The sequence below is a fragment of the Pelobates fuscus genome, chromosome 3 (assembly GCF_036172605.1).
Source record: "Pelobates fuscus isolate aPelFus1 chromosome 3, aPelFus1.pri, whole genome shotgun sequence".
NCBI lineage: Eukaryota > Metazoa > Chordata > Amphibia > Anura > Pelobatidae > Pelobates > Pelobates fuscus.
In genome coordinates, this window is record NC_086319.1 from 361105438 (window position 1) to 361177526 (window position 72089).

The following is a 72089-nucleotide window of genomic DNA, read 5'->3' on the forward strand; positions in this document are numbered from 1 at the left end:
GGCAGATATGGATTGACACCTGTCCTCAGGGACCCTGATGCACACTGACACAGAGCAGAATAGGGACTGTTCCCCCTACATAGGGTCACTTGGCAGATATGGATTGACACCTGTCCTCAGAGACCCTGATACACACTGACACAGTGCAGAATAGGGACTGTTCCCCCTACACAGGGTCACTTGGCAGATATGGATTGACACCTGTCCTCAGGGACCCTGATACACACTGACACAGAGCAGAATAGGGACTGTTCCCCTACATAGGGTCACTTGGCAGATATGGATTGACACCTAACCTAAGGATCCCTGATACACACTGACACAGAGCAGAATAGGGACTGTTCCCCCTACATAGGGTCAATTGGCAGATATGGATTGACACCTGTCCTCAGGGACCCTGATACACAGTGACACAGAGCAGAATAGGGACTTTTCCCCCTTCATAGGGTCACTTGGAAGATATGGATTGATACATATCCTAGGGATCCCTGATGCACACTGACACAGAGCAGAATAGGGACTGTTCCCCCTACATAGGGTCACTTGGCAGATATGGATTGACACCTGTCCTCAGGGACCCTGATACACACTGACACAGAGCAGAATAGGGACTTTTCCTCCTACATAGGGTCACTTGGCAGATATGGATTGACACCTGTCCTCAGAGACCCTGATACACACTGACACAGAGCAGAATAGGGACTGTTCCCCCTACACAGGGTCACTTGGCAGATATGGATTGACACCTGTCCTCAGGGACCCTGATACACACTGACACAGAGCAGAATAGGGACTGTTCCCCCTACATAGGGTCAATTGGCAGATATGGATTGACACCTAACCTAAGGATCCCTGATACACACTGACACAGTGCAGAATAGGGACTGTTCCCCCTACATAAGGTCACTTGGCAGATATGGATTGACACCTATCCTAAGGATCCCTGATACACACTGACACAGAGCAGAATAGGGACTGTTCCCCCTACAGAGGGTCACTTGGCAGATAGGGATTGACACCTGTCCTCAGGGACCCTGATACACACTGACACAGAGCAGAATAGGGACTGTTCCCCCTACATAGGGTCACTTGGCAGATATGGATTGACACCTGTCCTCAGGGACCCTGATACACACTGACACAGAGCAGAATAGGGACTGTTCCTCCTACATAGGGTCACTTGGCAGATATGGATTGACACCTGTCCTCAGAGACCCTGATACACACTGACACAGAGCAGAATAGGGACTGTTCCCCCTACATAGGGTCACTTGGCAGATATGGATTGACACCTGTCCTCAGGGACCCTGATACACACTGACACAGAGCAGAATAGGGACTGTTCCTCCTACATAGGGTTACCATTTTTAGCCCAAGGCAGCTCATCTCATCAGGCCTATTTTAGTCGAATGTATTGCCCACTGTCAGTCCCTTCGGGATCCATGCCTCATTCATCTTAATAAAGGTGAGGTAATCTAGACTTTTTTGACCTAGGCAACTTCTCTTCTCAGTGACAATACCTCCTGCTGCACTGAAGGTCCTTTCTGACAGGACACTTGAAGCGGGGCAGGCCAGAAGTTCTATCGCAAATTGGGATAGCTCAGGCCACAGGTCAAGCCTGCACACCCAGAAGTCAAGGGGTTCATCGCTCCTCAGAGTGTCGATATCTGCCGTTAAGGCGAGGTAGTCTGCTACCTGTCGGTCGAGTCGTTCTCTGAGGGTGGTCCAGAAGGGCTGTGGCAATGCGTAGGACTTAAAAAGCTCTGCATGTCCTCCATCAACAACACGTCTTTAAAGTGTCCTGTCCTTGCCGGCGTGGTCGTGGGAGGAGGAGGATTACTTTCACCTCTTCCCCTGTTAGATTCCCGTTGTGCTGTGACATCACCCTTATACGCTGTGTAAAGCATACTTTTTTATTTATTTTGCAAATGCTGCATCCTTTCCGACTTGTTGTAATTTGGTAACATTTCAGCCACTTTCTGCTTTTACCGAGGTCTAGTAGCGTGGACACCCAGTACAGTTCGTTCTCCTTCAGCCTTTTTATACGTTTGCACAAGGTTGGATGCCGAGCTACTCATTTCCCGTTCCTCCTCCTCAGTGATCTCAATGAAGGTATGTTCTTCCCCCCAGCCATGTACAACACCACGGGTACCAGATAGGTGACAACGAGCACCCTGGGATGCCTGTTGTGGTTGGTCTTCCTCCTCCTCCTCAAAGCCACATTCCTCCTCTGACTCCTCTTCCTCACAATCCTCTTCCAGTGTTGCCGCAGGTCCAGCAAGCGATGCTGATAAGGCTGTTTCTGGTGGTGATGGTGACCACAACTCTTCCTCTTCACGCTCATCTACGGCCTGATCCAGCACTCTTCGCAGGGCACGCTCTAGGAAGAAAACAAATGGTATGATGTCGCTGATGGTGCCTTCGGTGCAACTGACTAGGTTTGTCACCTCCTCAAAAGGACGCATGAGCCTACAGGCATTGCGCATGAGCGTCCAGTAACGTGGCAAAAAAATTCCCAGCTCCCCAGAGGCTGTCCTAGCACCCCGGTCATACAAATATTCATTAACGGCTTTTTCTTGTTGGAGCAGGCGGTCGAACAATAGGAGTGTTGAAATCCAACTTGTCAGGCTGTCGCAAATCAAGCGCCTCACTGGCATGTTGTTTCGCCGCTGGATATCTGCAAAGTGTGCCATGGCCGTGTAGGAACGCCTGAAATGGCCACACACCTTCCTGGCCTGCTTCAGGACGTCCTGTAAGCCTGTGTACTTATGCACAAAGTGTTGTACGATCAGATTACACACATGTGCCATGCACGGCACATGTGTCAACTTGCCCAACTGCAATGCCGCCAACAAATTTCTTCCATTGTCACAAACCACTTTGCCGATATCCAGTTGCTGCGGAGTCAGCCACTTTTCCACCTGTGCGTTCAGGGCGGACAGGAGTGCTTGTCCGGTGTGACTCTCTGCTTTCAAGCAAGTCAAACCCAAGACGGCATGACACTGCCGTATCCGGGATGTGAAATAGTACCTGGGGAGCTGGGGGGGTGCCGTTGATGTGGAGCAAGATGCAGCAGCAGAAGATGACTCAGCCGAGGAGGTTATGGAAGAGGATGGAGTAGGAGGAGTAGAGGAGGTGGCATCAGGCCTGCCTGCAAGTCGTGGCGGTGTCACCAACTCCTCTGCAGAGCCACGCATTCCATGCTTGGCAGCCGTCAGCAGGTTTACCCAATGCGCAGTGTAGGTGATATACCTGCCCTGTATATCTACATTTTAATCATCATTAAAAGGACCTAGTCCCCAATATTCCATTGGTGTGGACATTCCTTCTTGAGAGCTGTGAAGCACTACCTGCACCTTGGAAGGGAGTGGGATCCCTTCTAACTATCCCACAGGCGTCTGGATTGAGCCATTTCCAATTGGCTCCCTCCTTGTGAGTACTGAACTATACACTTTATGCTGACTTATTGCTATACAGTTTGATATTGCACTAGGTGCCTGTATATGATTTTATCTCCACAGTTACCTCTTCTGCCTCTGTACTACCATCTTTTACCCTGAACCGAACCATTCCACCCATTGTATGTATATGATTTTATGTGTTTTTCTGTGTGGATAGAGAGGTAACCACACGGGTGTTTGAGTGATTTGGCATCCATTGGGGTAACACGCTGTGACTCTGTATTCTTATTTTCATGATATACCTGCCCTGACCATGCTTTGCAGACCAGGTATCAGTGGTCAGATGGACCCTTGCCCCAACACCGTGTGCCAGACATGCCATTACTTCCTTTTGCACAATCGAGTACAGGTTGGGGATTGCCTTTTGTGAAAATAAATTCCGGCCGGGTACCTTCCACTGCGGTGTCCCAATAGCTAAAAAAATTTTGAACGCCTCAGACTCCACCAGCTTGTATGGTAAAAGCTGGCGGGCTAATAGTACAGACAAGCCAGCTGTCAGACGCCGGGCAAGGGGGTGACTTTCTGACATTTGCTTCTTACACTCAAACATGTCCTTGACAGACACCTGACTGTGGGCAGATGAGCAGGCCTGACACACAGACGCTTGGAGACAACTAACTGCTATTCAATCTATAACAGTGAAAAAAGTTTTTTGTTTTTTAAATGCAAGCTATTGGGACACCAGATATGAGTGGCACTGCGAACTGGAAAAGGTTGGCAGAGTGCACGTTGTAGGCCTGACACACAGACGCTTGGAGACAACTAACTGCTATTCAATCTATAACAGTGAAAAAGTTTTTTGGTTTTAAATGCACGCTATTGTGACACCAGATATTAATGGCAAAGTACACTGGCAGAGGTCTGCAGAGCACACGCTGAAGACCTGACACACCCGCTTTACGGACACTGACTGCTATTAACTTACACTGAAAAACTTTTTTTCCTTGTAAAAGCACGCCATAGAGACACCAGATATGAGTGGCAACTGGCAAAGTGCACTGGCAGAGGTCTGCAGAGTACACGCTGTAGGCCTGACACACCCGCTTGAAGACAACTAACTGCTATTCAATCTATAACAGTGAAAAACTTTTTTGGTTTTAAATGCATGCTATTGTGGCACCAGATATGAGTGGCAATGTGCAATGGCAGAGGTCTGCAGAGTACACGCTGTAGGCCTGACACACCCGCTTGAAGACAACTAACTGCTATTCAATCTATAACAGTGAAAAAAGTTTTTTGGTTTGAAATGCACGCTATTGTGACACCAGATATGAGTGGCAATGTGCAATGGCAGAGGTCTGCAGAGTACACGCTGTAGACCTGACACACCCGCTTGAAGACAACTAACTGCTATTCAATCTATAACAGTGAAAAAAAAATTTTGGTTTTAAATGCACGCTATTGTAACACCAGATATGAGTGGCAATGTGCAATGGCAGAGGTTGGCAGATTACACGCTGTAGGCCTGACACCCGCTTGCAGACAAGTAACTGCTATTCAATCTATAACAGTGAAAAAAGTTTTGGGGTTTTAATTGCACGCTATAGAGACACCAGATATGAGTGGCAAAGTACACTTGCTGAGGTTGGCAGAGCACACGCTGAAGGCCTGACACCCGCTTTAAGGACACTGACTGCTATTAGCTTACACTGAAAAACGTTTTTTCCTTGTAAAAGCACGCTATAGAGACACCAGATATGAGTGGCAACTGGCAAAGTGCACTGGCAGAGGTCTGCAGAGTACACGCTGTAGGCCTGACACACCCGCTTGAAGACAACAAACTGCTATTCAATCTATAACAGTGAAAAAAGTTTTTTTCTTTGTAAAAGCACGCAATACAGACACAAGATATGAGTGGCAAATTACACTTGCTGAAGGCCTGACACCCAGACGCTTGCAGACAACTAACTGCTATTAGCTTACAGTGAAACCCTTTTTTTGTTTTTAAAGGCACGCTATAGTCACACCAGATATGAGTGGTGGCACTGGGCAAATGGGCACAGTATCCACTGAGCCTGACACAGAAGCTGGCAGACAACTAACTGCTCTTCAATCTATTACAGTGAAATTGTTTTTTCTTTTTAAATGTTAAGCTTAAGCTATTGTGACACCAGATATGAGTGGTGGCACTGGGCAAATGGGCACAGTATCCACTGAGCCTGACACAGAAGCTGGCAGACAACTAACTGCTCTTCAATCTATTACAGTGAAAAAAAAAATATTTTTAAATGTCAATCTTAAGCTATTGTGACACCAGATATGATTGGTGGCACTGGGCAAATGGGCACAGTATCCACTGAGCCTGACACAGAAGCTGGCAGACAACTAACTGCTCTTCAATCTATTACAGTGAAAAAAAATTTTTTTCTTTTTAAATGTCAAGCTTAAGCTATTGTGACACCAGATATGAGTGGTGGCATTGGGGAAATGGGCACAGTATGCACTGTGAGCCTGACACAGAAGCTGGCAGGCAGGCAACTGCAATTACATTACACAGAAAAAAAAAGCAGACTGATGTTCTAGCCCTAAAAAGGGCTTTTTGGGGTGCTGTTCTTACAGCAGAGATCAGATGAGTCCTTCAGGACTGTAGTGGACACTGAATACCCTAGCCTAGCTATCAATTTCCCTATCTAATGAACAGCAGCTACACTTTCCCTCCTCTCACTGAGCATGCAGCTTCAGAATGAATCTAAAATGGATGCTGGGAGGGAGGTGGGAGGGTGTGGAAGGGAGGGTCTACTGCTAATTTGCTGGAATGTGTCTGCTGACCGTGAGGCACAGGGTCAAAGTTTGCTCAATGATGACAAATAGGGGGCGGATCGAACCGCCCATGTGTTCGCCCGCGGTGGCGAACGTGAACACGCTATGTTCGCCGGGAACTATTCGCCAGCGAACAGTTCGGTACATCACTATTTAAGAGTCCAAGGCTTTTTGATTGAACATCTTTTGATACTAGTGGAAGAAAAAATAAATATTACAAAAAATATTCAATGGCGGAAGGGTCAAGGCCATGGGATCTATAGCTGGAGATTTAAAAAGACAAACTTATACCCAAACAGAAACACCAGCAAAAAGAAAATGGGAGAAGGATTTGAACAGAGTAATATCAGAAAAGGAGTGGTGTTATTTGTTTACAAAATAAAAACATATATTCAATGTCTTAGTAGCTTAGAAACTGAAGAAGTAAGTAGAAGTATAGATCAGGGTGTTGCAGTGTATGTGATCTATTTGGATTTTGCCAAGGCATTTGATACAGTTCCACACAATAGATTAGTGTTCAAACTCAAGGAAATCGGTCTAGATGAAAATGCTTGTTCTTGGGTAGAACATTGGCTTAAAAACAGAGTACAAAGAGTTGTCATTAATGGTAAATTTTCAAGCTGGACAGAGGTGGCAAGTGGTGTCCCTCAGGGGTCTGTTCTGGGACCCCTTCTATTTAACATGTTTATAAATGATCTTGAAGACAGCATTGAAAGTCATGTTTCAGTGTTTGCAGATGACACAAAACTTTGTAAAATAATACAATGTGAGCAAGATATTACTTTGCTGCAGAGGGATTTAGATAGACTGGGGGATTGGGCACTCAAATGGCAGATGACATTTAATGTTGAAAAATGCAAAGTTATGCACTCCAGCGTAAAGAATACACAAGCAACGTATACCCTTAATGGAAGCGAATTAGGGATAACAACACTCGAAAAGGACTTGGGAATTGTTATAGACAACAAACTATGCAACAATGTGCAATGTCGATCAGCAGTGGCCAAGGCCAGTAAGGTATAATCATGCATGAAAAAGGGCATTCATTCTCGGGACGAGAATATCATTTTGCCTCTTTATAAATCACTGGTAAGACCACATTGTGACGAGACCAATCTCGCCACTGTGCATTGGAGGAGCCTGGTTGCCTGCCTGCTGCCTTTTGACTATGGACCGGCATTTAAATTTATTTTCCTATGCAGAAAGGTCTATTCATGTATTTCTGCCCTGGCGTTCGGTAGACTCTCGGATTTACTGAATGAACTCATTTAACCCAGATAACTATGCCATGGAGCCTATTTGTGTAATAAAAGACTTTGGCTCCATGGCAATTGAACTGTATGTGTGTGGTCTGAGCGCCATTCAGTAATAATGTGTACTCAGACCTAAGCTATCTGGGGATATGTTGCATGTCTGTATTTTATGTAATAAATGTAACGTTGTTTATTTTATAGTATTTTATTGTCTTTTGCTGCCATGTGTTCAATTGAGTTTTGCCTCTGTCCTTGGAGATCATTGGATTACTTCCCAATTATTTCCAGGATAGAAGACTCTGTGGAACTGGTTTTGGGCAGAAAATCCATGCTTCAATTGGTCACAAAGGACTACGATCTATCTTTTGGACAACTGCTTGACCCTCAACACGGAGCTCTGTTTCGTCTTTGGGGGGATTTACTGTATGCTGATAGAGACTGATTGCTAGGAGTGTAAGCCGCTTGGATGCTTTTCCTATTCGTCTGCTAGCAGCTATTCGTGAGGTTCCAGTTCGGGAGTTTGGAGTGCTATTTTGTATGCAGTTCGGGAGTTTGGAGCATTCCCTTGTATTCAGTTCGGGAGTTTGGTATTCTGCAGTAGCTGTGCCTGTATCTCTGGGGAAGATCTCCTAAATGGCGGATTAACCCCTTTATGCCCGGGGTGCCGTTACACACATATTGAATATGCTGTGCAATTTTGGGCACCTGCTCTAAAGAAGGATATTATGGCACTAGAAAAAGTGCAGAGGCGGGCTACAAAATTAATAAAAGGAATGGAACATATCAGCTATGAAGAAAGGTTAACAAATTTAAACCTATTTAGTTTAGAAAAACGTCTCCTGAGAGGGGATATGATAACATTATACAAATATATTCGCGGCCAATACAAACCATTGTGTGGAAATCTATTCACAAACCGGACTTTACATAGGACATGAGGCCATGCGTTTAGACTGGAAGAAAGAAGATTTCGTCCAAGGCAAAGGAAAGGTTTTTTTTACTGTAAGAACAATCAGGATGTGGAATCCATCCATCCATACAGATGTTCAAAAAGCTACTAGATGCATACTTGCAAAAACAGAATATTCAAGGATATAATGTTTTAATGTAGGGTAATAACTGCTTGATCCAAGGATAAATCTGACTGCCATTCTGGGGTCAAGAAGGATTTTTTTTCCAAGCTTGTTGCAAAATTGTGCTTCAAACTGTTTTTTTTGCCTTCTTTTGGATCAACAGCAAAAAAAAATTGTGAGGAAGGCTGAACTTGATGGACGCAAGTCTTTTTTCAGCTATATAACTATGTAACTATGTAACTATGTAGAGAATAAAGAAAAAAAGAAAAAAATGCCATTCTACCTGTGTATGATTTACTGAGAAGATTATAGGCTTAAAAAGTAACTTTTAATAAATAAATCTAAAATATATTAAAGAAAAATAATAATATGAACAGCAGGAGTGAGTGGAGACTATACAGCGAGTAAAACTCTGTGACTACTTATACAAGCTGTAAAAGTGTATACATAATAACACTAATGCTGAAGCAATACTGTTTTACTACAATATAACATCAGAGTATTCCCAAGTAATAGAAGTGATACTGTATTAAATATCACTAATAGCTGTAACAAGAGGGGGGAGATACGACGACTGCTAAACCAGTGCTGTCAATAGTTAAAAGATTTATGGATAAATAAATCCCTACATGATAGTACAACTAACGACATGGGTTAACTCCACATACAAAAATTGATAATGTTCTATGGTACTTAACCTCAGAAAGATCAAAGATAATGGTTCAGCTAAGACAGATTTCTGACAGACGGCAATTAGCCAGTTAAATATCACAAAAGCTGCCTAGATCATAGCAGCGTATTGGTAATAAATAAAGGTTTCTGTCAAGCAGTAAAGTGAAAAATAAGGGGTTGCTGACCTGGCTCCGTTTTTTCTGCAAGATTCCTAGCAATATATTCTAGTTGTAACAACGACTGCCTGTACTGAATGATGTTATCTATGCTTGACCACGGTGGAGCACAAAGTAGTAGCTCACCTGTGAAGGACTGCTGACAGGCAGCAGTTAACCAGTTAAAAGTCACACAAGTTGCCTAAGTGCTAGCTGCATCTAAATAATAGGTCAAAGTATAAAGAGAGGGTTTACAAACTGTTTTGAACAGGTTGCCTAGGTAGTAGAAAATATACAGACAGTGACAGAGGAAGGCATATAAAATAAAGATTCCTGAGTCTTGTGCCTTCGAGGGCACCCCCTTAATAAAATGCCTGGTCTTATCAATCTCCCCCCATAAACATAATAAAGGAAAAAGAAAGAGAAATAAAGTATGTACAGAGTACATAAAATTAGTGTTAAGAGTCTCCAGTATGCACTCCTGAGATGCTGGACATGAAAGAACTTGATGTCGGTAATTTAGCAATTGATAAGCAGACAGTTAGGTGCCAACACCAATAATGTGTCAGTATGTGTCCAAAGAGGGTCTTTTGACACATACTGACACATTATTGGTGTCGGCACCTAACTCTCTGCTTATCAATTGCTAAATTACCGACATCAAGTTCTTTCATGTCCAGCATCTCAGGAGTGCATATTGGGGACTCTTAACACTAATGTAAAATGGAAAGAGAAAAATCAGCGCTAGGTTGCCACACAAGAAAATAATAGTAAGGCTGCAATCCTTAACCCCTTAAGGACCAAACTTCTGGAATAAAAGGGAATCATGACATGTCACACATGTCATGTGTCCTTAAGGGGTTAAAGGGGAGTCCCCTATAATCCCCTAATGGTAAGAAATGATACAAAACAGAACAAAATAAGGTTGCCCTTAAAATATACAGTAAAACATATAAGAGTGTATATAAAAAGTAATATAAAATAATACAATTTAATATCAAATATTAAATGAAATATAAATGGATAATTGGCAATAGTCCAAAACACTTATCATAAGTCTGTAATGGTATATGTAATGTATAAAAACAGGGATCCTGAGGCGTAAAATGAGGTGTGTCTTCACTATTGTGTACTTGCAATCCAGTGAAGTAATATGTGGAGAAAAAGACAAGAGGAACTCCAATGGCACAGTATATAGATTAATAAAATGGTATATAAAATAGAATAAAAGTAGTCTTACTCACATTTTTCAGAGCTAAAACCTAGCTCTGATATAGCGCACGTGAAGTGGAATAATCCCCACTCAAGGATATGCGGAGTAATGTTAGTTGGCGAGTATCTGGCTCAAATGCGACGTCCAAGTTGGTATTATTCGACCCAGGGAAGAAAAATAAAGTATATAGTGCTCTCTGTATAATAGTTGAAAAGTATAAAAAGAGAATAAATATACTACTCACAATATACAGAGCAGACTTGTACTGCTCAATGTAGGCGCTCGGGTGGTATCATCCCCACCTAAGGATTCTTTACGCTCCTCGTCAGGTGGACCATATATGTATAGTCAGGGTTAAAAAGGAAAGAAAATGGCTATAAAGTGTTTTATGCCAAAATAATTTCTTTATTGTAAAGTAATAAAATATCTAAACGCGTTTCGCCACAAGGGCTTCTTCAAGTAGATAGTAATATTACTATCTACTTGATAAAATATCTAAACGCGTTTCGCCGCAAGGTCTTCTTCAAGTAGATAGTAATTACTATCTACTATCTACTATCTACTTGAAGAAGCCCTTGCGGCGAAACACGTTTAGATATTTTATTACTTTACAATGAAGAAATTATTTTGGCATAAAACACTTTATAACCCTGACTATACATATATTGTCCACCTGACGAGAAGCCTAAAGAATCCTTAGGTGGGGATGATACCACCCGAGCGCCTACATTGAGCAGTACAAGTCTGCTCTGTATATTGTGAGTAGTATATTTATTCTCTTTTTATACCTTTCAACTATTATACAGAGAGCACTATATACTTTATTTTTCTTCCCTGGGTCAAATAATACCAACTTGGACGTCGCATTTGAGCCAGATACTCGCCAACTAACATTACTCCGCATATCCTTGAGTGGGGATTATTCCACTTCAGGTGCGCTATATCAGAGCTAGGTTTTAGCTCTGAAAAATGTGAGTAAGACTACTTTTATTCTATTTTATATACCATTTTATTCATCTATATACTGTGCCATTGGAGTTCCTCTTGTCTTTTTCTCCACATATTACTTCACTGGATTGCAAGTACACAATTGTGAAGACACACCTCATTTTACGCCTCAGGATCCCTGTTTTTATACATGGCATCTACCATTACGGACTTATGATAAGTGTTTTGGACTATTGCCAATTATCCATTTATATTTCATTTAATATTTGATATTAAATTGTATTATTTTATATTACTTTTATATACACTCATATATGTTTTACTGTATATTTTAGGCGCAATCTAATTTTGTTCTGTTTTGTATCATTTCTTACCATTAGGTCAAAGTATAAGGAGAGGGTTTACAAACAGTTTTGAACAGGTTTCCTAGGTAGTAGAAAATATACAGACAGTGACAGAGGAAGGCGTATAAAATAAAGATTCCTGAGTCTTGTGCCTTCGAAGGCACCCCTTAATAAAATGCCTGGTCTTATCAATCTCCCCCCATAAACATAATAAAGGAAAAAGAAAGAGAAATAAAGTATGTACAGAGTACATAAAATTAGTGATAAGAGTCTCCAATATGCACTCCTGAGATGCTGGACATGAAAGAACTTGATGTCGGTAATTTAGCAATTGATAAGCAGAGAGTTAGGTGCCAACACCAATAATGTGTCAGTATGTGTCCAGAGCCCCTCTTTGGACACATACTGACACATTATTGGTGTCCACCCCATTGAAGCCCGTAAACCAAAAAGAGCACAAGTCTTAAAGGACCACTCTAGGCACCCAGACCACTTCGACCACTTCAGCTTAATGAAGTGGTCTGGGTGCCAGGTCCAGCTAGGGTTAACCCATTTTTTTTATAAACATAGCAGTTTCAGAGAAACTGCTATGTTTATAAATGGGTTAAGCCTTCCCCCAAATCCTCTAGTGGCTGTCTCATTGAAAATCACAGTGAGAGCACGCAAGCGTCCATAGGAAAGCATTGTAAATGCTTTCCTATGAGACCGGCTGAATGCGCGCGCAGCTCTTGCCGCGCGTGCGCATTCAACCGACGGGGCGGAACGGAGGAGGATCAGAGGCAGAGAGCTCCCCGCCCAGCGCTGGAAAAAGGTAAGTTTTACCCCTTTTCCCCTTTCCAGAGCCGGGAGGGAGGGGGACCCTGAGGGTGGGGGCACCCTCAGGGCACTATAGTGCCAGGAAAACGAGTATGTTTTCCTGGCACTATAGTGGTCCTTTAATCTTTCATTGCCTTATGGCAGCCAAAGTTGTGATAGCAAGGCAATGGAGACAAATCACAACTCCAACAGAAATCCAATTTAAAAACCAACTGCGCCATTAATTGCCGCGATCCGCTAAAACTTTCAACAGATCGCTCTCAGTCCCAGGACCATCTTTAAGAGTGCTATTTGGAGGGTTAATAGAGGAGGGAGAGACATCAAAAGACACCTAGGACTTGGGGTAGCTCCTTGTATTCGCAGAAAGTGCTGCGTTTTAAGGTGACCGGGAAACTCTACCCGGCACTCTTGAACTCTGTGCCGGATCGGAGGCTAGCAGCATACTGCTGAACTGTGGACTTCCACCTAGTTCAGACTATCCAGGTCTGATCCGGGCATTTTTTGTACAGATCGGACACTCCAGAGAGACATTTTCGGGGATGTATGGCATGTGGGGTTGCGTTACTGCATTAAATGTATTTTCAAAGGTTTTTTTATGTTCGACTTGCTGTGTCCGTGAGATAATTAGTTTATCCGAGAGTTGACACAATTATCTCCCAGACAGCGATGCCTGGGTGGGATTATGTTACTTTGAAAGGAGACCCCATGCTGGGGGTCTGTGTATAAATTCAGTGTGTCTTGCCCTAATAAACCAGTTCTTCTTCACCCCTCACTCAGTCTCGACTAGTTCTTGGGTGAGACTGTGGTTACCTGTGCAGGAGTTTATAATCACTCTGGAACTATTCACAACTTGTAAGGGGCATCCTAGGCAGTAGTAACCTAACTTTTAAAGCAATAAAGATGTCCTTGCCAGCCCTCTCCTGTTTATGAATCCATTTCTGCCAGTTCTCCTCAATTTAGAGGTGACTAACTCATTTAAGTTAAATGCAATGTGTTTCAACTAAGCATGTGCTATCAAATTGTTCTAATATTCTAACTCTTTTTAATACGTTTTTATTGATTTCATGAAATATTGATACAATTTTGAAGACATACAGAAGATTATATATACAATGTTTTAGGAAATAAAAAGGAAATATAAATTAAACATACATTACAAAACTGATGCAATGACATGGATAGTATCAATACATAAATGAGATATTATAAAGAATGAAACTGCAGTGATTTTCACAAATCTTAATCTAGTAATTACAAACGTAAATTACGTATACCTCTTTCTATGCTTTTTTGTTGTATTAGATTTTGTCTTATCAATCTGTTTATTGCACATCTAGAATTACTTCAGAGGTAAATATATTTAGTTATCGTTTTCTACCCATTTGTTAAGATAATACATATTGTGAAGCCATTTTAAAACATAATCATCTTGTTATCACATGGGTTTATTAATTCTGTGGTTTTGCTCTCTCTCAGTTTTTAATAGACACTTATCCTATCAACAAAATAGATTCAAGATATTTCAGATATTCTCTTTTTTGGTATTTCCATTTAAATGAGTCATAAATCTTATCAGTTTTGTTGATAGGTTAAACTGTTATCTCTTATCCGATTGTTAGCACGCATTAGCTTAGGTAAGAATTCTATTGGTCGGAAGAACTGTATATAATGACCAATGTTTGTAAGTTGTCCATTCAACAGAAGTAGAAGTTACTCCTGGTCCAAAGATCACATCAAATAGGTGAGTTATATAATTTCCTACAACTTATCTGAAATATTGATGTTCATATAGCAAATTGACGTAATAAATAACCGCAATGTTTTGTATAGATTGCTGCTCTAAGATATGTAAATGTATATGTCTAATTACTGAAAATTCAAACAATTTTATTTCTTCAGGTATTTGCTTGTCTTATGCAGGACAAAATAGGGCAGGACACAAAAGTTAGATTACAAAGAATTTCTAACTTTCCACTTATATAAAGTTATATTGTTATATATCCGATGTTCTCACATAACGGTAAATGCAACCAAATTAGAAGTGAAAGTTGTCAATTGCACTTGCTGATGAGAATTTGTAAGGAACCTTATGTTGAGGGCGATATGTTGAGGGTTGCATATTTTAAAAAATAATTCTACCTGAAAGTGAAATTATTGTCTTTAAGAGATATACAGTAAGTACAGTTACCTGACTAAAACCAATTACCTGTATTACCCATACAGAGCATTACAAACTGCATATACTCCCCAAAGTGGACCAACATTCCCCACTTTCTTTATCTTCCCTCTGGTGGCTATAATACAGCATCGATAGGGAAACATTATTCATACTCACTCTGTCCATCGTGTTCTGGTCTTTGTCTATTGATTCACAATGGATGAAGATGAGAAGGCAAGTAGAAAGAAAAGTAATTTGATTTAATTTTACAATGCTTTTGAAATGGAAGTATACATTTAGTAAGAGTTTACATGTCTGTTTGAGGGAAGTGGCTAACTAGGCTTGTAAATATTATCCTGCCACTTTTAGGAGTAAAAAAAAAACTATCCAGTACTTAGAGGTTTGTCTGTAGTTTAATATTTATATGTTATAAAAACGACGAGTTTTCAGTGGATGATTCAATGCAGCACTTTTAACACATATGATTGTTTTCTTTAGGATGTATTTCAAGAAATGCCTATTTGTTTTCTCAACACTTATAATCTGTGCTTCGGCTGCACACTTCCTTGAACAAGAATGGAACTTGTGGAAATCCAAATATGGTCAGTTTTTTTTTTTTTTTTTTTTTTATTTTTACTGAAATCTATGATTTGTGCTAGTCAGGGACAAATTTACCTATTCAGTCAATGAACTAAAACATTCTATGTCCAATTAGTACATTTTCCTATAATTACCATCCTTGTTTTTGCCTTAAAGGGACACTCCAGGCACCCAGACCACTTCTGCTCATTGGAGTGGTCTGGGTGCCAACTCCCACTACCCTTAACCCTGCAACAGTAATTATTGCAGTTTTTCATAAACTGCAATATTTACATTGCAGGGTTAACTCCACCTCTAGTGGCTGTCTATTAGACAGCCACTAGAGGTCACTTCCTGGGTTCTAGCACAGGTTTCCTGTGCTAGAGCGTCGCTGGACGTCCTCACGCTGTGTGAGGACCTCCAGCGTCGCTCAAAACCCCATAGGAAAGCATTGAAATGATTTTTCAATGCTTTCCTATGGGGAGACGTAATGCGCATGCGCGGAATTTCCGCGCATGCGCATTAGGTCTCCTCGGCCGGTGAGCGAGATTAGTCTCGCCCACCGGACGACGTAATCACTAGGAGGAGCGTCGCGGAGGCGGAGACAGCGGCGAGGGACATCGCCGCTGTCCCAGGTAAGTGACTGAAGGGGTTTTCACCCCTTCAGTAACCGGGGATTGGGGGGTGGGAGGGAGAGGGACCCTCCAGTGCCAGAAAAACTGATCGTTTTTCTGGCACTGGAGTTTCCCTTTAATGTATAATTCCCTTCATGAATGTACTATATTGATCAAATATATTACATTTAAAAAATAATACCCCTAACGAATTTCTAATAACTTGTATGACAAATACTGCTCAAAATCATAAAGCCTAAATATAGCAAACTACCTGTTGAGGGATCATAATGTGCAATAACTGCGGATAAATAAAGATATACCCATGCACACAGCCCATCTGGGCAGACTAGATGGGCCGAATGGTTCTTATCTGCCGTCACATTCTATGTTTCTATGTTTCTATGTACCAGGGTATATATCTATATGAATAGTCCAAGCAATGGAATAGCAATAATGGGAGAAAAAAAGGGGGGGAAGTTAACTAAATCCTTAGTTAGAGCAATGGTTATGTTAAACCATATGTAAGACATAGCATAGCTATCTGACTGTATAGAAGGAAGAAACACCATGCATCAATGGGCGCATTCTAATTGCAAAAAATAGTGTTCGTTGGCAGTGCCGGTGTTAGATGACAGTCTGATAGTACTATGAAACCAGGAAGGTCTGGGGTGAATCAAAATTGATCCACACTACTGGAGAAGTCACTCAGCACCTTCCTTCACAAGCCTCCCCAGGCACCTATTGCAAGTCACACACTCGATGCTAGGTAACTTCCATCCCTTACCTTCAAGGGCACATATTCATAATCCCACATTCAGTCACAGGAAAGCAAGTGTGGTAGTAAATAAATTCCATGCTGCTACATAACTTTGTGGATAACGCTTCAACTTTCCTCCCGTGCCTTCCAGGGCACCTATTGCTCTCAACTAGTAACACATGATCCCTATAGAAAAGAGCATGATCGCTCCGTGAGTGAGTGAATGAATTAAAAAAAAAATAAGCGTGGTGACAAGTCCGTGTCCTGTCATAAGATCAATCAAGACAGCACTAACAGGACCCTTAATGCGCGTGTTTCACCCAACCTGGCTCGTCTGAGGGGAAATGGCCGGTACAGAGCACTGAGTTTAAATAGGAGGAGGTTCAATCCCATTTGCTCTGGGAAATGTGTCTTTTAGGTAGATTTGAAATGTGTTAAAGGGTGTCATGGTGCTCCTCCTACTGGGAGGGCAATCTCACTTGTGTGAAATTAAGGTAGGACTATATGTTGTATTGTAAAGCCCATTCCTTATCATATAACCGTTCTGATATTAACTGCTTTGATGGCTCAAGTGTTTATTACGCCTGCCTGTATAACATGAAGTCGTAGGGCATTTTTTATCCCAGTATACAACTATGTGGTCACTCGTTAAATGTGATAATGGCCAGGGTGTCCTGATGGATAACACTGGGTTGAAGCGTAGTGAATTTCACAAAAGCGTGTAAGCTATTGTCAAGTGAAGCAGTACTAAAACCAAAAGCGGAGGTATCTCCGCTAATGGCAGAGAAGGATATATTTGGTTCTAACAATAAAGTAAAATATAGGGAACACAATTAGATTAGTTCCAAGACTGTAAAAATGTTAAAGAATACCTTCAAGTTTTACTGAAGTATCAAGTTTATAAGATAAATCATGGTCAAAAGAGTAATAATTATTATAATAATACTATATTTCCAAGGGAATATTAGTATGTATCCTATATGAATAGATGATAAATTATCAAACCCATTCTAAGTACTGTCCAATTGTCAAGGATTATGAGAGCCTGTTGATTTCTCTGTTAAAATTGATACTTTATGACAGTTGTAACATATGTGGAAATAGTTATGATCAAAAATAGTTACATCTTGTAAGTGCCTTAACAGAAACTATATTGTCAAGCAGAAAGAATATCTAACCTTTTGGACTGAAAAGTAGCCTACGAGGTAAGAGATTGGGGAGGAGATGAAAAATCATCATAACTCTTTTACAGAGTTCGATGTAGTTCACATACATTTTCATTAACCCCTTAAGGATGGTGGGAGTACTATGCCATCCTTGGGAAACCGGCTCTACATGCCGGCGGGCGGCATAGTACGTCCCTGCAATCCAGGGGACTTACCTGCTTGCTGGCGATCCCCCACTGGTGAATGTGATGGGGGGACTTCCCTGGCATCCCAGGCAGTCCCCCTGCTACCGATTTGGCCCTCCTGAGCCATGTGATCAAAGGTCCTTGCGAGGACCTCCCTATCACATGAACGGAATAGCCATCCATAGCAGTGCCAGCAGGGGGAGTGCCTGGAATGGCAGGTAGTCCCCCTGCTGCCTTTAATAAAATAAAATAAAGTTTTTAAACAGTTTAAAATTAAATAATATATACTTAGATCATATATCTCAGATCATATCACACACACTTACACATACATACACATACACTAAGTGTATTTTAATATTAATATATATAATTATATATATTAATATCAAAATACACATAAAATTATATATATATATATATATATATATATATATATATATACATATATATATATATATATATATATATATATATATATATATATATATATATATATGAAACAGGGGGGGAGGCTGCACTTACCTGAACATGCATAAATGGGGTGCTGCTGGGGTCCAATTATACAATACACAAGATCCAGCGTACTCACCTATCCACTAAACTTCAATGTTGGCAGATTTTATTAGTTTTTTTTTTTTTTTTTAAAACACCTAATCTAGGCAAAAATAATGGGGGTTTAGTTACATTATATGATAATACATTGCATAAGCCTGCCACAACGTCAATGTACCCCCTCTTTGGCAGGTCCTACTCTAACAGCCTAATGTCTGTGGCAGGCTTATGCAATGTATGATCATATAATGTAACTAAACCACCATTATTTTTGCCTAGATTAGGTGTTTAAAAAAAAAAAAAAAAAAAACTAATAAAATCTGTCAACATAAGTGAAAATAGGTCAACAGGAGGTGAATTGCGGTTGACCAGACATATAGTCAAATTCAAGTTTTGTTTACGCTTTATTTTGATCAAAACGTGTACATTATTTTGCTCAGTCCTTAAGGGGTTAACTGGCTACCTTATGTTGTTTGTAAATAGTAAAGTATGATTTACTACACAATGCATTGATCTGACAGGTTCTTAAAAATGGGATCATAGTTTCTTCAGTCCATTTATTTATGGATGAAAGGTGTAAAATTAGATTCCTCGTTGAGACCTTCTGGTGTGAGTGTTTTAAAATGGTAAATCCACCTTGATTCTTTCATTAGTAAGATTTTATTAAAATTGCCTTTTCTGGTGTTCATGGTCAATGTCTGAGAAGTTAAGCATGTGGGATCACCATCATGATGGTTTCTAACATGGTAGATATATTGGGGTTTGTGATTGAACATACATGTTGTAGGATCATTCGTCTTAGTTGCTAGTAGGTTTTACCTATGTATTGGATCCCACAACTGCATGTTGTTAAATATATAATATGTGTGGAACTACAGTTGATAAACTCCTTGATCTTGTATTCCTTTTTAGTTTTCGTACTTGCTACTGTTTTGGTTTGTTTTGATAAATATACAGGCTTTGCAGTGTCCACATCGAAATACTCCAGTAGTTTGTGTTAGCCACGTGGGTTGCACTTTTATTGGTTCTGTATGGCTGTGTACTAGGTAGTCTTTAAGGTTCTTAGATCTGTGTGCTGTAATGTTGGGAAATGTGTTAATATTTATTTATTTCAATAAAATTGATTTATTTTCTTTATTTAACAGTTTAGAGTCTGGAAGACAGCTGACACTCAACTAAGACTATACTATATCCCAGTCTCCTTTGGTACTCTATTCTCCGTTCATTTATATAGTTTCCATTTTATTGTTATATTTCATGGCAGGAAAACAATATGACACAGAAGAAATTGAGTTGTATCGTCTAGAAGCATGGTTAGCCACGAGGGATCTGGTGCAGAAACACAACCAGCTGGCAGAACTAGGTCTTAAAAACTACACTTTGGCAATGAATCAGTTTGCAGATCTGGTAAGTGTTATGAAATAATTATGTAGCTATATTAGTAATTTAATTAACCAGCCCCTGAAAATAATTAATGAGATTGTTTTTGTTTTCCATACCAAAATAAATATATATATATATATTTTCTTTTTTATAAGGAGAGCTAGTACAGGAATCACTGATATACATTTTTAGTTTTCTCTGGTGACCTTCTAGAAAAAGAGCATTTACCTTTACTTTATAATTTACATCTGACCTGTTTTTGTACTGCATGTGATGTATTTCCAAATATTTTTTAGTAATACACAAGAATGAACACAAACAGCAACAATTATTTATTTACATGGTGCAGCGTAAAGTGAATGAAAGAGAGACTGACCTGCATTATGAATAAATTGTGTTATCTTGCTTCAGACCCCAGAAGAACGGGCTTCCCACATCAGTCTTGGCTTGAAAGGAAAAGTTTCAGAACCTCGCTTTTTCCAGAATCGTCATGGAAATTTGCCCATTATTCCAAAGAGATTTGACTGGAGAAAAACAAAATGTGTGACTCCAGTTAAAAGTCAAGGCGAATGCGGCTCATGTTGGGCATTTGCGACGGTAAAATTAATCACTTAATTACTGTAAATCTAGCTATTAAGAAATTTGATTTGTCCTATATTGTGTTAATTTATAGTGAATGCATGGTGGATAGAATTGAAACATTACTGTTACTTCTGAGGTCTTTGTATTTTTTTGCAAGGTCCTCACCAAAGTGACCATTTTGAACCTGGGAGAGGATCAGTAAGATAGATAAACTTACCTGAACCTCCTACTCCTTAGAAATGTCATCTTCCTCCCCTTCTTTGGTTTCAATATCACTATTGCTCTTTCAAAAATGTGCTAGAGTTTAAAAAAAATGGATTATATATGAATTGAATACAGGTTCTTCCAATATGATCCTCTGCATCTATAATAAGGTGCCACAGACATATATTGCAAGTTGTGCAAGAACATGCAGCATGCTCCCATCAGCTGTTGCAATTTCATATTGTACAAAAAGATATCTAAAGATGCCATTCCCATCAGCCATTTGGCACCTTGTGCACATATAAGCAATTTAAAAAAAAAATATTTAATGATGGAATCTCCCCAAAAATTCTCACATAGTTTTAATGTAACATGCAATTTTTGGTCTATATTTGGCTCGCAAATTACAGATCTGTATTAAAATAGTTAAGGTAATATATTTATTTTCAAAAAACAATTGAACACAAATTCATACCAACTTTTGTGAAGCAATGACCTTTTAAGAAGGCTTCAAGTTCCATACATCTGTCCAGGATATAGGGCAAAAAAATGTTTAAAAAAGTATTGCAGTTTCTTGTATTACCTTGTTTATTATCTAACAGAAATCTGTAGTCACAAGCTTTCAGGAGTACCTCTCTTCATCAAGTCTAAAGCATCACTGACCAATAAAGAAACAAGCAGGCTATGATAGCTTTTAGACTTTATAAGTTGAGGAACTCCTGAAGCCTTGTCACTAATAATTTATGTTAGTCAAATACACAAGCAGGCCCGGACTGGCCATCGGGCAAACCGGGCAAATGCTCGGTGGGCCGCGATGGCCATGGGCCGAGGCCGGCAGGAAAGATCAAGAGATCTCCCCTGCCGGCCCATGCGCAGCAGCACCGGCCCCAAGATGGAGTTCTATCCCATCATGGGCCGATGGGGAGATCGGGAAGGGAGCCGGTCTCCCTCCGCGCACGGCGAGCAGCTTCCGTTCTCTTCTTCTCGCGAGCTCCGAGATTATCAGAGCGTTGCCATGGTAACCCGCGGCAACGCTCTGAAAAAACGGCGCTCGCGAGAGGGAGAGAGAGAGATGGTCTGTACCCTGCGGGGTACAGACTGAATTACCTGCCGCTGGACCGCCAGGGATGTGTGTGTGGCGTAGCCCCCCCCCCTCACTGGACCACCAGGTATGTGAATGTTCCCCCCCCCACATAAAAGTTAAAAGGGGGAATAAATTGATTTTTTTTTTTTTTTTTACTTTTTAATAATAATAATAATTTAAGGCCATATACACACACAAACACATTACACACATACAAACACACTACACACACTGCACCCCTGCACTAACACTCACTGCACCACTAACACACACACATTCTGCTCCCCTGCATTAACACACATACACACACTGCACTAACACACAAACACACACTGCACTAACACTCACTGCACCACTAACACACACACATTCTGCTCCCCTACATTAACACACAAACACACACGGCACTAACGCTCACTGCACCACTAACACACACACATTCTGCTCCCCTGCATTAACACACACTGCACTAACACACACTGCACTAACGCTCACTGCAGTAACACACAAACACACACTGCACTAATACACACACTGCAGTAAAACACAAACACACTCTGCAGTAACACTCACTGCACCACTAACACACACACACATTCTGCTCCCCTGCACTAACACACACTGCACTAACACACAAACACACACTGCACTAATACACACTGCAGTAACACACACTGCACTAACACGCACTGCAGTAACACACAAACACACACTGCAGTAACACACAAACACACACTGCACTAAAACACACTGCACTAACTCACAAACATACTGCTCCCCTGCACTAACACACACTGCACTAACACACAATGCAGTAACACACAAACACACACTGCACTAACACGCACTGCACTAACACGCACTGCACTAACACACACTGCACTAACACACTAACACACAAACATACTGCTCCCCTGCACTAACACACTACACACACAGCACCCCCTGCACTAACACACAAACACACTACACCCCCTGCATTAACACACTGCATACACTCTATACCCCTACATACACACTACAGCCCCTGCATTAACACACAATACACACTCTATACCCCTATATCCACACTGCACCTCCTGCACTTACACACAAACACACTACACACACTCTATACCCCTTATATACACACTATTCCCCTGACACTCACATACACACACTAAACACACTCTATACCCCATAAACCTACACTACACTCCCTGCACTCTCATACGTTATACCCCTATAAACACACACATCACACCCCCTGCATGCACCCACACTAATTTATATCCCCTATAAATACATATTTTGCACCCCTTGTACACACTACACCACCTATGCATACATTATCCCCCCTATACACATGTGCTCTACAGCTCCCATATGCATGCACACACTAGAGCCCCTAGATACACTCACAAACACACAGTACAGCTCCTTACATGCACACACTCCACAGGCTCTATATAAATACACACACACAAACACACATACTTTACAACCCAGAGACACACACACTACAGCCACTAGCCACATGTAGTACGCCACAAACAGACCTCTTCACACACACAATTGCTCTACACACATGCAACGTCCAAACATTTACAACAACACAAGGAACATCCCCACACATGCACAACACTCTTTAACAGTCCGGTTCCTGTTTTGATCTCTGGTATCCCACTATTGAGGACACCAGAGACAAATCGCCAGCAAACGCAGCACAAACTCAACCCCCCCCCTTCCCCCCCAAAAAAAATCCTGGCATTTATTTTAGCCAGGAGCACTGGATGCTCTGGAGCAGTCACATTAACATACTCATTTGGTGGGGGGGGAAGGGGGTGTGCGTGTCAATGGTGGTGACATGACATGCCCCCTTTCTGGCCCCGCCCCTAATAGTGGGCTGCTCTGCCTTTAATTGCCCGGGCTGAATTTTTGTCCCAGTCCGGCCCTGTACACAAGGTATTACAAGAAACTGCAATACTTCATTATTTTGCATCTGTATAGCTGGACCAATATAGCTTCTCAAACGTGACTGGGATAGAATGAGCAATTCAGAAGAGAATAGTGCAGTTAACTACACTCTACTCTCCTTCAAATTTGTTTCAATGTATTTGTCCCAATTCAATAAAGTGATTCTGTATATTGCTGAACATAATATTCTTGTAATATGGATGGAGTTCAATATAATTTTTTTATGATTATTTTTTCTTTCTGAATTAAAAGGATCTCATGTAAATTGTGTTTTAAGGTGGGCCTTATTGAAACCCGTTACTGCCTTGATAAGGGTAAGCAACTCCTATTCAGTGAGCAGCAGCTTGTGGATTGCGATAAATCAAATTATGGTTGTGATGGTGGACTTCCAATTAATGCTCTGGAATATGTTTCCAAAAATGGTATTATGAAGAGTGATGACTACAAATATGAAGAACAGGTAGGATTTCTTTCTTTTAGACATTCATTAACAGTTGTACTCTAAGTAAATATTTATTTAGACTACAACTGTTTAACAATATACATTTTTATATTTGGAATCTTGTGCATTTTATTTTACATTAAAGAGAAATCACCACATTGTTTTTCCCTGCAACAAACCAAACCAATCATGCTCTAGATATAGGGTAGTCAACCTTTTAAAACCTACCACCCACTTTTACATCTTCGTTGAAGGTAACATTTCCTTGCCTCCCAGCAGTGCCACAGTAACTAATTTTATAGCGCAAGTGCATTTTTTTTAGAAAGGAGTTTTTTTTAACTATGTACTTAAAATAATATTTTCCTTTTTTTCTATTCTCTTTTCTACTTTTTTTTTTCCATGTGTCTGTGAAGTGCTGTGATTGTGTGTGTGAGAGAGTTGCAGTGCATGTGAAGGAGAAGTGTGTGTGGACCGGTGCTGTGTGTGTGAGTGGTGCTGTGTGTCTGTGAGGGGTGCAGTATGTGGGTGAGGGGTGCAGTGTGAGGGTGAGGGGTGCAATGTGAGGGTGAGGGGTGCAATGTGTGTGTGTGTGTGTGTGTGTGTGTGTGTGTGTGTGTGTGTGTGTGTGAAGGGTGCTGTGTGTGGGAGAGAGGTGCTGTGTGATTGTTTGTGAAGGGTGTAGTGTGTTTTTGTGTGAAGGGTGTACTGTGTGTGTTAGTGGTGTAGTGTGTGTGAGGGGGCAGTGTGCATGAAGGGTGCAGTGTGTGTAAGGGGTGCTGTGTGTTTGTGTGTATGAGTGTTGCTGTGTGTGTGTGAATAGTGTTGGTGTGTGTGGGAGGGCAGTGTGTGTGTGTGTTTGAGGGGGCAGTGTGTGTGTGTATGAAGGGTGCTGTGTGTCTTAATGGTGCTATGTGTGTGAGGGGGCAGTGTGTGTTGGGGGGCAGTGTGTGAGGGGGCAGTGTGTGTGAGGGCCCAGTGTGTGTGATGGGTGCAGTGTGGGGTAGTGTGTGTGAATGATGCAGTGTGTGTGTGAGGGGTGTAGTGTGTGTGAGGGGAGTAGTGTGTTTGAGGGGTGTAGTGTGTGAGGGGTGCAGTGTGTGTGAGGGGTGTAGTGTGTGTGAAGGGTGGGAAGGGTGCAATGTGAAAATGTATCTTAATGTCTTCCTCTCCCTTCTTCTTACCTTTTACCAGGGAGAAGGGACATAATGCTGCAAACCCTGGTGATCTAGTGGTGGCATGTTTACTTTAGCCTGTAGCTCCTCTGGCTACAGGCTGACTTTCCTCTCCTCCTGTGAGAACAGCACTGTATTGGAGCGTTGCCATTGTAACAGGCGGCAATGCTCCAACTAGCCTGCTCGCGAGAGGAACACAGAGCCTCCCAGGCCCTTCCCTCCCTCTTCTGGAGCTAAATGCCAGCGGGACAGTGAGGGAGATCTTTGATCTCCTCACCAGCCTGAGATTGGCTTCCAGCAAGGCTGGCTCTGCATGGGCAGGCAAGGGAGATGAAAGGGTGCATGGCCATCTAGGCCCACCGTGCTATATGAAACATTTCAGATTTGTAACAGTTTAAGCTTCCCCATTTACTAATAATTAAAAGTGTGAAGTGTTATGCAGAGATGTACATTGGCTGATTATATGAGTTTTATTCTGACTCAGTTAGGCAGGTGTGGTCAAATATATTGTATGTGGCCACATAATTGGATAACCTGGCCCAGACACATATATGAAGAGGGTTACAAGACCAGGGAATTATGTATTGGCATTGTTTGGGTTATATTTTAGATTCCACAACCCATGTTTAGAGAATGAAGTAAAGTTGACCAGGGGTTTGGTGGATCCCTGCTAATTCATATTCAACATAATAATTCAAATTTTTTTTCCCATCCCGTTCTATAAAGGCTAGTACAATAAAACATATTGTCAATGTTTAAATTGCATTTTGGAAGAAATTGCTTCAACAATATGTTTTACACTCTTAATTAATTTTGCTTATTTCTTTTTAGCAATCTAAGTGCTTATTTAATTCAAATAATGCAATAAAGATGAGAGCAACCAAATTCTATTATCTGAGTGGAGAAGAAGATTTGGCAAAATCCGTGGCAACTAATGGACCTGTTACTGCTGGAATTGGCGTTAATGATGAATTTATGCTGTATGAAAAGGGTAATGAATAATGATAATAATGCAACAATACTTTTTTATTTCAAAATGCTCTGTTAAACAAATATATGTTATAACACAGATAGTTGTATACAAAAAAAGCACCAGACTACAGATTTTTTTGTTTTTTAATATTCTCCAGATTTATTTGGTGAGAACAAAATAGCAAGGAAAAAGATACACAAGAATTACATTAAAAAATTTATTAAAAATGCATTGGACCCAACTTGATAGCATAGCTATACTTAGGACAAACATAAAATAATTGAAAACAGATTATGAACAATTAGTTCAAATTACCAAGTTACCAAAATTTTAACTTTTTTAATAGTCAAAATGTAGCCAACTAACAATGCAAAAAAGTAAAAAAGATCTTTCTATGGTTGCATTTATATTTGCTGTGTTGTGAAAACAAAATCAGTTGATTTTAGTTTCAGCAATCTCATCTGTTTATCTTAATGGCTGTGCAAAGTATTATAACTGCTACAGCACACTTTAGTGATTATGGAGCCAGGGTTGACTTGGATCACCCCAAAGTAAGCAGCTTAACAGTTTGCTAACGGTTTGACTTCTGAAGTGTACTGGTCCCTGCCTCTCTGCAGCCAGAAGCTCCCTGCCTGAGTTAGACCTGGTGAGACTTTGCACACTGGCTGATGGTGATCAGCTGATGAACACAGTGGTCCTTGAACGAGAAAATAAATGAGATTAAGTAGGATTTAGGATTGTTAAATTGGAATGTAGCCTGTTGCTCTAGAAACTAGTATTTTGGACTTGGATTGATATTTGGACTCTGTATTGGCAAACTTTCTTTTGGCACTGTACCGGACCACGGGTAACCCGACCGGTTACTTCCACTAATTTCTTCCTTCAGCCACTCCAGAACTACTTATAAGTATAAGGACACCCATTCCCCCCAGTAACTGGATGAGACACAGCTCCGGGAGTACAACTCAATCTTATTGTGCCACTCACGGCTTTTATGCAAACCCCTTTCAAGGGGTCTTCTACACACACAGACAGGGGTTTCCATCCCAGGATCCTCTGTACCTGGGAACCAAGTCCTAGGAAAAGGGACCTAGTCACTTTGTCTCCCAGACACAGAAAGCCTGCCACGAATGCAAGGGGTCTTTCACACCAAACAACAGCGGTCTTCATCCCAGGAGCCACTGTGCCTGAGAGTCAATGAGCGGGAAAGGGATCTAGTCTCCTTGTCTCCCAGGCAAAGAAAATGGCCAGTGCCCCAAAAGGGTCCTTACCATATGAACGTTCCCGAACAGGGAAACAGGGCACAGTACACGAAATACAAAGGGGAAACACAAAATATAAGGAGAAAACACCCGGATAAGCAGTGGTTCTGCCACAGGCACTTTATTATTTTAATTAGCAAATTAATCTCAATACTACATACAAAATCATAGTTAGGAGAGTGGCAACCCTCATTTTTTTGTTTTTTTATTTTATTTAAAATACATTTTCAACTTGTTTAAAAATATATTTCATTTAATTTAGGAATATATGATGGAAGCTGTGCTGGAGGACCAAATCATGCAATCATCATTGAGGGATATGGACGCAACTACTGGATAGTTAGGAATAGGTAAATTATTAACTGATTTTTAGTGTGGATAGAGAGGTTACCACACGGGTGTTTTGAGTGTTTTTGGTATCTATTTGGGTAACACGCTGTGACTCTGTACTTTTATTTGTAAATTATTAACTATTACTGTTTCTATTTTATTATTGCAGATTGAAAAATATTCAAAATTCAATTTAGAGCAAATATTTCAACAACTTAGATAGTGTATGAAATCATGAAACCTTAGGCCAGGAGTAGGCAACCTTCATCTTCATCTCCCATAATACTCACACAGCCATAATGATGGCAAAACATCCCATTGCACAGAGCTGCGGAATTTGTTGGAGCTTTATAAAGAATAATAATAATAATCAAGAGACATGTAGTCTGCAACATCTGAAATGCCGAAAGTTGCCTACCCCTGCCTTAGGCAAACATTAAATATATTTCAAATACAATATTTCAAATACAAGAGGATTGTTCCCAGCCTTTTGGAAAAAATCTTGCTCAACTTACTAGTTTACCAGAATGAAAACTGACACAAAAGTTTAAAGCCCAAAATCTACTTTTTAAATATAAGAAAGTTTACTTTAAACAAAAAATAAAAAATCACAACTAAGATAAAAGATCATCTATGCTTCTTGTCATGGAAACTTGATGCACTTACAATTAAGAATTTACGTTTATCTCAAAAAGCATTTGTCCCTTGAGCTCATTCATGGGGAATTATTCCTGATATCTTAAATCTCAAATTATAGACATTGGGTAAGTGCTGCTCAGAGTTAAGTGTTATAATATGTTACTTTGGAAATTAATGCATTACTATTACTATTAAGTAATTGTGTTATGTATTTTGTTTTGTAGCTGGGGTGAAGAATGGGGAGAAGGTGGCTATGTGAGAATGAAGAGAAATGTTAACCAGTGCAGTATAGCTGTCATGCCAGCGACTATGGAATTCACATTCCTTTAAAGAACATCTCAAACAGCAACACAAATTGCAGTGGCTGAGAAAGAAGAATATCCCTCTCGATGAATTGACTTTTGTTTTATCAAATTCTTTGATGCTTTGCAATTTTGACTTGCGTTCAGTTCATTTAAGACTGAGAAATGTTATTATGGCTTACCATTTGTTCTAATTAATAAAAGAAAATTGATCAAACGTATTATTTATTTAGCATTCTTTGAAAACTAGAATTAAAAAAAACACAAATCAAAAACAAAGGAAAACAAGCTAAAATTTAAATTAATTATGATCGTATTTAACTTTTTATTCAAATAGGAATTGTTTAATATGATATATAAACTTCTATTGAAAACAGGTAGCAACCAAGACACTCAAACTGATGTGTTAGATCCTTGAAACTCTTCCCTAAAATTGACAATACTTTATTTTATTACAATATATTAAAATACAAGTATGCAGGAACAAAACTAAACATATATATTATACCATTTGGCCTATAATTGTGGGAGGGGCTTATTATACACTTACCTATTTAAGGAACATCCCTTACCTGGCTCCATACCGTTTGAGGTCAGCGTTTGAATGAGATCCACTTCCGGGTTCATCCAGACGCCATTTTGACAGTACCTGTGCTCCACGAGGTCTTCTACTTCAGATGTGTTTTCAGTATTCAAGCCGCAAGGTTTTCCGGTCAAACAGCTTTCCAGCGACGCAGATTGAGTCCTAATACACACCAAACCGTAAATTGATCCACCCGTCGCGCCAAGTACATTCCCACGGCGTCTTCACGGGTCGGGTCCTCACTTTACGGTTTCCATTCATATGTTTCACTTGCTGCCTGACACTTTACAGTGTCCGTTCGTTTGCTACATTTGTTACATGGTCCATTCGTTTCCTTCACTTGTGATGCATACAAACTCCCAAACAGGAACTCCTTACCACGGTTATCTGTCCACACAGTTTCCATTCGTACACTTAGTCGCACGAACGGCGGGTTCAACATAACCCCAATACTGACCTCTACAGGTCAACTATCATATACATTATGAATTGTTGGGATTTCTGTCATAGTTCAAGTATCTGTGCTATAGGCAAGAGGCACTAGTAGTGGAGATTTACAGCTTGTAGAGTTATTCTTAAAGTCTGATACTTACCTTTACTGTTTAATGCAAAACCCATACGTTTTCCACCATGTTCTAACGTATTTCAATTGTTCTTGCTCATTCTCTTGATTCACCAAAACTCCCGAATGAGAACACTGTTTGTTACATTTGCTTGTTATACCAGGCTATTACGTTCGTGCACATAGTACTACACGAACGGCAGTTCAAGAACACACTCGCTACTTACCTCTACAGGTTGACCCCTCATCTCAGATAGCACATACAATTGTATTCATTGGATTTTGACAAACACTCATGTTCACAACTTCTGAGTACTGAGTACGGCCACACACTCCCGAACGGGAGATAGTCTACTTTAATCATGCGGCACATTGTTTTAGTTACTGATGGTACGAATTCATACTGAAAAAAACATTTAGTGCGCAACCACATGAAATACAGCTTTCGTTTAAACATATCTACAAATACTGGCCCCTACCGGTCAAATAACATACAGCATGTTTCAAAATTATATCTGTTACACGCTTTGTGTTTGAATTTTCACATATTCTGTTGGAATCACTTTTCATGCATTGTTGCCTCCCTGTATAGGTTTAAAACTCATATACTACATAGTTCCATTTAACTTTCCCTGCTTATATATAATCAGTCTCCCTATGAGAAGGGGGAATTAGAAGCATACAAGTGACTTATTTGACAGAGCACTTTGCTCTATAATTTGTACATGCTGCACATATTAGGGTAAGCTTGGTATATGCCTATATCTATTATTTCATATGTTATTTCATCCATTCAGGTTACAGGTACTACTAAAAAACCTATTCGGATTAACAGGTCATAAACCATACATACCAGGTACATACACCTGCTCACGTGGTATATATATATTCCAATTTCCTCAGGAATAGATAATAGTGTACTGGCATTTAGGGTCCAATAGGTATTTTTCCTTTTTCTCGGCATTTCATGCCTTCCAGTTAGTTTTCCCGCGAGGCCAACACCCCGCCTCACACTCGGAGGCATACACCCATCGGGCCACTCGTTAGCTAGCCACCTCGCATAGTAACATAGAGAGGGCCTCACCTGTCACTCCCTTTCCTATTATTCTGGTTACAGTCACCGAGAGGCCGACATCCCGTCACTACGCTTGGTGGCCACAAAAAATCCCCTCGCGCCAACGCATAGATAGAGCCTCTCAAGCCACTTGACAACTAGCAGGGCCTCACCAGTCACCAAAACAAATAAATAACTGTTTCGCCATGAGACTTTAGCTAACAAGCCAGTACAAGACCCATGCTGTTCAAGTAGTAATGGCTATCTTCATGTTATTTAGTATGTCTCAAGAAGGTGGCGAGGATTTCTCTCTACCAAGCACTAAATTCCAGGCATTTCATCAAGCACTTCTTACAGCCGCTCAAGCAGCCACAGCCACTCCTTCGTTCCAGCATCTAATCATGGATTAGACATTCTCATGCAACATAGCAGGGAACTGTCCCAATTAGCACTTTTGTCCAATACTCATAGGACGTATAACAGAGCCTTCATCTTGTTTAAAAGATTCCTGTTGGAACACAACATATATCAACCTTTTGTCATGACATCTCACCTGCTTATTTTTGCCATCTTAAACTTAAACTATCTCACAACACCATTAAATTATATTTGACAGGCATTCAACACCACATTCTAACCCTATGGCCAAACAACCATAGCTTCATGTCATCATACCAGATAAAGAACATACTCAGAGGTATTCAGAAATCCGTTCCCATTTGTACCTCACAGAGAATACCAATAGACAACCAACGTTTCCATTCCTTATCTAACCTAATAGATTTAAAACCATTTAATTCCACTAACAACGCAGTAATGAAAACAGCCATGTACATAGCCTTCTACGGCTTTCTCAGGCCAAGAGAGTTTACTACTATCACCACCACTCAGACAGATCATTGTCTTCAACGATCCAACCTACGTAAACACATGGATCACTGCATATTGGCTCTACCACATTCCAAAACGAGTCAACACGCACCACCAGTAGAGATAACACTATCCTACCCACAATAAATGGTGCCCAGTTGCGGTCCTAGATTCCTACCTTCAAAACCCCCAAATCACAACCATCACAGGCCTTATTTTTATTACAAGGCTCAGTGCTTACTACCTCTACCTTCATGAAATATGTCAGGTCTCTGTTAACCCAGCTAGGCCACAACCCTTCTAACTACTCAGGTCACTCCTTCCATATAGTGGAGGCTTCCACAGCCTCCAGTGCACATTATCAAATCACTGGGGCGGTGGAAATCCTCTGCTTATACACGGTAGATACCCAAACCAGTACAAGAAATATGAAATGCATTTAAGGAAATGTCTGGTTAATTTGTATGTATTTGTTGACTGAAATCTTTGATTATTCACTTTTGCCTTCTTTATTTACCGACTTGCTACCGACTTGCTCTTTTATACTATCCTACGCTTATACTGGAACTTTACTCCTTAAACGGCTATGTGCCCCTAACACAAGTATTAAGGCCGTTTGGCCTGTAATTGTGGGAGGGGCTTATTATACACTTACCTATTTAAGGAACATCCCTTACCTGACTCCATACCGTTCAAGGTCAGCGTTTGAATGACCCTCCCACCACTCCACTTTCTCAACACTTTTTCTTTATTTCTTTTCTCTTTTTCTTTCTTTTCTTATCCCTGGTGGGCCCTCTTTATCTACAGGCCTACCACATAGTCGGTTCTGGCACACCACAATTGACTTGCTCTTTTATACTATCCTATGCTTATACTGCAACTTTACTCCTTTAAACGTCAGCACTGTACATTTCACTACAGCGCCAGTAAATGCTGCAGCGCTGTACAGATATACAACCTAGAAATTTTGACTCGTGATGCCTTGGAAAAATATTGAAATATTAAGTGCGCCATGAACTTAAAAAGTTTGGGAACCACTGCTATAAGCAGTTAACTTATAAATTACTTGAAAAGGAGCATTCAAATATTTACTCAACAGACTGTTTTTGCATGTGAGATAATATTAACTGAAATATCACAAAAAACTTCTGGGATCACTTGTTAAATGTGAAATAACAGTAACGTTATCAAATAAAATGGATTGTTCAAATGATAATGATATATACTTTAATGATATATAAATTATAACATATGTTCTAAATTTTACTATCCAGAAACTTGTCTTCCTTAGTAGATATAGTTCAGACTCATGACATGCGCACAGTCGTAATTTGGCATGTGCAATACTCAACTCCAAACTCCCCTTAATAAGACACGGACACCGGCTTTTCTGTTGGAAATATATAGCCCACAGCTTTATTTAATTATTATCATAACATTTAACAAATTAGGGTCATTGCCAAAATAGTAATAATATTTAGAAACAATCTCCCTCCATACATAAATACCCCTGGCAATAACCCCATACCAATACCAATATAACAATATATAACCATATAAAATAACATATAACATGAAACACGGCCTACCAAAGAGGCCCCATATCCAAATGTTTAAACTGTAGGGGTGTACCGAGACACACTTACACCCCCAGGTTCAGAGCCCCCTATGAGCTCGAACCTACCAACCAATTGTAACACTCCTGCCTAATCCAGCCTAAACCTTGCCATGACCACTTCATACTCCACCTACCTCCCACTTAACCTAGCCCTTCCCTGCCACAGCACATGACTTGACTCCTTAAGATCATGAGCACCCATCACACAAAAACAGGGCCCTAGTAATACCCACCTGAAAGCCCAAGTTAAGCAGGTCACAACCCACCTCTGATAAATGGACCCCATCTGTCCTAAAATACCCGGACAGCATACCCTCCATTTCCCTATGCCGCAATGCCACACCATGTACCCTTCTAATAAAAATCAACATCAAAAAATCAAAAAAATTCACCTTTCCTCCACATTGAGCTACCGCAGTCGGGTCCCTGGCATGACGCCTGTTAAACCGAGGCACCATCTCCGACCATACCACCACCACGCCCGGAAACCAGCTCCTGAAGCCGATCCACATCCTCTTCATCCACTGGACCAACTCCATTTGAGGAACCAGCCCTAAATCATTACCCCCACCATGAATTAACACCATGTCCGGGTGGCACCCCCTGCCACCCTCCAAAAAATCTTCCTACTGATGCTTTGCCAACCAAATCCTGAAAACCAAACTACAGCAACAACTCCAGCTCCAGAGGAAAGTCCAGCTGCACTCCTTGTCTCCGAACTGCTGCCCTCTTCTGCGCCCAATAGACATACGAAAGTCCCACCAACCAGGCAACCTAAAAATAAATGCATCCTTGGATATCCTAACCTGAGAGAGAATTAATCTCTGAAGACTTAAAGTGACTCTGATGGGCTTGAAAGATTCATGCAGTTTGTGAGTGCCATCTAACATCAAACAGTGTATTGTTATCATATGGTGTTTCCCTATGAGTTTTTTTCTCTGTTTTTTCTATCTAGGTGTATCTTGTATTCAACCTAAAAAGAAAACAAGAGGATGACAAAGCAGGAACATCCAACCATGCCCAAACCAAACCCATTTTACACCAGCCTGTTCAGCCTCAGGTACGAACAGAACCATTTAGACTCCCACCTCCCAATTTGCTTAATCAGCTCATCCCCCAGAGCTCATCAGCTGCCTCCGTTGCTGCCCCTATCTGTTACAAGTGGGTCCAGAACTGCATCGGTTCCAAGCCTAACTGCCATAAACCCAAACGGAAAAACCCCAAAAACTGGAACCGAGACAACGCAGAACCATCAGCATGAATCAAAAATCAATCCGTGACCCCAGGGCGGATTTCCAGAAAGCTGGCCGCACAAAAAAAATAAAACGGGTTGACAACGAGCAACCCAATCAGATCTCCACTTTATCTGACCCAACTACAATGTCCTTGCACTGAATCCCAACCATTCCAGCCCGATCAGCACTCACCAATTCCCCGATCCTGGAAGCCCCGAAAAACTCCCCAACAAAGGCCACTGAAAATAACACCGCCTCATACAGAGATGAACATACCCTTGGCAGTACCCCCACCAACTTCTATAACGCCTAACTAAAAAATTCTTGGTTACGTCTCTCCAACCGTTCAATTTAAGCAAAAATGCCAAGGCTGACATATTCCGGTCTATCATAGACGTTGACGCTTTCCGTGCAAATAAGCGGCATAAGATCCACAAAAGAGCATCTAGTCGACTCGTGGGAGACTGCGCCACCCCTGCCTGCTTCACTATCTCATGCCACTCATTCCAAACCTTTACGTAGGTAGCCCATGTGCCCGGCACCAGAAAACTTTTTATGAATCCCTCAAGCATGATGTCCTGTGCTGTCATATCTCCTCCGGACAAGCCTGTCCCACGTCCTGCGAATCAGTCACCACGTTCAGAAACCCGGGCACATGCCGAACCCTGAAAACAATGTTAAATGACATACACAACAGAACAAAATGCAGAAGTAACCGGACCATCGGTATCGAGGATGCAAACCATTAGCCGCCTGAATCACTGCCATATTATCAAAGTAAAATACAATTTTCCTATTCCCGAGAGCCTCCCCCCACAAAACCAATGCCACCACCAATGGAAAAAACTTGAGAAATGCCAGGTTCCTAATCAGGGGGCTCCACTTCCACACCTCGGGCCACTGCTCCGCACACCATCGGCCAGCCATATAAGCCCCAAAGCCGACACTACCAGATGCATCCGTGAACAAACCAATGTCCTCCGATGACGCAGCCGGATCCCAAAAGAACATCCGGCCAATGAAATCCCGTAAGAACTGTTCCCATACTTCCAAATCCGCCATCATAGATCCAGTCACTCTAACATAGTGAGTCGGGGACCGCACCCTGCTCGTTGCCCAGGCTAACAGCTGGCAAAAAAAGTCCCATGGGAATCACCCTACATGCAAAATTGAGGTTGTCCAGCACAGACTACAATCCCCGCAACGTCACCTTCCACGCACCCTTGACAGCCCCCACCAGCTTGCATAGTGCGATCAGTTTTTCCATGAACAACCTACATTACACCTTCAGAGTCAATTCCAGTCCCAGAAAATTAAGGCAAGTGGTAGGGCCTATTGTCTTGTCCTCCACCAAAGGAACCCCGAACAATCGAGCCACCCACTGGAAAACCCTCAACGTCTGGCAGCATTGGTCGGAACCAGCAGGGCCAAAGCACAAAAAATCGTCAAGGTAATGCACTACAGAACCCCCACCAGTTTCCGCCCGCACTGCCCACTCCAAGAAGGTGCTAAACTTCTCAAAGTATGCACAAGAAATAGAGCAGCCCATTGGCAAGCATACATCCACAAAATTATTCCCCTCGAAAAAACACCCCAAACGATGATGACAAACCGGGTGAATGGGAAGCAATTGGAATGCCACTTCCACATCCGCCTTTGCCATCAGCACCCCGTGCCCTGCCTTCTGCACCAACTCGATGATGCATAGGACACAGAACACAGAGCCTCATCAATATCATCATTCACCGAAGACCCTTTCAGGTATGACAAATGATGTATCAGCCGGAACTTGCCCTCCTCTTTCTTGGGGACACCAAATGTTTTTCAGGAACAAGAATTCTTTTTAAATTATTTTTCTTTTTTTAATAGCAGATCATAGAAAATCAATTAACTTGGAATTAAAAGGAAAAATAGAGAGAGAAAAAAGAGAGTGAAAAGAAAACAAAAAACTATATCTTGAAGTAGAGGAGAAAAGGTAAAATTGATAACATTAGTAAAATATATCACATTTATATATATATATATATATATATATATATATATATATACTGTATATATATATGTATAGATATAGTTTCATTTTATTATATATTTTCATGTGAAAACACTGAAGAAATGACACTCTGCTGCAATGTAAACTGTATAACAGTGCAAATTTTCTGTCCCCTCAAAATAACTGAACACACAGCCATTAATGTCTAATACAGAAATAAAAAAGTATATATATATATATATATATATATATATATATATATATATATATATACACATATATAAAATGTGGGGGCCTGGAGTTGTGGGAGGGGCTTTCTCAGCCTATATAACACCTAACAGGGTCTAATACACTTACCTGACATCACTTCAAGAATTTGTGGACTTCCACTTCCGGGTTCCTGTCCTTTGACCTGTTCCCAGCATCTTGTCCGTTTCTTCTCTGTCAGGTTCAAAATTCCTTTTGGTATATTTTGTTTGCTTGTTTTGTGGTGAATCTATTGTTCTTATAAAGAAACTCCCATTGTACCAGGATTCTACCCGCAATTCACTAAAAACTAAGTTTTATTTGCATTTCGTACTTTGCTTTCGTTCACTTTGCCAGTCGTTCTTTCAGTTCATTACTTTGCATTCGTTTAGTTACAGTTTGTTTACTTTGCCATTCGCTTCTGGCATCTCGTACACTAAGTTTTAGTTACATGCAATTGACGTGTGATTATGTACTTTTTAACCAGCCGAGTTGAACTGTTACAAATATTTAACCTATTTATATGACCTTGTGGTTCAATGAGTAGTGCTTCATAATTGTGTTTTATGTTTCAGTCTTTTATGCTTTTGCAACTTTTTTTCCCATTTAAAGCTGGTTGTATATGTATTTTACTTCTTCTAATCTCTGAACGCTCTATTCTCTATTACTCCACCTGGTGTAAAAATATGGTAACGCTTCTCATGTTTTAATCATCATTCACGTGTTATATATATATATATAATGGTCAGAAATGGTTTCTGACTTAGTATTACTTACATGAACTGATATACGTTTATATACCTACAGGAAGCAAACTTTTTCTTTTACAAGAAGTTACTCAGGTTTCCCATTCGATCCTTTAAATAAATTTTGTCTTGGTATGTTGTCACGCAATAAAAAAACAAAACAAAAAAAAAACACTTTTATCTCAAAGTATAATCCATTAGGTTTCAGGTACAAGTCCTGTAACCAGGACACGTATTCCAGGCTGCTCAACTGCGCTGAGAGGTGCGTATTTTTTGTTTTACCTTTAGTACGTCATCAACTTATCACATTTCCAACTAATACAGTTGTTAGTTTATATATAGGCCTCTCTTCAGTTGTCAGCTTGTTTTCCTATATCCAGATTATTAATTCTAGTCATATTCAAGGTATGTTTCCTCATAAACACATTTTGTTATTTCTCCCTAAATGCTACCTTTATGTGAACTGGCTTTCTTATTTCCATCCTGTCCAACTAGGTAAATATTTTCATAGGCTTCTCTGCCTTAGTTAAAGGTCCTATGAGGCCAGCACCCATCCTCACGCATCGGCCCAACTCATAGTTATAGCCTCGCAGTCGGTATAGTTAGAGCATCATCTGTCACTTCCATTCTATCTTGACACTTGTAGTTGTCACTGAGAGGCCAACACCTCGCCACTTACGTCAGTGCCACATCTCCTCTCTGGCCAAATCATAGGTAGAGCCTCTCTCGCCACTAGCAGGGTCTCACCTGTCACCTCATTAGAAGTAATAAAATGTCGACACTTGGCACTAGTCATAACCTGCCAGTTCACACTTATTTACTATATACGATACGCATTTTGGGTCACTACGTCTTTTACTCTGTTGCATTCTAGCATGCCTTACGTTTCAGGGCAAGGAGACAAACTATCCATGCCTAGCATTCTAGTTAGATTCGGTTCTCCAGCCAGATCAAATGAAGCACCTAGTCCAACCTCCAGTTATAGATCTTGGGCAATACCAAACATCATTGCAGAACTGAAATGTAGGAATGTCCCCTTCACAGCTACTGCTAGGAAAGCTGAGCTTTTCCGTTTGCTAAAATCAAGTAACAATACAGAGAGACCTGACCCTCTTAAAGGGTAAAGATGTTAATCTAGTATCTTTATTGATTGCGTCACAGGATTACATTGAGACTAGGTCCTATTCATTTGGGGATCTCTCTGTTGTAATGAAAGCCCGAGAAAAAACTAACAATCTCTGAATTTGTTTTGACCTTTGGGCTTTATAGAGATGTGATATGTTTCAGGCATCCTCATCGCAGGGAGGAATTGGACTTGTATACGCATAAGCTGGTTGACCTTGTGCACAAGTATGGTGATTTAGCATTTTTGAATATCACAAGGCATTCTCACAAAAGCAGCAGCGAGATTGGAGCCAACTCGATACAGAACTATTTTGCAGACATTTTGGCTGGCTTAAGGCCCTTGTGAGTTCAATTTGTGCTTCAGCTACACACTCTACTAGCTTGTGCTCTAATGAATTTGACACCCTTTCTAATATCCGGTCACAATCTGTATTATCTAACATTTCTACCAAGAGACCAATTGTCTTTTTAGGAAAGTCACAGGTTTGTAATAACTTTAAGGCGGAAGGCTGTGGGTTCAGTGCTTGTAGGCTCCTGCATATTTGTTCTTTGTACTTTAGGGCCCACGCGAAGAACAATGTGCCCAAATAAATTATTTCCAAAACAATGACTGTCCCCTATTAAAGAGGATGTTTTTAACTTATATTTGGCAGACCACACATCAACCCATTTAGTTAATTTCATATGTACAGTTTTTTGTCTGGTTTTCATATTGGTTTTGTGTCTCTTCTCCCTGGAACATGTGAATGCCCCAACTTGCATTCAGCCAATTATGATCCCATGGCAGTTCAAATGCTTTTGCTTGATAATGGTTTCTTGAATGGTCTCTTCACAACCCCCCTCTCCCCCCCCCCCCTTTGGCATGCTGGAGAACAAGTCCCCTTGGCATAGCTACTGGCAAATGTAATAATAAAAAACGCTTAATTATCAGTTTCTCGGCTCGTCATTTTTTATCTATGACTAGTTTGAACTAACACATCCTCTCAGAAGTTTTTTCTCTCCATTATTCCAAAATCAATGAAGCTATTAAGGTCATTCTTGAAACGGGAAGGGGTGCATGATTGAGCAAGACGGATTTGTCCAGTGCGTTTAGAGTGCTTCCCGTTCACCCCTCCCTGTGGCATCTGCATGGTGTTAAGTGGAAAAAAACATTATTGCATAAACGTTACATTCGGCTCTATAAGTAGCCCAAACTGTTTGATCTGTTCACATAAATGTTATGCTGGCTTCTTTTGAACAGGTGCAGGTGCCCAGTTGTCATCCACTATTGGAGTATTTTCTTACCGTAAAAAAAAGGCAACTCCCCACCTGTCAGTAAGAACAATACTCTCAAATTATTCAACAATTTAGGAGTGCCTATTGCAATTAAAAAAAATAGAAGGCGGGGGCGGAGCTAAGCAACCAAGCAGCCCAGACGTGTCCAGCAAGAGCTCCCACGTCTGGGGACAAAAAAAACAGGGATTTCTGCCCAAAAATCAAGGCTGACAACCAGCAAACCACGACGACTGCAATTGGGAGAGGCTGCTGCATCGATCGGTACCTCTCCCAAGCTCAGGCACAATCCAATGGACAAGCCGAGGCTTGCGGCCTACCAGGGACTGAGCAGCGGGGAGACGGCCGCTCTCCGGGCACAGACACGGCGCCTGCGACCTCGTACATACACCTCCCCCCTCCCCCGGTCCAGTGGGGGTTATCCTGGACCATATAGACCCGCAGTAGAATACATCTCGCACCAGCATCCAGCAAATGCTCGCCTCGTGGCACTTCCAAGATGGCGGCTGAATACTCACCGCACACTCTAAACCACTTGCCCAGTCAAAGCAATGCCACAGACATCCTGCATCGCCTCGAGGAAATCTTCCTCCAGTTCTGGGAAAGGCTGGACCAGCGCATGCAGACAGCCCAGACCGACTCACGATCCAAGCCATGCGCCGGTGAGTTGGGGCACAAGCAGCAGGGAGAGAGGAGGGTGTCCTCGGGCACAGCGGTTACACAACCACGCACCCCTACTCCACGTAGCCCACCTGGGCTGAAGGCCACCAGGGCTAAAGCCTGAAAGCATCTTCCACAGCAGCGGAGGTCCCAGCGCCGTAAACGGCAGCAAAACATCAGGCCCTCCAGCACTCCCACAAGAGGAGGAAACTCGGACTCTGGCAGTCACCGGGTTTGTGGCAAAGTGATGCAGGCCTGCTCACCAGCCTGGGGCTGGAGGATCACCTCTCCCCACACCCGCACAGCAGAGGCCCTACACAGCCCGCCGGCGTGCACCAGCATTTCCCCAGAGACGACCGCCAACCGCGAGAGGCACACTCCTGCACTGGGTATAGGCTGAGACCGACTATTCTACTAAGGACATGCCGTAATTGCACTTAGAGGGCACATTTACTGCCGCTGCGGCATGGACTCTTGATCCAAGCAACTTACAACTGTAACTGCATAGACAATGGGACTCAGGAACCTCATGATGACTGTGCATATAACTTGTCTCACCCTTGCCTTAGGGCCTTGGGTTAACGCCCGCCATTTTTCTATCGGTGTACCCCCTTGCTCTAGCAGATACATTCTCTAGTGGACAGCCTAGCCTAACATAGATGGTCTTAGGCATTGGTGCCTTATCGCTTTTAGTTCTGCATATTGTGTCCTCTAGCACATCTATACTTAGTCCAGCTCAGTTGACTTTATCAATGCCTTACTGTGTTCTTTAGCATACTCGTATGATTTTCTTTAAACGTGACACATGCCTTAGTACTGTCCCGATATACTCGGTCCTAACATTACTACGCCTACCCTCCACCAAGCCTACACACTCACGTTTAAACATGGGATAGGAAGTAGCTTAGAGTAGGTACCTGGTATGCCATCGCCAGCTATACGGTGACACCTTTCATATATATATTACAGTTTAAGTGTTATACCCAATATAGCCCGCACCTATGATATACTCAAGCCAGTGCGTTACTAAGAATATGGAGTCTGGGCAAATGCAGTTAAACGTTGCATAGTTAAGCTTCCGATATCTACAGTTTATTATCGGAATCAGCGATGAGCCTCCCGCCATTGTTTGTAGTGTACACTTGTTTCCCCAGGGACACTCATACACGTTCAACACTTAGCCATCTACCAGACAATCCTACATTATTGTAAAGCACAACCAAGTTTAGGCAGCACACACACTACGAGGTCTAGCAAATTTTTCACTGCTGATTATAACTTGTATTTCTCAACCATGTACCTGTTCTGCGTATAACCTGTTACATGTCCTGTTATTTTATCAACCAAGCTTGTATCATTATGTTTACATGACGATTTTACAAAAAAAAACAAAAACATGGCAATCTTTCTTTGAGGTGCATTGCACACCATCTTGTTATCATTAACTCATGTTACCCCACAATGCCTCCTCTTTCTCTTTTGTACCCCATAACGCATATGCCATAATAAAAGAAAGATTTACAAAAAAAAAAAAATAGAAGGCCCCCGTAAAGATATTACATTTTTAGGCATCTATTTAAATTCAGACACAAAACAAGCAAGTGTGCCAAGGAAAAAATAGTCAAGATTCTTGATGACATTAAGGTTTGTTTATATCAAAGCTCTTGTACTAGGAAAGAATTACAGTCACTCTTAGGTCCTGTTAATTTTGCAATGAGGGTCATTCCACAAGGCCCTCAGTTTATTTCAAGATTACTACAATTACTACACAGTCTCCCAGGTGACGATTCTAGGATATTTCTAGATAACTAGGGCTCATTTGTCAATGTGGCAACTTTTTCTTTCATCCTGGAATGCTAGGTATTTATTTATTCCGCCCCCCTCCCCCCCCCATTTCCAGCAACTCCTCAGTAGTGTGGACAGACGCTGCAAGGACAATCGGTTATGCAGCCATATTTGGATGGGTGGGTGGGTGGGTTCACGAAAAATGGCCACTCGAAACTTCTTAATTGGCGAATTTTCCAAAATCCTCTGTCCTTTTTGAGATTTTTCCTCTGGTTGATGCCATTTATGTTTGGGGTTATAAGGTAAAGGGCAAGTTGTAAAAGGCTTCTTGGATAATACAACAGCATGTCAGATTATTAATAAAGACCCCTGCAATTTCACTGCACAATTCACTGCCATTTATGAGTTAAATAACTTTGTTTCTGTTTATGCAGCCCTAGCCATACCTCCACTGGCTATGATTGACAGAGCCTGCATGAAAAAAAAACTGGTTTCACTTTCAAACATATGTAATTTAGCTTAAATAATTGTATCTCAATCTCTAAATTGAACTTTAATCACATACAGGAGGCTCTTGCAGGGTCTAGCAAGCTATTAACATAGCAGGGGATAAGAAAATCTTAATTAAACAGAATTTGCAATAAAGAAAGCCTAAATAGGGCTCTCTTTACAGGAAGTGTTTATGGAAGGCTGTGCAAGTCACATGCAGGGAGGTGTGACTAGGGTTCATAAACAAAGGGATTTAACTCCTAAATGGCAGAGGATTGAGCAGTGAGGCTGCAGGGGCATGTTCTATACACCACAACTGCTTCATTAAGCTAAAGTTGTTCAGGTGACTATAGTGTCCCTTTAACCCCTTAAGGACCAAACTTCTGGAATAAAAGGGAATCATGACATGTCACACATGTCATGTGTCCTTAAGGGGTTAAGGTAGCATCACAGAATTTGCTTTACTTGGCACTTGAAATTAGCACTTGGTCACTTTAACACAAAATGCACTTTATTACGTATATGTGTAGCAGCTTAGTTAACATGTTGTGAGACTCAATCAGAGCCTTTTCAGATTCTCTTACTGGAGGAAAGCCTGATGGTATTATATGTCATGAATGAATGCAGACATTTTGTTATTTGAATTCCTATGGATTAGAGAAACACTTACTTCAGCAATGTACAATAATTCATCTCAAGCTGCATTGTTATTGTTCAGCAAACACATATAAGCAGGCAGTATAGGGCCTCACTAATTGAGGGAACTCCATATTTCCAATGGAACCTGAGGAACAACTCTTTCTAGTGCAAAATGGTCAAAGCCTTCAATTAAAGTTACATTTAATTAAATGTTCCAGACAAGCTTGATATAATTCATCATCTGGGCATGAAGGATTAAAATAATATAGACTCCAATAATATCCAGAAGATATGTGCCTCCCATTCACTTGATTGATGCGTTTTTTGTTTCTGCTAGCAATTTTAACTTTTTTCTGCTATGACTTACCTTATATAGCAGAGAACATGACATATAGAAAATACAATTACATCAGACTACATGACTAAACTATGATGCATGCCAGTTTTGGATTGAATTCTCTTAAAATTGGAAGAATTCACTACGAAAAAACACGAGTCCACTAAAATCTGTGGATAAATGATTCTGATTGAGAAAAAAGCTTCCAGTGCCTGTTTTGGGTCAAAGAGACACTGTAGGTACCATAACAACTTTGTTTCATTTGCATAAAGGGTAGAGGGCACTCTGTTCATTCTCTTTATCTGGAGTGTCATGTAACAGCAGCACATATCACTGTTGAGAGAGAGCCCAAGCCATGGCTAGTTACTCAAGAGTTTACTACATACAGTCTAAATCACAAAACTGTGAATCAGATTGTATATATCATTTGTTTTTCAATAATGTAAAAATCTAGGGAAAGAGGAAACATGCAAGTGTATGTAAAATGTATATACATCCACAGCACTGGAGGAAGGCTGCTAGCCGAAACGCGTCTGCTTGCATCTATAACATTTGTTATTTGTTATTTTATGTGATTTTTTCACTCTGGGCTACTATATCAATAGGGGTAAGTGGAACTCCAATTTTGTTATATGTTACATTATTGATTGATTTGGGTCCCCCCCCCCTCCCCCTCCCCCATAGTGCCCAGCAGTGTATATACTTTTATATATATTTTTATACAAGAAATATTTTGTACTCAATTTTGGGGTCTCATCTACTTGAATCACCTGGATCGTTAGCCAGTACTTGGCACCCCTGAGCCTGAGTTACAGAGCCTGGTACGGCTCTGGAGCATGTGAGTGAGAGTCATATGTTCATTTACTTTCCATCGGTCATTATACAGTTTTTACTATGTTGTTTTTTATTTCTTTCTTGTTTTAGTCCATACCCCAATCAAGCTCTACGCTGTCTGTATTACAGTCAAGTTTTATATTGGTAATATTACTCATTTTTTGCTGTGACCACATTGGGGAGGTGTATTCACTGGTACATGTTTTTTTTTAATTGTACTATAATCTGGTGCATAAGGGAAGCACTAGGGTACTGGTTACACCATTTATTGTATATACAAAACTGTCATAATTTCAGTGAAGCGCCTACTCACTATTTTCTATTTTTTGTATGTAAAAAGTGAAATATTCATTAAACGTTGCATAACAGTGGTGTGAATTTGTACTGTTAATCTTATTGTTCAGATATCTAAAATGTATATTTGATAAATATAGAGTATAAGTAAACATATTGCTCAGAATCCCGGTAACTGACAACTCTCCTTTGTGGTGAAATTTGAATACTGCAATACTGCAATCCACCATCTACTATTTCAAATATTAAAGGACCACTCTAGTGCCAGGAAAACATACTCGTTTTCCTGGCACTAGAGTACCCTGAGGGTGCCCCCACCCTCAGGGACCCCCTCCCGCCGGGCTCTGGAGAGAGGAAGGGGTTAAACTCACCTCTTTTTCCAGCGCCGGGCGGGGAGCTTTCCTCCTCCTCTCCATCTTGATCGCGACGTCATCGGCTGAATGCGCATGCGCGGCAGGAGCCGCGCTCGCATTCAGCCGGTCGCATAGGAAAGCATTTACAATGCTTTCCTATGGACGCTTGCGTGCTCTCACTGTGATTTTCACAGTGAGAATCACGCAAGCGCCTCTAGCGGCTGTCAGTGAGACAGCCACTAGAGGATTTGGAGGCTGGATTAACCCTCATTATAAACATAGCAGTTTCTCTGAAACTGCTATGTTTATAAAAAAAAGGGTTAATCCTAGAGGTACCTGGCACCCAGACCACTTCATTAAGCTGAAGTCGTTTGGGTGCCTAGAGTGGTCCTTTAAGACTTAATTTGGTCCCAAAAGTAGGCATCTTCTATAATAGGTTTCTTTTTGCAGTTTGTATATGTAGACAGTAGATGGCAGTATTGTACAATACTTCATCACCAAACTAATTTACTATTGTTTATGCACTTTGGGCCAGGAACCTTAACCCCTTAACCTCTTAACGCCGTTGCAGCGTTTTATGTCATCCTGCATGCAATATGCTTTAAATCAGTTGCGGCGGCATAGAATGCCGTAACGGCTTTGAACCCTGGAGCACCTTGGATATTTACCTTCCCATCGTTCCACTTTGAGAGGACTGCCTGACAGCCCAGGCACTCCTCCCATGTCAAATGAGGCCCCGGGGGTCCATGTGATCACTCTCAAAGAGCGATCACATGGCAGGCAAAGCTGCCTGTAGATCTGCCTGCAGGGGGACTGCCTGGGATGTCATGCAGTCCCCCAACTGGTGGGGAAAGATTTTAAAAAGTCATTACACATGTAAAAATAATTACTAGAACATTAACATATATTCATTTAAAAAAATACACTTAGAATGAAGTTAAAAATATATGATATATTATATTTAATACATATATTTCATACATCGAAATACATATAATTACAATAATAAATACATACAGTAATAAAATAAATAATTAAAATAAAATATGAAATACAAATTATATATCCATATATGGCTGGCACACAACCTTGGCATCTAAATGAATGAGCCTGTGCTAATTTGTACTTGTGTAGTCTTGTAACATAGGGTTGTAACTGAGTGTACTGAAAGAGGTTCTTTCCTCTTTTGTAGCAAAACATTGGAGTATGGCAAAAGCATTCCGGGAAAGTAGTGTCATTTGCCACGGTGTTCCAATTTTTTACATTTAGTATTGTTCAAACTTGATGTAGTAGTTGTAAAGGTGGTAGGGAAAACCAATATATGTAGTCTTATTTTCTATAGATACATTGATTGTTTAACCCCTTAAGGACCAAACTTCTGGAATAAAAGGGAATCATGACGTGTCAGACACGTCATGTGTCCTTAAGGGGTTAAAACATTGTTCTAAAGTTTTTTGTAAGGTTGTCTCATGGTAACCTCTTTGTGCATACTTAGTCCACATCTCATGGAGTTGAACATCTGCTGCAGCTTTGTTGGAGTTATTTCTAGAGTTGAGCGGACACCTGGATGTTCGGGTTCGCCGAGTTCGGCTGAACTTCGGCAAAAAGTTCGAGTTCGGGACTCGAACTTGACCGGAACTTGAACCCAAACCCCATTGAAGTCAATGGGGACCCGAACTTTAAGGCACTAAAATGGCTCTAAAAAAGTCCTGGAAAGGGCTAGAGGGCTGCAAAAGGAAGTAAAATGTATTGCCTAAGTACTAATATACTTACCCAGTGGAAGAAGAAGAATGTTACACTGTATACAATTTTAAATAAAAAGTATACAAACATTGCCAGTATTCAGCTGTAAGCATTTGCAACACTTACAACAATCATGTAAAACACATTCATATAAAATGTAAGTTACTTGGCCAGTCAATGTAATGACTGGAATGAATAAGTGGATAACTCCCTAATTCCCACTGTATTAGAGAGCTATCTACTAAAAGGCTGAAAAACCTGAATTTGTCTTTCAGCCAAATTTACTAATACTAAGTAAAGATTACTTAGTATTAGCCAATTATGCCCCTACTCGCTATACTGCGAGTAGGGGCATGTCTATTAGTAGGCATGGCTGTGATGGCTTTTAAGGGCACACAAGTCAAACGCTTGTTGATTGGCTGCCCTGCAGCTTTTCAAAATGCGCAATTAAATCACCGAACACCGAACTCGAACCTGAACTGTTACTGAAATGTCCGGGCTCGGGTTCGGGGTCAAAAAATCGTAATGTTCGATACGAACCCGAACTTTACAGTTCGGGTTCGCTCAACTCTAGTTATTTCTTCTAACTAATAAGAAATGTGAATATGGTAGGGACTTTTTAAAATGTCTTGGATAGTAATGGGACACATGTAAGAATGTGTTTTTGTTAGTTTGGTGTATAATGTATAAGCAAAATTATTTTGATCTCCTGAAATTCTCACATCCAAAAAGTCTACTTCTTCGTAGCTTGCTGACATCATAAGTTGGATTGGTGGCTTTAAACCATTGATTTCCTCAGTTGCTGTAGTGACCTCCTTAATTGTACATTTCCTGACAATGAGGATGTCATTTATGAAGCTAAAATAAAATTAAAAATATATATTTTTTTTCTTTTAATGGCTATATATGAAGGATACATGAAACCATTGGCAGAAGTTCACACTGTCCGTCTATTTAAACCCACTCCTTTAAGAATTGCTATCATCTACCCAACCCCCCAACCCTCCCCCCCCCCCCAGGTTATCCTAGACTATTCATTGAGCACTTTTCTTCCTGGCTTCCCCACTTCCTCTCATCTATCACTCCTTCCCTTATACTTGGGGATTTCAATATCCCAATCAATAACCCTAATTGCACTGATGCCTCTCGTCTGCTCTCTGTAACCTCCTCCTTTGGCCTTACGCAATGGTCCAATTTACCAACCCATACAGCATTAAACACTCTTGATCTTGCCTTCACCAACTTCTGTACTGCCTCTAATCTCTCCAATATTCCTTTTCCTCTATCTGACCACCATCTGCTGACTTTTGTCATTGGCATACCTAAGACCCGATTGACACCACCATCTGAACATCACTTTCACAGAAACCTCCAATGTCTTGACCTAGAGCATTTCTCCACTAATCTCCAAACTCTCCTTTTACCTATCTCAAACCTTACCTCTCCTAGTTCTGCAACCTCCTTCTACAATTCCACCCTTTTCTCTCAACTAGACATCATGGCACCTTGTACATTTAAATGCCGCAGGCCCCCCCAACAACAACCCTGGCACACCAAGCTCACTCGATACCTCCAAAAATGCTCCAGAACTGCTGAATGCTGTTGGAGAAAGTCTCACTGTGCATCTGACTTTCTCCACTATAAATTTATGCTGAGCTCACACAGCTTTGCTCTTTCCTCTGCAAAAGTTAATTACTTCAATACCCTCATAACCACACTCTCTCGCGAACCCAAACGACTATTTCACACATTTAACTCTCTTCTTCGCCCTGCTGTACCTCCTCCACCTACTAACTTGACTGCCTCAGACTTTGCAACTCACTTCACTGACAAGATCTCTACAATCAGAGAAGAGATCTCTCATCTTTCTCCTCCCCCTTGCAATACTTCCCCTAACTTCACTCCCTCTGCTGTTCTATGTTCATTCGCACCCGCTACATTGGAAGAGGTTTCTGCTCTGCTCCAGTCCTCCCACCCCACCACCTGCTCCCTAGATCCAATTCCCTTGCATCTCATCCGTACTCTGTCTTCTTCTCTTTCTCCACCTCTCACTAAAATTCTCAATCTCTCTCTCTCCTCTGGTATATTTCCATCGCCCTTCAAACATGCAACTGTAACCCCAATTCTAAAGAAGCCCAATCTTGACCCTAACTCCCCATCCAACTATCGTCCTATCTCGCTACTGCCTTTTGCATCCAAGATCCTTGAAAGAATTGTGTATGCGAGATTAACAGACTTCTTTGAATCAAACTCCGCGCTAAGCACTCTTTGGAAACGACACTGACCAAAGTATCCAATGATCTACTCGCTGCAAAATCTCATGGTCACTACTCTATCCTAATTCTCCTTGACCTGTCTGCGGCTTTTGACACTGTTGATCATCAACAGCTTCTTCTCATCCTTAGCAATATCGGTCTACAAGATATTGCTCTCTCCTGGTGCTCCTCCTACCTCTCCCAGCGCTCTTTCAGTGTTTCTTTCTCTGGCTCTGCTTCCTCTCCCCAACTCCTCTCTGTTGGTGTCCCTCAAGGTTCAGTCCTTGGTCCCCTACTGTTCTCCATCTATACTGCCTCCCTTGGTAAACTCATTAGCTCCTTTGACTTCCAATATCATTTCTATGCAGATGACACGCAAATCTACCTGTCGTCTCCTGATCTCTCCCCGTCCCTCTTGACTAGTGTCTCTGACTGCCTCTCTGCTGTTTCTAACTGGATGGCTGCCCACTTCCTTAAACTAAACTTGACCAAAACTGAAATTCTGGTCTTTCCTCCCTCAAGTGTTGTTACTCCTGTAGAGGATAAATGTAGTATGAATGAAAAAAACATAAACTTCAAATCATCCTTTATAACCCAGTACAACACTGATCACCACAGAATTAAAAAGAGCTTACAAGAATTTCGGCCCATTTTGTTACAGGACCCAGTTTTGGGAAGGTCTTTATCCGATCGCCCTATGGTGATCTATAAAAAGAATAAGAATCTCAAGAATTTACTAGTTCCAAGCTATGCTATTAAACATCGCAATACTAATTTTTCTCCGACCTCTGACTCGTATAGGGGTTGTGGAACTTGTAAAGCTTGCACCACCACATCATTTTTTAAAACTAAGGTCTTTCATAGTAATGTCACAGGGGAAATCTTCAAAGTGAAATCTGAGATCAGTTGCCACACGGACTATGTAGTTTATTTACTGCAATGTCCGTGTGGCAAACAGTACGTGGGACGCAATAAAAGGATTCTGAAAGTCAGAATACCCGAACATTTAAATAATATGAGAAAAAAAACTTACAACCCATTCAGTTTCGGCTCATTGTTCCAACTGTCCATTATTTACTTTTAAGGAATTTAAGTTTATGGGTATTGAAAGAGTTTTTCCATTCTGGCGAGGAGGTGATAGGGTCCAAAAATTATCTCAGAGGGAAACTTTTTGGATACACAGGTTGAGCACCCTAGAGCCACAAGGCCTCAATATGTGGATTGATTTAGTATGTTTTCTGGATTAGGGTTTATATAATTATTTGTCTTTAACACATTTATATTTATATATATATATATATATATATATATATATATATATATATATATATATATATATTGGGCTATTGTTATTTTATTTTAATATAGTTTTTTCTATTCATATGCAATAACTATACATGGTTAATTTATTCTTTATATTGAGTATGTGTATTAGTTGGATTTCCTTGGAATTTGGGAATTCAACTGTATTTGGATACATAGATTCTTTACATTTTGAAACACTTGATTTTCTTAGATATCTTAACATAATATCAATTTCATATGTATCTATTAATGCTGTATCTATTAATGAACAGGTTAAAATATGCCCACATTATAATTATTTGGGATATTAGATATGTGTGTAACTCCATTTAATATGGGAGATTATTCATAGGAACATCACAATATTTATCTTTTCATTTTTTTATTCTTATTTTAGTTTTTTGGCCCTAATCACACTAATAATCAATGAATATTGATATATAATATATAACATTTCTTCATTGTGTATACTACACTTTTAATTAATATGAGATATTTTTGGGAGATTGAATTATATATGTCAAAAAAATGTGTTTTTGTTGCACATATTTCACTCTTTAAATATTTTGCATCACTGTTTGATCATAATTAAATAATGGCGACTTGTTGTGAGTCGAATGACAAATAAAATGTGTAGATAATGAAGTTACTAATATTATTTTCCTTTCAGTAGATAGAATATACCGCTCTTTGTTGAATTTTATGATTACTTAATAAGGTTGAAATAAAACGAAGGTGGAACGCATATTAACCGTGGGTGGAACGCACGTGGAACGCATGTGGAACGCAGAAGTGCGGTATGACCCATACTTCCGGTTCCGGTTATCCGAACGCGCCAAATTTGATTACCAGCAATGCGAGGAGGATGAGAAACAGCTGAACAACCTACCTACAGGACCAATCAAGCGATGGACACCGGGTACCACCCACGGAACCACCAATGGACATAGGGAATAGCCCTATTTAAAGAGGACTAGGGGATGGGGGAATAGGATGTGTTTTTTACATGTTGTGATTGTATATTGATTTTACTTTTACATGCGGTCCCTGAGGAAGTTCTCTACAGAACCATTGCCCGTTTGAAGTCCTGAGCATTATTACGGAATCTCATGAAGAGCCAAGGGACCCCCAGCCCCCATATCTATCGGGGGAGGCACCATATGAGCGATATATTCTACATAATCTTGTGAGTGCACTCATATACAGTGCATAAGATGTGTTAATTGTACTTCACTATTTTGTATATCTTTCTATGTTCCTTTTAGAATCATTTTCAGCCGTATCCCAAAGTTTTTGTACTGTTTGTAGTTATCTATATATGAAAAGGTCGTCTTCTTTGGGTAACGATCTTGGGAGGCTGCATTATAACATTTAAGTTAAGTATCTGTGCATATATTTCACTACAATTACTATCTATAGTAGTGTTTATATTGCATTGTACCATTTGCTACTCCTGTGTCTGTCTCCCTCCAAGTCAATGGTGCTACCATCAGCTCCACCATGCAGGCTCGTTGCCTAGGTGTTCTCTTTGACTCCGACCTCTCCTTCAAGCCTCATGTTCACTCTATCGCCAAATCCTGTCATTTCCATCTCAAAAACATTGCGCGCCAGATGCGACTAAGGTGTTGGTCCAATCCACTGTACTTTCTCGCCTTGACTACTGTAATCCGCTTCTCAGTGGTCTTATGTGCTCCCAACTTGCGCCGTTACAGTCCATAATGAATGCGGCGGCGAGGCTCATCTTCCTGTCCGCCCGCACCTCCCATGCCTCACCCTTCTGTCAGTCCCTACATTGGCTTCCTTTAAAATATAGAGCTCAATTTAAAATTCTGGTTCTTGCTTTCAAATGTCTACATAATGCTGCTCCCACCTATCTATCCTCCCTTATACACAAGTATGTCCCGTCTAGGCCCTTACGATCTGCTGAAGACTTACGTCTATCTTCTGTCCGTACTCCCACCTCTGATGCTCGCCTTCAAGAATTCTCGAGGGCTGCACCGTTCCTGTGGAACTCGCTTCCCTCCTCCGTTAGATGCTCACCCAGTCTCCACTCCTTCAAAAAATCATTAAAAACCCTCTTCTTCATGAAAGCGTATCAATTAAACTCTTAATAGCTCCCAACTGATTCCTCTTCTGCAACTGTCATTAGTCTAATACTATCCTTACCTTTTGTTTCATTTTACCCCACTCCCTCTAGCATGTAAGCTCATTGAGCAGGGCCCTCAACCCCTCTGTTCCTGTGTGTCCAACTTGTCTGGTTACAACTACATGTCTGTTCGTCCACCCATTGTAAAGCGCTGCGGAATTTGACGGCGCTCTATAAATAATATAATAATAATAATAATAATGGAAGTTCCTGATGTTTGCAAGTACCATTTCAAAACGGAAATAATTATTTGCCAAAGTGAGTCGAAGAAGTTCCAAAATGAAATCCAGGAATGGAGTCTGAAATGTATTTATTTATATTTATTTATAAAATATTTTACCAGGAAAGATACATTGAGAATTCTCTCGTTTTCAAGTATGTCCTGGGTCCACAAAACATTGCATTGATACAATAGGGTACAATAAAATACAAAATCAATATTAATACACAATATATAAAAAATTTAACATAGAACACGTAGGAAATATATAATCAATGATGACAGGTGCATTCTATTTGGAGGTATGTTGAGAGGGATCTCTTAAAGAACTTTATGCTTGGGGAAGATTTTAAAGTGTGTGGGAAGTCGTTCCATAATTGCAGTGCTCCATGGGAAAAGGAGGATCGGGCTGCTTTCTTTTTGTATAGAGGTAGAATAAATAAAGTGCTGGTGCTGGATCTGAGATTATAGAAGGTGGGAGCAGCCGGGGAGTGTATCATGCATTCACATACATCTAGCAATATCATGACCTCTTTGCTTTCATCATGAGGGTTAGTGAAAAAAAAAGAAACACCCCCTTACGGGGATAGATTCAGTGTGCCGAGATCTTGTCTCGATAGGGGATAACCCTAATAATATATAGAAACACGAACAAAAGAAAGTGTAGACCTAGGACCAAAGGTCCAGGAAACACTAGGTGAGATATAGATCTCAGTTGTCTGTTAAAAATATCATTTTAATCGGTATACATAATCATGAACACACAAAAAGAGATAATGAAAAAAATAATAATAATAATAAAAGTGTTCATACTTTGTGGGGTACCAAAGCCTACAAAATATATAGAATCCTTTAAATATGTGGGACCGACTATTTTTTAGTTAGTCCTAGTGATATTTGATGACTACTCTGAATAAGGGGTTAAACACTGTACTACACTAATATTATTTGAGTTGGCACTAACAATGCGAGCTAATCACCGGAGTCCTCTGAGGATTTCAGCTGATGCCCTGAGAACACAATACGCATGCGTCTCAGAATCGGCATTTAGCACCGCCCTCGACCCGCTCTGATTGGCGTGAGCCTTTATGATTGACGGCTCACACACGCACCAATGAACTAGGGGCACACACAAACTAAGCGCCTCCTACGTCCATCACTGATTGGCCAAATAGAAACCACGATACATATTTAAATCCAAGTACGAGCAGTTGCCCGTTTACAGCCTTTGAGAAAGGCGCTTTCTGTAGCGCCGAAACGCGTTAGGCAGGCAGATAATGTTTTTATAACCACAGCACTTTAATTTAATTCTTTTCTTCACGATGTTTGAGGTGTTTAGTTAGGGAAGTAAGAGTTGGAGCCTGTATGGAGTGATTCATAGGGGACGTGCTATCGATAATCCTGATTGAATTTTCACCGACTGTCTGACAGGTAGACAGTGTGAGACCATTGACACTCTGGTTGCTATCTGGGTATGCAGTTTAGCCAGCACTGGGCTGGATGGGGTTATTGTACGAGCTATATCTCTACTATTTAAGAGCTCTTTCAAGTTACTTATCAGTATTTATCCACTCATTATACTGATCTAGATCCAGATCATAGTGACTCGAAGGCCTAATCGGTATGAACTGTCAAATACCGGAATGTCTCCTTAACTCTTAATTGATTACTTCTCCTGTCCACCTAGTACTGGGAGTCTGAGAAATCATACCCACCTGTTGTCCTTGGTTACCTAAGAACACCGCTCTATCTAAGTATTCCTCAGTATAGCCTCTATGAAAGGCACGTTTGTTCCCACTTTAATGTTGGTAATATTATACTGATGTTTGCTCTGCGGTCACGAACCTAGTGTGATTCTAAAGTATCGATAGTATGCTGAACTATACCTAGTATATCACATGAGCTACTTTGTAACACTGTTTTAAGCAGTATTCTCACAGTCACCACTGAGACCTGATTGTCTCTACCCCTTTAGTAGGGAGCGTGCATCGAGGATTTATCTGCAATTACCAGTCAGTGTGTGCTAGGGGTAGGCTCTATGTCTTTACTAGGAGTTAGGTGTCCCTTTCAATAAATTGTAGGCACCATCACCACTACCAGCCCTCTATTTAGAGGTAGCACGGTATATTCCCGGCTGACAGAGTGATTTGGTGATTACAGCTGTATACTCCTATACTAACTCCTCCTATAGCTCCCGGAGCTCCTTAGATCTCCCTCCCAGAGTGGGTGATTTATATTCACTTTTATTATTATTATTATTTTTTTCATTATCTCTTTTTGTGTGTTCATGATTATGTATACCGATTAAAATGATATTTTTAACAGACAACTGAGATCTATATCTCACCTAGTGTTTCCTGGACCTTTGGTCCTAGGTCTACACTTTCTTTTGTTCATCATGAGGGTTAGCAACACACTCTTTAAATCACAATTGGTTAAGGTGACTGTCGCTTCTGGGAGTAGAAGCTGATCCAATTTAGATAATAAAGACTCTGTATCTCTAAGGCAAGTTGGTAACTTTTGAATAGGATCTTTGAATAGAAAATCAAGCCACCTTGCTAAGTGCTCAAGCAAACCGCCTCTAGCTGAGACTATTGACTATCCTGGTGGGTTAGAGGCATTTTTGTGCAATTTTGAAATACAGTATACTTCTGGAGTATGAGGTTTTATCTGTCATAAAAAAAAAATCAAAGAGATCTCCTGTGATGTGTCCTTCTTGTAATCCAATTATAGGATGTTTTAAACTAACCTCTAGATAGTATTAGTGGGGCCACCATGTATCAGTTATGAGTAATTATCCAGAAGTTATCTTAGTACCTTCTTACTGTATTGATTGTAGTTTTTCACTAAGATCCCACCTCTTTTGTCTGTTCCCCCTGTCGCTATGGAGGGGACGACAGCAAAAACATGGATTCATTTCCTTTCCTGGCATGTAATGTTGAAATTTTTGTAAGGAGGTTTTTGAAATAAATGTTTACTTTCATGTTTAACCAACTTAAGAAAGGTTTTGATGGTGCGTTGTGTAGATTGAGGATCAAAATTACTATTTTTCTTAAAAATAGAAGGTGATATCTCACACCCAGAGGTTCATTTTTGAAGAAGTCGTTCAGCCACATTTGTCTCACAAATCTATATATCTCTAAATATAACTGTAAGGAATTAGGACGTGGGATGGGAACAAAAGATAATTCTTTACTTAACGGCTGTAATGTCAAAACTCTTGAGGAGATATTGAACTCTGGAATCACCTGTGCTATTGTGGCAGGCGGCCTTCTGCCTCAGTAGGTTCTACCCCTTTGTCCTCTTCATGTGACAATCCTCCTTGTCCCCTGCTAGATTGCCTCCTTGTAATGATGTCTCTGTGTCAGTGTGGGTTGATCTAACACAGGTCACCCTGTAGTTGCTATCTTGTAACTGTTAGTTCACTTTGTGTTGATTGTGTATCTGATTCAGATGTTGGTTCACCTGACTTTATAACCACTGCATGGACTATTTCTGTATTGGGGTCTTTTCACTGGTTCTTTATTTCTGCTCAGCTACTTTCTCTCTCAAGTTTGTCTCTTTTGAATCTGATCAATTAATTTGTACATTCAGTGCTGTCCTCTTCCTCTTCAATCATCAATAGTAAAGCATGTTTACCATATTTTTCTGTGTATAAGATGCTCTCATGCATAAAACTACCCCTATTTTTTGGCTCAAAATTAAGAAATACATATTTTAAATATCTATAGTACTGAAGTCCCCATCGATTCTGTCCGGACATTGGTTCCCTGGACAGTTGTTGGCGGCAGCAATGCCCTTTGCCCACGGTACCCTAAGGGTGATATCCAGACAATGCCTCATCCTGCAGTTTCTATTTGTAGTTCGTAGCCACAAGGTCTTGGTGTTGTCCAGAGTGATGGGAAAAAGCATGCGGTTGTACAAGACCCGGGCACAAAATATAAAAATTCACAGAAAAGCGCCTCCTCTGTTCTGCTGCAACAAACCTCAAGTTTGAGTGTTCCCATTGCAGGGATATTTCTAATACGGAAACCTCTAGGAGTTTGTTTAGTTCTATGGCAACCCAAAAAAAACAGTTCTTACAAATCCAAGTCAGTTTTTATGTTTTTTTAAATCTTGTTAATTTTCTCTGTATGTCTTTAAGTGTCTTAGTATCAGTTAGGTCAGTAGGAGTGTACTCACTTTTGTTGCCAACAGTTTAGACATTAATGGCTGTGTGTTGAGTTATTTTGAAGGGACAACAAATGTACACTGTTATACAGGATGTACACTTACTACTTTACATTGTAGCAGAGTGTCATTTCTTCAGTGTTGTCACATAAAAAGATATAATAACATATTTGCAAAAATGTGAGGGGTGTACTCACTTTTGTTGCCAACGGTTTAGACATTAATGGCGGTGTGTTGAGTTATTTTGAGGGGACAGCAAATGTACACTTTTATACAGGATGTACACTTCCTACTTTACATTGTAGCAGAGTGTCATTTCTTCAGTGTTGTCACATAAAAAGATATAATAACATATTTGCAAAAATGTGAGGGGTGTACTCACTTTTGTGAGATACTGTGTATACTGGTACCTCAAGACTTTGAGAAAGTCCAGAAGTATGGTGAAATGCATTAGTCATATGGTATGCTGTTGCAGCAAGTTGGAGCACACGAAGACGGACTTGTCAGGGTACCTGTGGTCTCTACCTCCGAAAGAGGTAGAGACTTAGCTGTTCCTCCATCCAGACGGCCTGATGGCTCCCTTCCCCACGGTCTATCCGGTCATGCAAGGCCTGCCACGAGGGAGTGACTGCCTTTTACAGCATCTAGGCAGGAAGTTGTCATCAGGACACTCCTCCGGAACGACCTGTCACTCAATTGCTGCAGGACCAATCAGGACGCCTTGGAGGCGTGGTTACTGCTCTGAACAGGGTATTTAACAGAGCTTCTTTCATTAGCTCATTGCCCTGTCGGGTTCTAGCTTGTTCTAGTCACTCAGTGCTTGTGTATTCTATTATCCCTTTTGGTTTTGACCCGGCTTGTTTACCTTACTCTGCTTATCTCTGTTACCCTTGATTCGGCTTGTCTCTCGCTTACCTGTCTTCTGTTACCCTCGACCTCGGCTTGTCTTTGACCATTCTATACTGTACTACTTACGTTAGTCCGGCCATTCTAAGGTCCGGTATACGTATCTGTCTACTGTTTGTACTCTGCGTGTTGGATCCCTGTCCCGATCCTGACATTACGACAGGGCCAATGGATCCTGCAAGTACAAACAGTCAGCTGGCTTCTCCTGATCCTAGGTTTGAAGCCATGGATCACAGAATGGATCAGATGGCGCTTGCGCTACAGGCTCTATTATCTCGTGCCAATAACCCACCAGAGGAGATACGTAATACCCCTGTTTCTCCTGTCGGTTCAGGTCTAGAGGTAGCCACAGTGGGTGCTTCTTCTCGCATTACCCCCCCAGTACGCTATGGTGGGTCTCCTGAGAAGTGTCGTGGTTTCTTAAACCAAATTAGTATCCACTTTGAATTGCAACCTCGCTCTTATCCTACAGATAGGGCAAAGGTAGGATTTATTATCACCCTACTTATTGAGAAAGCTCTGAGATGGGCCAACCCATTATGGGAGAACGATAACCCATTAGTTTATAACTATAACGCCTTTGTAGCTGCTTTTAGAAGAACATTTGACCCTCCAGGTAGAAAGGTTAATGCAGCCAGATTACTGTTACGTCTGAGACAGGAGAACCAAACACTGGTGGATTATGCACTAGAGTTCAGGTCTCTGGCGTCAGAGGTCAAGTGGAATGAGCAGGCGTATATGGATGTATTTTTGAATGGCTTATCTGAAGTAATCCTTGATGAGGTTGCTACCAGAGAACTCCCTGAGAATTTAGAGGATTTAATTTCGTTCATCTCTCGTATAGATGAACGTTTAAGAGAGAGACAGAACACTCGAGAGAGGAACCGGAGACCTTCTTTTAGGTTAGCTCCCGCTTTTCCAAGTCCTGACTCCACGGTATCTTTGCTTCCTGAACCTATGCAGATAGGGTATACCCGCCTCTCTGAGGAGGAAAAACAGTACAGGAGAAGTGAGGGTTTGTGTATGTATTGTGGAGTTAAGGGTCATTTACTCTCGAACTGTTCTAACCGCCCGGGAAACGCTCGCACCTAAGTCTCTCTAGAGGACAGGCCTTGGGTGTTTCTATTTTGTCCTCTACTCCTAATTATAAAGATCACAGGCTTCTGCTACCAGTTTCCTTAACTTGCGGGGGGGAAGTAGTAAGGGCTATGGCTTTGATAGATTCTGGTGCTGCTGAGAATTTTATCGACCAAGCCTTTGCTAGTAAAAACAATTTCCCATCCCAGCTAAGGGAGACACCCTTGGCCATTGAGGCCATAGATGGTAGACCACTACTAGACCCTGTTATCTTTCGTGAGACCATACCCATTGAGTTAAATGTTGGTATCCTACACGTGGAGAATTTATCTCTTCTGCTCATTTTGTCTCCTTCCGTTCCCATAGTTCTGGGGTACCCATGGTTGAAAGAACATAACCCTATTATCGATTGGGAATTAGGGGAGATACTCTCGTGGGGCCAGGGCTGCCAGGATCGGTGTTTGTGCAAGGTTTCTCCATTAGCTAATATTAACATACAGGAGAACCCTACTCAAGCCACAGAAAGACAAATACCAGACATTTACCTAGACTTAAGGGCAGTGTTTGACAAGAATAATGCCGATTCTTTGCCGCCACACAGGCCATTTGACTGTAAAATTAAGCTTCTACCCGGGACTATGCCTCCGAGGGGCCATGTATATCCTTTGTCTGTTCAGGAAAACTCGGTTCTAGAGGAGTATATTCAGGAGAATTTAGAAAAGGGATTCATCAGGAGGTCTTCTTCTCTGGCCGGGGCGGGGTTCTTTTTCATTAAGAAGAAGGATGGTACGCTGAGACCGTGTATCGATTACCGAGGCTTGAATAAAATAACTGTCAGAAATGCCTATCCTATCCCACTGATTACCGAGTTATTTGATCGTCTTAAGGGCTCCAAAATCTTCACCAAGTTAGATCTCAGAGGGGCTTACAATTTGGTGAGAATCCAGCAAGGTCACGAGTGGATGACGGCATTCAATACCCGGTATGGCCATTACGAATACACTGTTATGCCATTTGGACTATGCAATGCTCCTGCAGTATTTCAAGAGTTGATTAATGAGGTACTTAGGGAGTTTCAGCATGATTGTGTTATTGTTTACCTGGACGACATACTAATACACTCTAAGGAGATTGAGACTCACCATAGACAGGTCAGAAAGGTGTTACACAAACTTCTGCAACATGGTCTATACTGCAAATTGGAGAAGTGCAGTTTTGATCAGTCTCAGGTAGACTTTCTTGGGTACGTGATTTCTGGGGAAGGTTTTAAAATGGATCCTGGTAAACTCCAATCTATTTTAGACTGGCCTTTGCCCAAAGGACTCAAGGCTATCCAAAGGTTTATTGGTTTTTCCAACTACTATAGGCGCTTCATTAAGGGTTACTCCTCTATCATTGCACCTATTACCAATATGACCAAACAAGGGGCTGACACTAAGTTCTGGTCTGAGGAAGCTCTTGTTGCTTTTAAGACTCTCAAGGAACTTTTTGCCTCAGCTCCCATTCTAGTTCATCCTGATACGACTCTGCCTTTCTTGCTCGAGGTCGATGCTTCTGAGACAGGAGTTGGGGCTGTTCTGTCTCAAAGGTTAGGGGTGGATAAACCGTTACACCCTTGTGGTTTCTTCTCTAAAAAATTTTCTGGGCCTGAGAGCAGATATGACATCGGGGAGAGGGAACTGTTAGCGGTCATTAAGGCTTTAAAGGAGTGGAGACATTTACTGGAAGGGACACTACACCCTGTTACTATTCTAACGGATCATAAGAACTTGTCTTATATTGGGGAGGCTAAGCGCTTGTCCGCCAGGCAGGCTCGCTGGGCTTTGTTCCTCACTCACTTTAATTATGTTCTTACGTATAGACCTGGTTCTAAGAACTCTAAAGCCGATGCTTTGTCTCGTCAATATGAACCATCCACTATAACTGAACCACTTCTGTCCTCCATAGTTCCTAAGGGGAATATCATCGCGAACACGAATCTCAGGATTCACTCTCCATTGCTTTCTGAGATCATGAAGTTTCAGCATTTGGCACCCAAACAGACTCCTGGGGATCGACACTTCGTTCCTGCCGCTCTCCAACTGGAGGTGCTACGCTGTCTCCATAACAGCAAGGTGGCTGGGCATCCGCAAGACTTATGCGCTGGTCTCTAAAGATTTTTGGTGGCCTGACTTACGCAAGGATATTAAAGAATTCATCGGGGCATGTGAAGTTTGTACCAAGACCAAGCTACCCCATTCGCTTCCATGCGGATTTCTGCACCCTTTAGAGGTTCCTGAAAAGCCTTGGTCCTGCCTGGCAATGGACTTCATTGTTGATTTGCCTATTTCTAAAAAGCAGACTGTCATCCTCACTGTGGTAGACAGATTTACTAAAATGGCTCACTTCATTCCCTTACCTAAACTCCCCTCTTCGCCCGAATTAGCGGAGATATTCGCCAGGGAGATTTTCCGTTTGCATGGGATACCTTCCCAAATTGTCTCTGACAGAGGCTCCCAATTTGTTTCCCGTTTTTGGAGATCATTCTGCTCCCAACTAGGCATCAAATTGAATTTCTCCTCTGCTTATCATCCTCAGTCCAATGGAGCTGCTGAACGCACTAACCAAAAAGTTGAGCAATATTTACGTTGTTTCGTTTCAGAACACCAGGACGATTGGGTCGGTTTGATTCCTTGGGCGGAGTTTGCACATAACAATCTCATTAGTGATTCTACGCATTCTAGCCCTTTTTTCTTGAATTATGGCTTTCATCCTTCCATCCTTCCTTCTGAGTCTTCTTCTCAAGGGATACCGTCGGTGGATGTTCATGTTGCCAATTTAAGAAAGTTGTGGGATCAAACTCGACAAATCCTTCTGCACAATTCTACGCTGGTTAAAAGACACGCTGACAAACGTAGAAGGGCAGCACCGGTGTTTGTTCCAGGCGATAGAGTATGGTTAAGTACTAGAAACATTCGGTTAAAAGTGCCGTCTATGAAGTTTGCTCCTCGATATATTGGACCTTACAGGGTACTGTCTCAAATTAACCCAGTTGCGTATCGTTTAGCGTTGCCTAATGCCTTACGCATTCCTAATTCATTTCATGTTTCCTTGCTAAAACCATTAATATGTAACAGGCTCTCCTCCACGATCGCCCCTCCCCGCTCAGTTCAGGTGGAGGGTCAGGAGGAGTATGAGGTCAATTCCATCGTTGATTCTCGAATCTCCCGGGGGAGACTGCAATATCTGGTCGATTGGAAGGGTTATGGTCCTGAGGAGAGAAGTTGGGTACCTCAGGAGGAGGTGCATGCTCCCCGTCTCCGCAGGGCGTTTCACTCTAGATTCCCTTCTCGCCCTGCTGTATTCCGCCCGGTGGGCGTATCTGAGAGGGGGGGTACTGTCAGGGTACCTGTGGTCTCTACCTCCGAAAGAGGTAGAGACTTAGCTGTTCCTCCATCCAGACGGCCTGATGGCTCCCTTCCCCACGGTCTATCCGGTCATGCAAGGCCGGCCGCGAGGGAGTGACTGCCTTTTACAGCATCTAGGCAGGAAGTTGTCATCAGGACACTCCTCCGGAACGACCTGTCACTCAATTGCTGCAGGACCAATCAGGACGCCTTGGAGGTGTGGTTACTGCTCTGAACAGGGTATTTAACAGAGCTTCTTTCATTAGCTCATTGCCCTGTCGGGTTCTAGCTTGTTCTAGTCACTCAGTGCTTGTGTATTCTATTATCCCTTTTGGTTTTGACCCGGCTTGTTTACCTTACTCTGCTTATCTCTGTTACCCTTGATTCGGCTTGTCTCTCGCTTACCTGTCTTCTGTTACCCTCGACCTCGGCTTGTCTTTGACCATTCTATACTGTACTACTTACGTTAGTCCGGCCATTCTAAGGTCCGGTATACGTATCTGGCTACTGTTTGTACTCTGCGTGTTGGATCCCTGTCCCGATCCTGACAGGACTGAACGCAACTGGATGGAAGATTTGGCGATCTAATTGCTACTCCTTCACTGTAAGCCTGCAGTTGTATGCACATTCTTTATCATGTGTTTTGCTTTGATGCCAATGTCATGCCTGATAACTTGGGTCAGGTTATAGTCCTTTGAACAGTAGAGAGTCGACACTTAGGGTGTGGATGCCAGGCTTACTTTATTACAAATATATTGCGCAATTGGAATTTTGTTTCTCAACAGGAAACATAGAAAGTGGAATAAAACTACTAAATATATTTAGAAGAAGCCGGATGCCGCCTTGTGGGGGAGAGTGGGCATTGACGACTTATGCAACTTATGGTGCCTTCTGGCACCAAACCAACTTCATTTAGATGAAGTAGATTTGGTGTCTGGAATGTCCCTTTAAGACAAAGTAGTCAATTTAGAAGCATAACTAAACTGATAAACTAAACCAAAAATATTGGGAAATAAAAAAATAAACACAATAGCATAACACCATTTAGTAGATACACCCTTGCAGATGGAATTGCAGTCACAATATGCAGGCAAGTAAAAACAATACACCCCCACAGATGGTGTATCTACTAAATGGAACTATACTTTGTAATTCTTTTTTACAGATTTTAATTGTATTTACAATGTTGCGGTTTAGTTTATATGTCATATATGTCGCGTTGCTTATGTTTCACTATTTTAATGCCGCATTTTTTCTCATGAAGCCCAGCCTGTGTCCGGCAGTGTTTAATGGGATTTGTTGTTCCTCGTAAGAGAACAGCAACAGAACTGGCATTTACACACAAGATATAGGTTCATCCTGTTCCCCCCTCTGTGCATATCTATATGCATCTGAAATTAATATATAATGAACTAATGTTTGGTTCTTTAATGGACTAATAGTATACATAGTTTCATTATTATTAGTATTGGGGTTTTCTCTCCTTTTTTTTTACATTAAAGTTCAATAACTGGCCAATGCATTATGTTGTTCTTTGAGTAGTGTTGGAAAGGAAAAATTATTCATACATATGTTAGATTAATGTATATTGATATGTCAGTTGAGATATTGTGTCACACGATTAGAAGATACAGAAATTAACAGTTCTGAATAAACCTCAGTAAAGGAGATACAACTGGTATACAAAACATACAGTTTGATTGATCACAACACAAGAGATACTTCAAAATATGATACGGACAATGCAAGGACGAGTAATTGTAATTAATATAGTGTTTAGTTTTTTTCTATACCAGAGTTTCTCCAGATTTTCTTTAAAGAACTTAATAAAGCAAATTGCACACAAACACAACATTTTTACGTCCAGAAATTAAAGATTGACACGTTAATTTAAAAATGTAAAAAAAAATTTATCTTTACTTTAACCCCTTAATAACGGAGTCAATTGTACAAGTTCTGGGCTTTCATGTCACATTAAATATTTAGATCTAAACATCATTTAATATGAATAAAAAAAAAAGTTTGAGATATTAAGAAATAACAAATTTTTAGTTCGGCATGGCATTTTAATTGTGAATGTCATAATAATGTTAACTGCAATAAAATACACATATTTGTGTTCAGTGATGTCTCACGTGTATAACAGTAACCCTCATGTACAGGTTTTTAGGGGGGGGGGGGTTGTTTGGAAATTTACAGATTCAAATATAAGGCTTTCACCTTTTCACTTTCTGCACATTGAAATTTGCCAGATTGGGTGCCGTGCTCATGTTTCCTTTGTTACCGTATTGCAGCCCAGGAATAAAGATTAGCCCCAATCATGGCATACCATTTGCAAAATTGATAACCCAGGGAATTCAAAATGGGGTATGTTCAGTCTTTTTTACTAGCAGTCACAAACACTGGCCAAATGTAGCGTTCATATTTATTTTTTGCATTTTTCACAAAACAAACTGCAGTTTTACCAATGATATAATCAGCATTATACGCTTTACTTCTCTAAAACACTCATATTTGTGTTCAGTGATGTCTCAGGAGTACAACACTATCCCCCATGTCGAAGTTTTATAGTGTTTTGGAAAGTTACAGGGTCAAATATAAGGCTTGCCCATCTACATATTGAAATTTGCCAGACTGGTTATGTTGCCTTTGAGAATATATGGCAGCCCAGTAATGAAAATTACCCCCATCATGGCATACCATTTGCAAAAGTAGACAACCCAGAGTATTCAAAATGGGGAATGTCCAGTCTTTTTAGTAGTCACTTAGTGACAAAGTTGGGACCCTGCATTCTTCAAATATGTAATAGCTTAAAACAAATATAAAAAAAACAAAGGCATCACAGTGTAGTGATTTAAAACAACGTGTTCACATATAGGGAAAGTGCACTTACAGACATAAATGCACTGTGTTAATGAAAATAGTGCAAAGAGCCATTATTTTCACTACTTATTGGATAAGCAGTCAGAAGCTCTCAGACTCGAACAGAATGCTATTTGAGTTAACAGCAAGTGACAAACAGTATCTGGACCTGCCACAGCTGTCTTATCGCTTTTAACATGCATCTGGGTGTCAGTTTCGACTAAAAGCCTATATATTGATTTCTGTTATCTTTACTTTATTTAGTTGTTTGGAATTTATTCAATGTGAAAAAAAACTGCTGTGTGTCATATCATTTAACATAAATACAGATACGTAGATTATAAGAATGATTTTATTCAGTGATAAAAAAATATATACTTTCTTATGTGAAAGATGAGTAAATTCTGATGTGGTTTTGTATTGATGTTATCAAGTTGAAGCATTACTTCTGTGGTTTGGCAACATATGAGAACAGCTTTAGAGAAACAGAGTGGTGTAAAAAGGGAATTAGTTAGGAAACAGAGGGTACCATAGTGAGAGACGTGGTAGGAATGGGAAAAGACAAAAATGGTAATTGGCCAATTGATGGATGGATAAACAAGTAGTAAGGGATAAGGGCAAAGTGAAGAGGAGAGTTTCAGTAGAGACATGGTTGACATTTCCCCATTCCCTCAATCACTTAGATTACATCCACTGTAATAACACAGTACCCATACAAGGTAAGTGAATGGTAAGAGGTGTGGGCGTATGAATGGGAAGAATTGCAGGGAGCACATGCGTAGGTGAAGGAACTGCAGGAGTTTTGAGGATGAGAAAGGTAGGATCTCTTGCAGCATTATGGTGTTGCTTTTGATTGTATGCTTTTCTGCTGAAAAGTTTTAGTATTAAAAAAAAGGAAAAAACTTATTTTAAAGAACTCAGGAGTCTATTTCACATTGCTTTTAACCCTTTAAGTCCGGAGGGCGTACATTTACGTCCTTTTAAAAGCGGCTCTAAACGCCACAGGACGTAAATGTACGCCCTCCGGTTTTTATTTACTTACCCGGTCGCCGGTGATCCCACGCCGGCGATCGCGGTTGGGGGGACTCCCAGGGAGCCCCCCCCCTGCGGCAGATCTTCCTTCTCCGGTCCCCTCCGGTCATGTGAGATTGAGGTCCTTGCGAGGACCTCACAATCACATGGCCGGTATAGCTGGCTGCAGCAATGCCAGCAGGGGGACTAACTGTAATGACAGTTGGTCCCCCTGCTGGCTGAAAATAAAATCAAATAAAGTTAAAAGTGTAAAAAATATATATATATATATACTTAGATCATATATATATCATATATGTAAAGGCTTTGCCTGTAGTTGTGGGAGGGGCTTGAATTCCCTTAAAAGGGCTGCCAATCCCCTCCCACCTTACCGTGGACAGTCTGGCGAGTCACTTCCGGTTCCCAGAGCAGTTGGACTTCCGGGTTCCAGAGTAGCAGCAGCACAGCGGCTACTCCTAATGCCTGATGTTCCTCCTTCACGGCGGTTGGCGACGGAGGGTAAGTATGCAGGTCGGTATCATTGTACCGACCTGCAGACCACACACAGCCTGACCCGCCGGGGTCCTCGGCTGCGGGACAGGGGCTTCAGCGCGGGGGATTGAGGGGATTCCCCACCGGGGAGCCTTGCCCGGGATCAACCAGTCCCCCCTACCATCTCGTTAGGAACCGGCTCTTCATCGGTGAATCCGGCTCCTCAAACACTTACCTCCACACGCCACGAACTCGGGGGACCCGGTAACATGGCCGGTACGTTATTAGGCAGCAGACTTCAGGCACTGTGTTCCGGTGGGTTGCCATGGGGATGGCTGTTACGCAAGGGGTCAGTGCAGGAAGCCTTGCAAATCGGTGTTATATAGGACGCAGCAAGTCAAGCAGTGGCGTTTTTTTTTTCTTTCCTATTGTAATTTAACACAGTAAGTGTCCAGGTGAAACAGGTTCCAGGGTTTAAATGCACGGCTTATAACGCTTGTGGTTAGTTGCCATGGCAACCAGGATTTGTTTTATACTTGTAAGCATTGCCCTTGCATCTCATATAATATAGCCATAATTCTATGGATACTGCGTACATTAGATAGATACTGCTTCTTCCAAATATAGATCTTGGTTATTTTATTGTGGTAACATTATGATCTGTCATATTTTTCACATGTCCTGTTCTGTTTCGAGACCTGGCTATCTCTATTGAAATGACTAATACTGGACTAAGTTGATTGGTATTTCTGCTGGCTACTAGTCTCTAGTGCGGCTCGGTAACCTCCTCCCCCACGGTGTCACCTCCAGGGCAGGAGGGTACCCACATGCCAGGTCCTTAATCCCCCCCCCCCCCATCGACATGGGCACAACGGAGGTTTGTCACATGTTGACAGGGGCGGAGGGGATTCACTTACCGGCCGCGCATCTCCCTGTAACAGGGGCACCAAGGGGAGTGACGTACCGGCTTCCCTCCAAGACCGGCGTCGGTCTATTTACGGCAGTAAAGTGAGATTTTACTACGGCTCTTCAACGGCAGTATAGGCGGGGAAGCACTAAGTCAGCTCAAATCCCATCACGCTCAGCCAGTAAGTGAGTAATAATGACACTGTCAGGGAAACTACGTTCCCACACAATTTATGTTTGTATACATGAGGGGGAATTTTGGGCATTCCTTATTATGTAATATCATTTGATGTGGTTGGGTGAACCGGTATTGCTGACTGATATTAGGTTCGGCTACATTCCAGCCTTTCGTTTACACGATTTGGGTTGTTTTAGTCTTGTCGCCACCTGGTGGCCTGATTTTGTAATGTCATGTCCCTGGTTTTAAGTCATATGCCCCCGTTGTTTTGAAGGTTTTACAGATTCCAAGTAAATGTATTTATGTGTGGATATTCTAAATATACGGTATTCAGCTGGTTAATTTATCTGTTAGCTGACAATTATGTTGTTCCTACAGGGTCATTTCAGGATGTTAAGCTTACGTTTTGTGACATCGCTCCAATACTGGCCTTATTAGGTTGATAACATGATTGTAGGTTGTACGCATTGCAAGTTATTTTATTGCATTAACATCTCGTTTTTTAGGTTCCTCGGTCATGCTGCAAGGTTGCTTTACAAGCACTGCAATTCCATTCACCTACCTCTGTCTTATGTTCATGGTTTATCTTTAGGTTTCTGGTAGGTTTTCCGTTCATGGTTTGGGTCCACAACCTGGGTCCCTCACATAACTGGTACGCACAGATACTCCCCTTATCAATTGTTCTGAGTTGCAGCACACATCTACTGCCACCCTCTCGCTCCTACTTCCCTGCATGTGATTTTGTCCTGACTCAAACTTTATCAGGCACATTTCACAACCCCGTACTTTCTATTTAGAGTGGTACTGGTTTTGGAGAATTAGGTTGCCCAACTAGGTTCTGTTTTCCGGTCTTAATCCATACGTTAGTGGTCCCGCGAGGCCAACACCCATCCTCATACTCGGAGGTATACGCCCCTCGGCCCAAATCATAGGTAGCCGCCTCGCATGGTTGCATAGGGAGGGCCTCCCATGTCACTCCCATTCTATCTTATGCTTTAGTTGCCACCGAGAGGCCGACACCCTGCCACAACGTTCGGTGGCCTCAAAATATCCCCTCGGGCCAACGCATAGTTAGCGCCTCTCACGCCGCTTGGCATTTAGTAGGGACTCATCTGTCACGTTGAGGTAGTTTAATTCTTCGCCACTTGGCTTTTAGCTAGCCTGCCAGTACCAGGTCCTTTTTCTCACTTATAATACTCAGGTTACATATGCACGGGTACTCAATCCCCTTATCGTTTTACTAGGTTACAGCACGTATCTAATACCTCCCTCGCTCCTATTTTCCTGCTGGTAATCCCACAAGGTATGTTTTTCTGGCCTTCTACGCCTTACGTTAGTGGTCCCGCGAGGCCAACACCCATCCTCAATTCGGAGGTACGGCATCCCCTCGGGCCAATGCATAGCTAGCCGCCTCGCTTGGTTGCATAGGGAGGGCCTCACTTGTCACTCCCTTTCTGTCTTATGCTTTTACAAGTCACAGAGAGGCCATCACCCCGCCATAATGCCAATGGCCACGTACCCCACACGAGCCAAATCATAGATAGAGCCTCTCAAAGCCACTTGGCTACTAGCAGGGCCTCACCTGTCACGTTGCTTAGTAATTCTTCGCCGCTTGGCATTAGTAACAATATAAAAATAATAAAATAAATTGGTTCTGTTAGATGTCACAGTTCCGGAGGGGCTGGTGGTTGCTGGTTCAGATGCCGTGGCATGCTCTGGTTTGACGGCCTTCGGAGGGAATGTATGGCGTTGCGCGTCATGACCCATAGGCATTAAGTCCCGATCCAGCTTCTCCTATACTCCTGTAACGGCTACCCAGATAGAGAGAGGGATTCTGCCGTTGGAGACGTCCTTTTTCCCTGCAAGCTGCTGTGGAGAAGTAGGCTGATATAATCCCATCCACGATATCCAGAGCGAAAATCAGGTTCAGCTGCAACAGGAACAGAATAACCTTCCCAAACAATCCCCTTTCAAGAACGAGACGAGGCTACGTTATGAAGGGTCAAGATGAACTGAGGACTGGGACACCCAGCCTGCTTTTTATTAGAAAAGGGTACACACAGGACACTCCCAGGGGGAGGATGAAAACAACCAATTATGCACCGGGTAACACCCCCACGTCTCCTCCCCTCAGATAATCACATAATACAATTAGAACATACAATATTTTACCCCAGTTCTGGATGTACCCCAAAAACAGGGGGTACACCTTTAAATCCGGCACCGCTTGAGAGATCTTCGTTAGGGGAACACTCTGTCCAAAAATCAGCCCGATTGGATGACCGGTTCGGGAGTTACAGAGTTTCAAAGTTTTGACCGACCGCACAGACCAACTAGCCGAAAATAGTTCCATGAGTTTTGGCCTTGCGGTCGGTCTCTGTTCGCACGGTAAAACGGTATGAAAATCTTGTCATCCATCCGAATCGCGGGGTTCGCTGAAATCCCCATAGATGACTGAGTGTAACTACCGAATGGTGGAGTGTTCGGTAGTTTCTGTGCGAACTTATGGAGGTCTGGAGGACTCAGCGGTGTTCGCCTGTTTGCGTATCCGTTTTTAGTTCCATGCGGTTACAGGCAAACACCGCTGTTTGTACACAAGATGGCCGCGAACACGTGTAAAGTCCTGAAATGGCGGCCACCTATTTTTCACATACGGACTTCGCACGAAATCAGGCGAACAGAGGCATGAACCGAACAAAAGAAAAGACTAAGTTGGAAGGATCTGTTACACTGCTCCCCTTTTGTGGAACACTCCGGCAGACCCGGATTGATCCTTTTCGGGTCAACTTGGGGCTGTCCGGTCCCTTGTTAGGGTAATAGTTCTGTTTGTCTGGACAGACCATCGGCATTCCCGTTAAACCTGCCCGGGCGGTATTGAATGGAAAAGTTGTAGGGTTGCAGTGCTAGGCTCCATCTCAACAAGCGTCCATTATCTCCCGCTACTCTGTTTAACCACACCAGGGGGTTATGGTCGGTGATTAGTGTAAATTCCTGTCCGTACAAATATGGGGTGAGTTTCTTTAATGCCCAGACCAGGGCTAAGCATTCCTTTTCCACTGCCGCGTAGCTCACTTCTCTAGGTAACAGTTTCCTACTGAGATACGCGACAGGGTGCTCGCCTCCATCTTCTCCGACCTGGCTTAGAACTGCCCCCAGTCCATACATGGATGCATCTGTATGAACGACAAATCTTTTGTTAGGGACGGGGGCAGACAGGACAGGTGCATGAATCAGAGCATTCTTTAGGGCCTGAAAGGCTGTTTCACAGGCGGGAGACCACAGGACTATCCTAGGCAAGTTCTTTTTGGTTAGGTCTGTTAATGGTTTTGCGATGGTACTATAGTCAGGGACAAACCTCCTATAATATCCTGCGGTCCCCAAAAATGCTAATACTTGAGTTTTGGTGTGGGGTGTGGGCCAGTTAGCTACAGCTTCAATTTTAGCGGGTTCTGGGTGCTGCTTCCCACATCCCACTCGATGTCCCAGGTACTGGACTTCTGCCATGCCGAAGTTACACTTTTCTGGTTTCAGAGTCAACCCTGCGGCCCGAATCTGATCCAGTACGGCCTCTACATGCCTTAAGTGCTCTCCCCAGGTTTCGCTATAAATCGCAATGTCATCCAGGTACGCGCAGGCGAAATCCTGGAAGCCATCAAGGAGGCGGTCCACTAAGCGCTGAAATGTAGCCGGGGCGTT

At 41.5% G+C, this 72089-nt stretch overlaps 1 protein-coding gene across 1 annotated transcript; it reads left to right on the top strand.

Moving 5' to 3' along the window:
• The first annotated feature begins 15352 nt into the window (after positions 1-15352).
• On the top strand, positions 15353-29262 carry LOC134601391 (uncharacterized). Its single transcript, XM_063445867.1, has 7 exons — positions 15353-15455; positions 19977-20119; positions 20507-20692; positions 24199-24381; positions 26367-26526; positions 28033-28120; positions 28964-29262. The coding sequence occupies exons 1-7, from the start codon at positions 15353-15355 to the stop codon at positions 29067-29069; spliced, it is 969 nt and encodes a 322-aa protein (XP_063301937.1). The 3' UTR covers positions 29070-29262.
• The last annotated feature ends 42827 nt before the right edge of the window (positions 29263-72089 follow it).

What these genes read in the sequence shown, in the direction of transcription:
- LOC134601391 (XM_063445867.1), top strand. Translation starts at nt 15,353, where the DNA reads ATGTATTTCAAGAAATGCCTATTTGTTTTCTCAACACTTATAATCTGT. An exon ending in CATGTTGGGCATTTGCGACG is followed by an intron (nt 20,693 to 24,198) that starts GTAAAATTAATC and finishes TTGTGTTTTAAG; the next exon opens with GTGGGCCTTATTGAAACCCG. An exon ending in ATTTATGCTGTATGAAAAGG is followed by an intron (nt 26,527 to 28,032) that starts GTAATGAATAAT and finishes CATTTAATTTAG; the next exon opens with GAATATATGATGGAAGCTGT.